We start from the raw sequence: 72,089 nt of genomic DNA, 5'->3' as shown, positions 1-72,089 counted from the left end.
AACGGATGAGGGACCAAGGTACCTGTTGTGACTTTACGGGTCTGTTTTTTAAGTCTGTTTAATAATTTTAAACTTCCGCCTGAAAAAGTGCTTTATAGAGTTACTTATATTTAATTAAATTTAAAATGTTTCAATTCTGGGTGAAGTTCTCCCAAATGTGTTCACTTCCCACATTCAGGCTGAAATCCACCCTAAGCCGTTGATCTTTGCTCATCCAATGGACGAGGGACCAAGGTACCTGTTGTGACTTTATGGGTCTGATTTTTAAGTTTGTTTAATAATTTTAAACTTCCTGAAAAAGTGCTTTAATGACTTAATTATATTTAATTAAATTTAAAACATTTCAATTCTTGGCGAAGTTCTCCCAAATGTGTTCACTTCCCACATTCGGGCCGAATTCCACCCTAAGCCATTGATCTTTGCTCATCCGACAGACGATGGACCTATGTCTAGCAATGGCTCATCCCTCCATAAACAAATTGATTCTCCAAAGGCGTCTATTCCTACACCTCTTGAAAGTTTGCAAGAACCTTCCATAGCATCATCACCAAAGAATACATCCAAAGATGAAGTTCCCCAAGGGATATCCATGATTGCCATCAAACCTATTTTAGAGGATCCTATTCAAATCTCATCTCCTTCACATCCAAGCATTGATTCCTTGCAAATTGAAGTCCTCATTCATAGAATGCTTGTTAAACATGTTCTGATAGATGGGGGAGCTGGCTTGAACATTTGCTCTTTGAGTTTTGTTCATGCTCTAGGATATTCAGAAGATGCAGTTGATCCCCTGAAAAAGATAAAAATCAAAGCCTATGGTGAAGAAGAACATTACTCTAAAGGAATTGTGGTATTACCCCTCAGCATGGGACCTTTGCAAAAAGACACAATATACCAGGTTCTAGACTTGGACCTACCATACAACATACTCTTGGGGAGACCATGGATACAAGACATGCAAGCTATTCCATCAACATGTCATCAATGCTTAAAATTTCCCTACAATGGGCAGCAAATCACAATATCAGCAGACTCAAATCCATTGCAGTGTTGTAATAATCTGAAATTAGCTCAAGAGGTCATTGTTTCACATAACAAAGAGGCAACATATTCAAGCACACAATCCAAATAACAATCATTTGCATAAATTTTGTCCAACATGGAAAAAAAAATGCAGCCAAGAGATCATGGGAATGGAGAATATTCATTATCATGGAACAAAAAACAAGAGCAACTTGAAATTGAAAGGGAAGAAGCAGATGTAGGGGTTGATGTAGTTCATACATATGCAGGACAAACATTAGGAACTAGTCCACTTGAATCAGGATCACATTCAGTTGACTTGGAATTAATCGAGGATGATCATGAGCTTCTTGCACGAGGTCATTCTGACGAGAGTATCGTTCTAGACATGGAAATACATACTGAAAGCCTTGACATCTCTATCACAACCCCTAATATCTTTGACATAATCCAACATGATGATCCTTTATCCTTAATTCATCCTGAGCCTATGGACTGGGAAAAGGAAGGACATACCACCATGGATACCTTTCTTAATGACCATGCCATATCTTTATATCTTAATGAAATCGAACCTACAACAATTCTCACCAAGAATTTTAGAAACGTATCTTCAAGTCAAATGGGTGTCGAATCTCCTAGTCGTAAAAGTGAAAATAAAGAAAACAATATCAAGTCTAATGTTGAAAACCATTTCTTGGCAACATTAGATCGGGAAAAAGTAAAAATAAAGGACGCATCTAATGGTGAAAACCTCCTCGAGGCACTGAAAGATGGGAGATTTGACACCTTACCTGAATGTTATCAAGAGAAGTTATCTATCCTAATAGAACCAACAAAGGCAGTTATCATTGGCACAATGGATTTATATCCAACAACTTCTCTATCAAAACTAGCAAGGCAGAAATATTTGGAACCTGTTAAAAAGTGGCAAATCAATTTTACTTGGTCATATGTAGACATTCCAGGGTTGGAGCCAGATCTTATAATACATCACCTGAATATCAATCCAGAAGCAGGCATCGATAATGGAACACAACATGGATCAGGAGTAGGTATTCTATTCATCACACCACAAGGTCATACAATTCTGAAAGCATACAAATTAAGCTTCTCATGCACCAACAACACTGTAGAGTATGATGCTTTGGTTATAGGTATCAAAATAGCTATGGAATGGAACATTACACAAGTTTAGGTCTTTGGAGACTCTCAGCTCGTCATCAATCAAATCAATGATGACTATCAAACAAAAGATGACAAACTCATGCCTTACAAAAAGATAGTCAATGGGGTCTTGATCTAGTAGGAAAGATAAATCCTTCTTCATCTAATAGTCACAAATTCATCCTTGTAGCTACAAAATATTTTACAAAATGGATCGAGGCAGTACCTCTCACAAATATCACAGGAAAACAAATTGCTGCATTCATCTTGAATTACATCATCTGTCGCTATGGAATACCAATGACCATTATCACTAATAATGGGTGACCATTCAAGAATCAGAATGTACAAGAGCTATGTGAGAAGTTCAAAATCCAACACAGATTCTCCACACCATATTATCCACAGGGAAATGGGCAGGCAGAAGCATCCAACAAAACTATTCTGAAAATCCTTAAAAAGATAGTGAACGATGTTGGGAAAGATTGGCATATTCAACTAACCCCTGCTCTCTAGGCCTACTGCACCAGTATCCGCACACCGATGAGTACCACACCTTTCTCTCTTGTATATGGATCAGAAGCCATATTACCAATCGAAGTAGAGATACCCTCTCTACATGTATCACTAAAAGAACTTATCCCAGATGAAGAACAACAAGTATCTAGGCTGCAAGAGTTAGAACTAATCCATGAATGAAGACAAAATGCCTTTGATCATCTAAAGGAATATCAGCAAAGAATGTGCCAAAGTTATAATCACAAGCTCAAACCATGAATATTTCAAGTTGGAGAACTAGTACTAAAGGAAAATCCATGAAATCAGTCAGATTGAGAAAAGAAAGGAAAATTTGAACCAAATTGGTTAGGTCCATTTGTGGTTACATCAGTATTTGGGCTAGGAGCATATCCACTATCAACACAATACAAAGATCAGCTCGAGAAACCCATCAATAGCATGCATCTGAAGAAGTTTTATGTCTGAAAAATCCAAAAAACCATGAAAAAGCAGAAAAATCCAAAAACAGTGAAAAAATTGAAAAATCCAAAAACAATGAAAAAGCTAAAAAATAAAAAACAGTGAAAACAAAAAAATCCAAAAAATATCAAATATGAGAAAAAGTACAATAAAAACAGATGGTGAAAACCTGGCAAATAGGGGCTATCTGTTGGCTAGCTCTGCCATCTATTGGTTCACGCATTCTTCCGCTTGCATTCTTTTCCATCAGCGTTGTTCATATCCATCATAAAGCCTTTGGACATACACAGGCATCCCAACTGATTTCTTGTCATGGTTTGGATCATTGGCTATATCATAATAAAGGTTTGTTTCTAGGCTGGGGGCAAAATCTTGAACCTGGCTGAGGGCAAAAAGTTTCGATCATTTTTGAGCTTAATCAAACAAGTAGAACAGCAGTCGGACAATGCTTGCCAAGCGAAAAAATAAGATACATCCAACACTGAACATAAGATCACATTGTCAACCATTAACTATCACATATCAATCTAAACATGACAAAACACATATCAATGGATGATATATCTTGACTCATGATTTTAACACTTTGGCAATAATGGTTCAATTATTTTATGTTGATTTTCGCTATCATGATTTCTGAGTAACTCCAGGATGTCTTTGACTAGAGGAATGAGGAAGGAACATGATATTTTTCTTGTCTACTATCTGTAAATTAATCATTAATATGTGCAAAGTTGTCTAGGGACATGATTATCAGAGCATCATGGAAGACATTTCGGACTTGCATACAGAAATGGTTAATACTGCCTGTTTTACGCAAGTAACACTCTGGTCATCTTGGTTCAATTATACCTCGATGCTTATGTTAACTTGCAATATCAAAACCCAGGAAAGTAGTTCTTAGGTCATCATGGTTCAATTATACCATGGATGTTTGCACTCACTTCCCACATTTTAAAGGCTTAATGATGAAACAAAGCAATGACTCCATGACCGGTCTGATCACCACATTGCATTTCATTTTTGTATTTGCATTTTAAAGTAGATTTGCATTTCATTTTGCATGGGATCACAATGCTCATCTTTTCCAAGACCAAAGACTAACATGGTGTTATCTCTCTTATTACGTGATTGAGTACATTGGACAATAACAAAAATAATCAATTCATTCATTCTGCATGATAAGTTAGATCATCTCATGTAACCATTGCATACCAAGGAATCATTCATATAAAACATAAAATCATTCATTCATTTAGTTAGATCATTACATGGCATTCATTAAATCTCAAATCATATAAAATAACACCATTGCGTTGCATTGCATCCATCTCATATTAATATGCATGAGAAAATCATAAAATTATCATAAACATAGAAAGCATTGCATTGCACATGTATCACATAACAATTATAAACGTCACCATACATATTTGCATTTGCATACATCATGTAAATACTGCATCATCATATATCCATCATCTAGAATTCATAAGCATATATAAATTAAAGCATACATCATGAAATTAACTACACATCATAATCACATATCAAATAAAATGCATCTATCATCTCATAGGTCATGTAGAGCGAATAGGATCAACTGCATATCATATCATCAAAACAAGATCAATGTCCAAGGTACAATGATATCACAAAATATATGAGATACATCACAAATATACATCATAGGAATGATCAATATCTCATCACAAAAAGGTGTGTACATAAATGGATCAATGTTCCATATCAGTGTGACCACTAGGACGTGGAGCATAACTCTGTTCTGATGCGGCAGGTAGAGTAACACCAGCTGGTACCCCTGTACCTGAGTCCCCACTTGGGGGAGCTCTCTGAAGGGTCCCTGTCACTCCTCGACTCTCAGTCTAGCTATGTCCTGATCTCTTGCTCAGCTGTGAAAATCCAGGAGCCCTTCGTTCCAGAGGAACAATAGTAAAGTATAAGGTCCTATAATACTCAGCCTCTCGAATTCCCTAACGCATCATCTTCAGGGCAGTCTTCCTTGAAATAGACTCTCTTGACAACTGTACCTGTGCCTCGGTCTACTGACACCTATCCCTAGCTGCGTCTCTCTCAACCAAGAGAGAAGCCATCTGAGTCTCTAGTTGGGCCATCTGAGAGTCCCTCTCTACTAGTTGACTCTCTAGCTGCTGAACCTGAGCCTGTAAGTCTGTAATCTGAGCCTGTTGGTGATGAGACGACATCCTAATGAGGATCCGTCGAGGTGCCTCTGCCTGTGGCTGCTCAACCCATGATACTGTCATATGTACCTACTCAACTGGGGGAACCTCCTGCTCTGGAACCTGATGCCCCTAATCCCCTAGATCTGATCTCCTACGTCTGACCACTTGGGCCATCCAATTTATATATACATCTTTGGCAGATCTAGAACTGCTAGCTCTTGGTGTGCCTACCACTGCCACTGCCACTGCTCAACCATCTCCCCCATCCCCCCATCATCATCTCCTCCATCATCATCTCCAGCACCATGATCTCTTGCATCTCCTCCATATCCATCATCATCTCCACTATAATCTTGGCCTCTACCTCCTCCCCCCCACCATCCCTCCATCGTCTAGGAGCTCTGCATCGTAGCCTCTCATCATCCTCATCTAAGACTAGCTCTGGCTCATCCAGACATGTCAGCCTTGGAAACCTGTGTACAATACAATGCACAACATACTCATGTGTAATCCTGCTATCCATCACACCTGGAAGATAATCCCAATCAACTGGCTCTAATGATAGATACTCTACGCAGGCATGGTCATATGAAATAGAAGGCCCCCAAGTAGCTACATCCAATCTCCGATGAGCATAATGAGCTGTACCCTGTGGCATCCCCTGTATCCTACCATACTATCTCAACACCCTCGTACAAAGGAATCGCTTGATGACATAGGGTGTCAATCCAATCAGATATCATGTCATGAATACATACGACATCTCCACTACATCCTCGGGCCAAATCTCACAATCCCTGTAAGGTCTCCATATCACAGTATCCAGATCATCCAAGGTCCATCGCCAATACTCTAATTTTCCCAGCTTTCGCTGGACAATAATACTAGGATACTCATCAGCATAAGGCCTACCTACAGGCCTATCTCGGTCAGCCAATGGTTGTGTGATAGGTAGATGCTCCTAGGCCCATATCTGAAGCACGATCACCCCTGCTGATAACGCAGCTGATCCCTGATACACAACTCGGTGCAAGTCATGATATAAGTGCACCAACATGCATGACTCCCAAGCAAATTAGGTCCCCTATGTCACCACCTTCTCAAGCAGACGACCCCATCCAACAGATAATCCCTTTGACCTGTGATCAAGACAAAGGAAGCCTCTAATAAATCCAGCAAGCACAGTCGGTAATGTGGCATATCCTAGCTCTAGCATCTCCTACCACACAATATTGTACTTGCCTATCTCATCATCCCCAAACACTCGACAAATTGCCTTTGTCCCACCCCACTCGTTGAGATCATAATATACTAGACCGCCCATCACAGGGATGCGCAAAATCTAATAGACATCCTTGGGTGTCACCATAATCTCTCCCGTCGACAAGCGAGATGTGTTATGCTCACTATGCCAACACTCTGCTAAAGTTGTTAGTAATCCCCAGTTTATCAAAGGTCGGGGCATGTCAAGAAGGGAAGATAAACCACACCTGCCAATGTGGTCTTGCTTCGCCTAGCTAAAGAGGGGTATTAGCATCCATGTCTTCAGGAAATGCTCCCGAGACTGAAGAACGGTAAAGTGCTCCTGCAATCAAATCATCTCCTCATATCAGTTTCTTGATTTATCTATCTATCAAATCAATCTATCTATCGGTCTATTTTGCTCAATTGAGATTTTTATCAAATTTCATTGGGCCCCTATCAAAGATGCTCATCTATCATGAGGTCATTATCAATCTTATCTCATCTCGCACGTGCATTGAGATAATCAGAACTGATCATCAAATTTATCAATCAGGAGCATCTAATTTTATCAATTAGATAGCTAATCAAATCTTACCCTATCAAAAATCAAATCAAATTGACAACAAAGTCAACCAATCGACAAATCAAATCATTTTCTCAAAATCACCCAAATTGAAATAATCGAAAAATCAAATCAAATCATCAAACCTCATCGCCAAAATTGAAAAATTTCAAAAATCGCCAAATTTCAAAAAAGTCATATCAAAACCTCATTGCCAAATCTAAAAAATCAAAAAAATCGCCACATCTCCAAAATTTCGAAAAATCGGCACGTCTACAAAATAAAAAAAATTCAAATAGAAAAAAAAAAAAAAAAAAATCCCCCCCACCCTCGGTGCCGGAAGCGCCTGCGGTGGTGCCCAAGGCGCTCGCGGTGGCGCCACTGGTGCCTCTCGCGGCGCCTACGGTGGCGCCTCCTCCACCATCGCCCCTCTTCCACTGCCCAAAATTAAAATTTCAAAAAAAAAAACAAATTTTTTTGATGTATTTTTTAAAAGAAAAAGTGTATGCATAACTAAAATTTTTTGGGATTCAAATGGAAATTTTAAAAAAAAATTGTAGAAAAACCCATTTCATGAATCAAAAAACCCATCTCAAAAATATAATTTTTTTCCCAACCCATCTGGCGAAAGCGCTACAATTTTTTTTTATGCAAACAGCTAATTTTTTTCAAAAATTAACAAAGCTGAGTTTTCTCGAAGTACGTACCGGTGGACCGTATGCCAGAGGACGCTTATATCACCAAACTCACTCGAACCTATGCTGGTGGTATGGGATCGCCATTTATTTCCTTCATAGCAAATTTTCTCAAACAACTGCAGTGCACAAATGAGGAGTGGTAAAAAGAATTCACCTTTTTAAATTCATATTGGGGCATTTAAGTGGGATTTTTATTCCATTGATTTTTAATCATCTAATCAACTAATCAGCATGGCAGGGCAGCATTTTCAAATTTCTTATCGGGAAATGAATCAGATTGACTCTAAAAATCTCTAAAAATTGGAAAATCATTAAAAATTTCAAAATTTCAAAAATTTCAAAAAAATAAAAAAATCAGGAAAAATTCAAAAACATTCGAAATTTATTCGATTCATCTCCTGAGGGGGCATCCTCGCATCAATATTTCTTAATCAGCGTCTAGGGCATCATATCGAGATTTATCATCTCCAAGATCGAAACCACATCATATCGAGATTTATCATCTCCAAATCAAATCAGTATCATATCGAAACCAAATCCGCAGCAAATCAAGATCGAATCTGCATCCTATCAAAATCAATATCAACAACAACATCAATCGAGTTTTCTTTGAACCAATGCGTCGTCACACATCACTTCAAAGAGGGGCAAAATGTATACACCTAAAAATGGTCTGAAGATAGTTAATTAAATACGCAGTTATTTGATTAATTCCCCTTCCTAATTAATTGAATTCACAAGCAATTTAATTAATTTCTCTATTCATCTACTAGTAAATAAATCTAAATGATTTATTTATATAGTTCATTTCATATCCCCTTCCGATTAATTAATTCTAAATTAATTAATGTCTCCCCATATTAATCAATTCTTCTAATCCCTAATTAAGATTAACAAACTCAAGTTTGTTGAGATTAATTACCATTTTCCAATTTTTTGAATTTCTAAATTCAAATGAGCACATGGCTCCTAACTTTAACCACCTAACCTAACCATCCCCTAACCTAACCCATTCCACCTAATCCTGGGTCTAACTAACCCTATCCTATCTTGCACATTCTAACCTCCTTATCCTAACCTCCCATGGTGTGGATATTCTCTCCTTGAGACACATGACACATTTGCTACATGTCTCCTCCCTTGGACACTTGCCCTCTCATGAACAAGGCTCATTGACACTTGTCACCATAGAGATGGCAAGTGTCCCTTCCTCCAACCTCTTCTCCAACTTCCTCAATCTTGGCCCTTGATATCTTCAGATCAGATATGGATTGTCGATTCCTGCCACCTCAGCATTGGCCTTGGAATTCCTATAAATATCCCCCATTTTGGAGCAATAAGGATCTCATCTCATATCAATTTAGGAATCATTACTATAGGCAATTTGCATTTCAATTATCTAGCATTTAGCTTTTGGATTTATCATAGCATGTTAATCTAGTTTCTTAAATCATGCATTTCACATCATCTCCATAGTCAATCATAATCAAATAGCTACTCAACTCTTGAGTTGCCACTTTGGAGGTCATTGCTTTTCTAAGAGCCCATCAATCCAACACCTTCAAGGTCCTCAAGAATAGAGGAAAATGGGACATTTCAAGGAAGGCTTATGGTTTGCATTTCTAATCTAGTTTTCAATTAAGATTTTCAATTACGTTTTATTGTCTCATTATATGTGTATGCCTCTTATATACCACATTTTTAGCATCACAATGATCAGTCACTATTTTTATCAATTTGATTGCAACTTTTGAGGGCATATGACTAGTTTAACCCTTGATGATCATTAGGTTCATAGTTGGGCTGAGACCTCTATCATATTTCTAAAGCATTCTACTATTTCTTGTGTGTTAGAAGGGTCGAGACTCTATGATATGTGGTTGTGAATAGGTCACCCTTTTCTTCCATTTATGGGCTACAACATTGGATCTTCTTCACAATTTCCCTTGCCTTCATGACTCTTCCCATATAAAGTCTGAAGATGATATTGTCTTTTGGACTTAAGAATGTAGTTGTTGCTCTTTTCTCATGCAGCTACTATTAACTTCTTCACTATTGTGATTGTGTTTGTCACCTTTTTGGTTGTCATGGTTGAGTCTATCATCATTATGGGCTGACCACAGGCTTGAAGATGCTCCCACATTTCACAGGATTGCTAAGCATCACACTTAGCTCCCGAGTGCAAATCCCTATGACAACAGTTTTTGGCACACCTAGTGGGACTTTGAACCAAGTTTTAGTTCAAGAAGAACTTCAATTTGTTTCTATTTTGGTGTGAACAATGATATTCCAACCTTTAAGAAGGATAATTTTTAACACCCAATGACTCTTAGGTTTTGGTTTCAGCAGTTTAGCCTATTTAGCATATGAGAAAAAATCAAACTAGGCAAAGTGCAGCCCCTGTAGAGCATTCTCAATTATCACCCCCCAAAAGGAAGGCTAGGGTAGTAAAGAAAGCACATAAACATAATTTATATGTAGTAGAATATTATAGGGTATATGGAAGAGATATAATTAGTCATGTTTTGACAATGAGAAAGCAAGAATGACTAAAATCTAAGGTATGAGTTTACAAGAGATAGTGAACAAAAGAGAGATGCCATGAATGAACACGTGAGATCGCTATCATATTAGAAAAACATCATTAGAAGGAGAAGAGAAACATCATTGTAGGTAGTAATCAAAGATAAGAAACAATGCAAATAATAATTATATAGTCCCTAACATAATCACTAAGATCAGTCATAGATTTCAAAATTAGTCTCAGGAGCCTCCTTTGATAGTAAAGACATTTAGAGAAAACACCATCATTCACATCCTTCAAAAGTATGAGAATAAGAAGAGCAACAAGTTTGAATAAGCCAGACAAAGCATTCATGAAGATGCTATGACCTTGTAGTCATGCAAGATCTAGCCAAGGAAAAGAAACATTGATACCAGTCTAGGCATAAAAGTCCAAAGATGCCATTTATAGAGAAATAGAAGCTCTAATAATAGTCCAAGGTTCTAAGACAACACAAATAAAAAGGGTATAATGATTTCAGTCATTCTCATATGCATAAGAATAGTCCTTGATATTAGACACCAAGATAGGTTTGTTCCCAGTCACAAACATCCATAAAAGCAGTCATCACATGTTAAAGATCATCCAAACAATGGACATATTACAAGGACAAAATCCAACCACCATTGAGAAAAGAAATAGTGGCCACAAAATAGAGTTCATGGAGATGAAGACCAGTTGCTGAGAAATGAGTAAATACAAGACATGGGACAATATCTCTTCATAAAAAGAGAGAAGAACATAAGTATAGACAGAGAAGAACAATGAGAAAAATATATAAAAAGTGCAGTCATTCAGTCAAAAGACAATAATTCACATCAAGGGTCTTTGATCAAGAGTATTGTGAGAATTCTAAAGTATGAGATACAAATGTATACAAAGAATGTTAGTTAAGGGAACAAATGATCAATGATTGTATATGTCCTCTTCTCAAGTCAAATAGGAGAAGCCTATGTGATATGTAGAATTTCTTCTCAAAACTATCGAATAGAGATCATTTGATATAATAGATCAATATGAACAACCACCTGGTAACAAGGAAATTCATTCAAGAAATAGTGACATGGTAGAATACATTCAAGGCATATAGATTCTCATGCACATAACAAAGAAGCTACAACCAAGGAAAAGAACAGTGAAGAAATTGGGGCTTTTTATCACAAAATGGTGTCGATGCTTAAACTTATGTGACTGAAGATAGTTTAGTATAGTGATAAAAGGTCTTACAATCAATCTCTATAAAAATTAGAGATCATGAACACTAAAAAGACATAGTGTAGTCTAAGAGGACAATAGCTCATAGACTTCACTACCAAGCAAAAATGATCTTCAAAAGACAATATGGGTTAAAAATATTTGCAAGGGTAACACCAACTAGTGATAGTCATGATTAATTTTTTGTATTACAATCTCTTATTTGAGTATGATGGCTTTTGAATAAAGCACAATCATAGTCATGATTCACAACAAGCATGGTGTAGGGATGCATCATAGTCACATACCATATAAAGCTACTATGAAAGTTTAACTTTAAAGAGATTAGAGAGAACCAAGAGGTAGATATGAAGACTGTTACAATATATTAAGAGGTTTACAAGCCCTAGGGAATCACAAAGACAAAGTCTAAACCATGAAAGTATCTGACCTAAGCACAATAAGAGAAATGACACCCATAGATAAAGTAAAAGTGATAAGCTATTGGTGTAGTCACAGGTTAGAAGGAACCTCAAAGAGATCAATTCGGATCAGGCAACAAGAGTAAACACAATGGAAACAAGAGAATATGATGGAGGCAATGTAGAATTTAATTAATTGGATCATGAAAACTTATTACAAATAATTGGTAACATCCGGACCACAAGATTCGGCTCACTAACCTGCTACATACATGCTCAATTATAGAATCGGTCGACTTCGGACCTCTAAATATCAAGATATATCTTCTATATTATTCCTCTAATAATTATGATGCTAAATTACATTGATTTATATGGTCAATAGGGATCCAGGTCGGCCCAAGAGGGATCAAATACCGAAGAACAAGATCAAACATGTAAGACACCAGGTTGGCCTCCGCCAAAGAGAATCCTCCTAAAAATCCAAAAGAAGAAGTGCGGATCAGAGGGAAGGTTGTACACACACCAAGGAACATTGGAATCAACAAATTGAAGCTTTGCAAGCTATGAAAATGATCCACAAGGTTTGCCAATAGCAAATAGGTCCAAGCGGTTTCGGTGCCATAAAATTATCTCAGAATCTGGAAATGATAACTTGTCAAAAAATGATCCAAAAGCTCCATGGTTTAGGAATAAGGAATATGATCATGTTCACAAGAAAAATCCATCTTTGCAAGATCTGGTGAGAAAATGCAAGAAAATGTAGAAAGGAATGTTGAAACTGTAAACATAAAAGAAATGTTTTTGGTTGATGCAAGATTGCCAAGAACTGCAGATGCTCCTGCATCAGCCATTGTCTTAGTTTGTTGAAGTGATGATGAAAATAGTATAATAAAAGCATTTTGATGCTGATATCATCATCATAAATCATGATTGCAACCTCATGACAGTCAATGCATCAAAAGATTCATAAAGAGATGATATAAAGACATTGTTTAAAGATCAAAATACCACAATGCATCACAGTCATACCCATGATTGAGTAATGAAGACCAAGGTGGCCTTTAGTCTATTTATCTATTCAATTATAGTCAAGGTTAGAAGGAAATATAACATGAGAAAGATACCAAATGACCTTGGATATGAGGAAAAAATGATACTCAATGAAAGACATGGTCTAAATAACGAGAGGACACAAAATAGAAGATAGCCCCATATGAGCTTTGAAAGAGCAGTAGATTAGTATAATGAATCACTACTTTTTTAGAATCACCATCAATTAGTATAAAGAACTTGAAATAATTTTCTATGAAGCATTAAGAACAATTCACACACAGTCCCAAGAAAGAAGAACTAAAGCAGATTTATAGCAGTCAATGAGAAGACAATAACCACTGTCAAAAGATAGTAAAATTAAAATGCAGTCATAAGTGATGAGAATGAAATAATGGATGGTTCAAAATGAAGATATCACATGATCATATTAATAATGCATCTTTGAAAATCCTTGGAAAATTTAGTTTTGACATTGAAAGTATGGAGGCTGGAAACAACTTAGAGCACATATACGAGAATATTTATTAGAATAAGCCATCAACCTAATCATGAGGATAGTATGAAAGAGGGAAAAAGGTCATAAACAGATAAATTTGAATATTAGGATATTCTATCAAAAGACACAGTGATAAGAACTCAAATCATATTCCTATGAATAGAAGAGATTCCTAAAAGATATAAAAGATCATCTTTGTGTGAAAAGACACCTCTGTGTGTGATAAGATAGTGAGTTCAAGAAAACACATTCAAGCCTTCATGACATCCATATAAAAGGTGTTCATCACCAAGATAAGCAAAGTTATTCAAGACTGCCAAAATAGTGTACAAGCTAAATGAGGAGAAAATTAGATACAATTTGCAGTCAAAACAATATTACATGGTTGATATCTTCAAGGACAAACATTGATATCATTCACTGTAAGGAGAAAATTAGAGTAGTCTTGAGAGGAAGAATATAGTCCAAGAGCAATCCTCTACCCTTGGAAATGAAATAGTGAACAATGTCTATCATATAAATGCACATGCCATAAGAGGACATAGGTACATTCTCAGTAAGCAAGGTTACAATCATAGATTCTAAATCCACAAGAAGGAACATTAAAATCAAGATTTGAATTTCAAATTCAAACTAATCTTTAATGCAATCTTCAAATTCAAAAGGGGATCATCCAAAGACTACTCCCATGATTTTAGGAGGATTTATAGGCCTAATTTATAGTTCAACCCTAATTTGAAGGCCTCCAAGGGTTAGTCATTAACCATGGGAAGTTTTGAGGTAGTTAGAAGCAAGTAAACCTCAATTCCAACCCTCTTTTTATGGAATTTTCAAGTTATCTTGCCCAACGGCTCAAATTTGAAATTCATAGGTAGTTAACACCTAATTTTGAGGAGTGGGAGTAGTAAATAATCAAGTCAAAGGGAACCAAGCATTTAGAAATTCTAATTTTGGAGCTACATTTGAATAAAGTCCTTCTATTCTCTCTAGTTCTGGGTTTTTAACTTTGTTGTTGCAGCAAGTAAACTCTTGTAACTCATTTTCTTATGAGCAATTTATTGAGTTTGTAAGATTTTTCAAGCTTGTAATGAAAGCAATTATTGATATTCAATAAAAAGGTGAGTTCCTCTTCAAGAATTTTATTTGTCTCAGTGTTGTTTGTGAGCATTTTGATAAAGATCTTGTTACTTTTTGTATAAAATCCTTTATTTTTATCTTATCCCTTTCTATGTTTAGTTAAAGAAGAGCATGTATGGTGCATGTCTTTAATTATGTTTTCATGTTTTGTTGAATGTAAGTTATGAGAATAACCTTGTTTTCTTTCAAACAAACAACAAACATTAAACCTTTCATATGAAACATTATTGTAGGCATGTGTAGTTGGATTGTGAGCTGATTTAGCTTCATTATATGAGTATTTTGTAAGTTTAGTAGCAGGACAAGTCATTATCCATTGGTGCATCATCTTAGTTAGTAGTTTTCATTTTAAAATCACCCTTCTATCTTTTTCAAGTAAAAAATCTTTATTTTTTAGGATATCAAAAGGGGATCCAGCCCATAATTTGGAGGTTCATCTTCATCATGAGCAACCCATAGGCTCGAAGATGTTCCCATGTTTCATGGGATTGCTGAGAATCACACTTATCTCTCAAGTACAAATCCCCATGATAACAATTTCATTGAAGGGAACCTTACCTTCAATATTCTAACGAAAAACTATTTTTGCCTTCATCATATCAACTATATGATGAGTCTTTTCTGCAAAATTAGGAATAAATCTCCTTAAGAAATTGACCTTTGCAAAAAAAGAGTGCACGACTATCTTACTTGAAGGAAGTGAAAGCCTTTGTATTTATTTGACCCACTCAGGATTAATTTTGATACCTTCTTTGGACACAATAGTTCCAAGTAGCTTACCTTCAGCTACCCCAAAAATTGACTTTTTGGGGTTAAGAGAAATTCCAAGTTTGCCGACACCTCTCAAGAACATGTTGTAAATGATAAAAATGATTCTGACAATCCTTAGAGAAAATAGTCAGATCATCTAAATACACAACAATGAACTATCGAGAATACCTTGAAAAGACAGATCTACAACCCTTTGAAATGTGGCACCGACATTGATCAAACCAAAACACCTTTTGTTATGATTATTATCTTTTTCATTATGGTTATTATCATTTTCTTGTAAATTGTAAATCATTTAAAACATTTGTTCAAGACCTATATGATAGAGCTCGCATAGCTCTTACAATTGATCTTGTACTTTTTCTTAGTGAAGAGGTAGTGCCTTGACACTTTGTTCACCCTCTCATGTTTCTCTTCACCCTATGACACTAGTAGTCAACTTCAATGTGGGCTCTTTTTCACGAGTGGTGATTCTATTTCAATAACAAACATCTTGGGGCAGTGACATATTTCTTCCTTGTTTCCTTGTTTGGGGGGAAAGGACAATATATAATCCATTCTTTCTTTCTCTTTGAATATTACCTCTTCTTTAGAGTTGCATTTTGCATAACATGATGTCTTTTCTTGCATTGAATATTCCTTCATGCAAGTAAATGTGTGTTCCTTGTTTAGGACCTTTGTTTTCTTGGAATAAAGCATTTTCTTATGTATAATCTTGCCTCAGAGGTTGTGTAGTTCTTCTCAATGTCCTTATGCTTGGGGGGCATTGATCTTTCCTATCCTTTTTAAGGATCCACTTTTCCTTTGTTGAGTGGTGTTTTCCTATGATACGATGTCATTCCTTATGTGAATTTTTTTGTTTCCTCAAGGATTCTCTCTTATACAAGAGGTGTATATCCTTGACTACAACCTCTTTTACACTTGGCAATGTATATCTGTTTTAAACAAACCCTTCACTTTGGGTCAAAATTGTGTATCCTTTATCAAGAATCCCTTTTACATAGCAATAAGGGGAAGTTATTCATTCTTGTTCTCCTACCTTCTTTTGGCTAATGATGTTATTTTTGTTCAAGAAACTCCTCTTGGAGGTAGATGTATTTCAAGCAAAGATATCTTCCCCTCTAAGGATTCCCCTTACACTTATTGCAAGATATCTCTTTTCCAACTATCTTGTCCTTGCTTGTAAGAGTATTGCCTCTTTAGCTTGGATTTACAAACATTTTTTCCTACAAGGATATCTTTTTGGTGTTAAAGGTGTGTATTCTTGTTTCTAGCTTCCTTAAGACATCAACATAAGGCTACATTGATATCTTAAGGGGGGGCAAAAACATCACCCTCTTTGTACTATATTGTACTATATTTTTGCATGTCTAAAATGGGGTATTCATTCTCAAAACTAGACAAAACAAAGTCTTACACGAGATGCTTCATGCTCAAAACTTGATGCAACATTTATATGTCTTATACAGGATTGCACATTTTGGAAACTAGACAAAACAAAGTCTTAGATGAGATGTTCATGAAACCAGACATATATTTGTCTTACACAAGGTGTTCATTCCCGAAACCAGACAAAACAAAGTCTTACATGAGATGCTTATGCCCGAAACCAGACACACATTTGCATTTTGATTTCATGTATTACACAGGTTGTTGCATGCTTGAATCAGAAAAAACAAAGTCTTATACAAGGTGCTTAATTTTAGAAACTAGAGAGTTGCACATGTAGGATGAGTGGAACTGTAGATGTCTAAAAATGGTCAATGCTTGCAGAATCATACTTTAACATTTGCGCATTGCCTTATTTTAGGGTTTTTGCATCGCATTAACATTTCTCCTATGATTCGCACTTGGTCTTTATCATTTGCGAGCATTGAGTCCTTCTTTTGCATTCCTCATTTTTCTCACTTTCGAATTAGGTCTTGTCGATAACAAATCTTCAGTCATGATTTTGGTCGATCTTATCTTGTCGCATCAATGTGCATATTCATTTGTCATCAATTTTGGACATCGTCAATCCTAATTAGGGTTTTGTCCTCTTTTCAATCTTATCATCTTGCGATCGATTTGTCATCAATCGTGGTCATTTTCAATCTTATCATCATGCGATTGATTTGTCATCGATCGTGGTCATTTTCAATCTTGTCATCTTGCAATCTATTTTGTCATCGATTGTTGTTCTCTTTTCAATCTCATCAATTTTGTGATCAGTTTGTCATCGATCATCGTCTTCTCAATCATGTCAATTTGGATCAATTAGTCATTGTTCCTTGTCAATTGGCGCAGTTCTCAATCAAATCACTTATTAGCATTGGTCCTTTGTCAGTCAGAATCATGATCAAATCGAATCGATATCAATTATCCTTGATCAAGACCTAATTGTCATCCTTGCATTGCTAATTCATCTTCTAGGGTTTCATGATTTAATCATTTAACCTTGTTTGTCATTTCTCCCTCTAGGTTAAATAGTTTATTTATCCTAGGTCTTCTTGTCACAATTAAATGTTTATTTAATTGGCTAACTAATTCTTCCCTCTTTGTGAATTAATTAATAAATGAAAAAAATGTTAATTAATTCACTTAATTCCTAATTTCCTCATTTTCTAATTTTCTAATTTCTAATTCATCTAATTTCAATTCTCTCCAATTTTTCTCCCAATTTCATGGGAATGACATTTCAAGTTGTCATAATTTGTCATAATTTTTGTCATAATTATCAATCAATCAATCTTGCATAGAAAGTGCAAATTTGTCATATTTGTCATTTTTGATTTGAAATTTCCTTTCAAATCTCCTCATGCTAATCTTGTCTTTTCTCCAATTTGTCTATAAATTGGATGAATTTCTTCAATCAAGGTCCTTGATCCTTGAGCCCTAATCAATCACGCTTCTAGTATTCTTGCGCTACTATCTTGTCTACTTGCTTTCACATCATGCTTATGCACTAGTAGGTGAGATCCACAAACAAAAGCTATTTGAAGGAGAAAGAAGGACAATGGAACCACATGAAGGAGACATTCAAGTTTGCAATGGTTTGCGTTTGAATTGATGTCTTGTTTTCATGTCTTTATTGAGTGTTTTTAGGATTGGACATTGCAATTGAGTTTTTGTGATTGAACTAGACTAATAATTTACATTGCTTTGATGATTTCCACATTTCCTACCTACATTAATTGGTGAACTTGACGTGAACTAACCCCCTAATCATGCTTTTGAGTGCTTTTGAGTTGATTTGTAGGTGAAAAACCCAAGAAACAGGGTAATGCAGGGCTTTCTGAGAACTTCTGTGCCTGTGTATGAGCAATCTGCGCCTGTGTCAAGCAATCTGCGCCTATGTTAAGGACTTCTGTGCCTGTGTCAAAGGGAACTACACCTGTGTTACATCATTCTGTGCCTGTGTTACATTATTCTGTGCCTGTGTAGGACATTTTGCGCCTGTGTAAGGCCAGAAACATAAGTAAAAAGCAGTGTTTCTTACTTGCAAAATTGTTTTGTTTTGCATTTTGTTTCTGCTTTTTGTTTTTTTGGCACTAATTCTCTATGCAGCACCTTGGCATTACGCATGACAAAGACAACAAATGAAACTACTAACACATTTTATGCAGGTTCACTAGTCAAAGATCAAACATATCAAACTTCTAACTTGGTGGTTTTGCAGGTTGCCTTGTACTCCAACTAAACTCTTGTGTTTGAATTTCATAATTAGGCACCTAGTTTTGATTGCTAAGTAGGATAGAATGAACGTGCGTTTGCTTTGATTGTTGAGTTTGACATTGGAGTAGGAGAGTATGCTCTCATCCTTCTTAGGGTGATCAGAAATCCAGATCTTCGTTACCATTCTCTTGGTTCAGATTGTTTGTCACCTTTAGAGGGCCTGCCTTCTCGACCATTTGCTTTCTTTTGCAAGCAAGCGACAATCATGAGAAGGGAATGACCCAAAGTGAGTATGGCTAGAATACCTTGGCATTCTAACTCACTATAAACAAATACCTGATGGGCGAAAGCTTTGAAGGAAGGGTTACGTGGGAATTGTAGTTACTTGGGAAGTGATGACCCTTGGGCTCTTTCTCATATCAACATCTAAGTAGGGCCTCAAGGTCTAAATGATGCTTGCATGACTACATTTGTTTGGTATCTTGGTGGGCTTAATGTCTCAATCATGCTTGCGTGACACCAAGGAGTAACGCTTAATAGAAATCCTTACTAAACACCTTGTATTTAGAGGCCAAAAAAATCCTTCTAGTTGCTTGAGAAGGATGAGTTCGGATACTTGGAAGAGATACTAAGTTCACCATGGGGAGATTTCCATGGGGACTGATGCTTGGCTACCTTGAGAAGTGAGTGCCATGGAGGGGAGCCCGTGGGGTCAAGCATCTATGTATTCTCCTTGAATCTCATAACGAGTCTACCTCTCAAGTACCTACTGTCCTTACCTACCATAATAAATGTGTGAATGAGCATGATTGTCTTGAGTCTAAGTTAAAATATCTTGTCTTCTTTGCTTGTCAAAAGTTGAGTTGTGTCTCATTTCAAAAACAAGACAAATTGATTCAAAACAAGGTTAAACACAAGAGTATTTCATTCAACAAAGTTCAAAACACCTTCAAACATGATTGTCAAACATTTTTCAAAATGTTGTCTCAACATTCATGTCACTTAGATTTAGGTTCATCCTAGGTTTGCATTTTGCAAATTCATTGTCAACTACCAAGGTTAAGTTTCACTTAGGTCATACTCCTTTGCATATCAATAAAGGTCATCCATTTGCATCTTTGTCCTCATAACATTAGGTCACATTTGCATACCCTAGGTCTCTTCATTAAGCTTAGGTCATTATCATATCATATTAGGGTCATTTGCATAGTAATTGTCCCTTTGCATATAGTGTCAAAACTAGGTTTTTGTCATACTTGAGTAATGCAAATCTTTGATAAACCCTAAGTTATTGTTAGGAAGTCTTGACCTTATCAAAATTTTGTCTTTTTGTCATCACTGTCATTTTGGTCAAACCTAGCTTAGTATCCAATCATATAGGGGAGACATTGTCATTTTGTCCTTTATCACTTGGTCCTTTTGTCCTTTGAGGTCTAGACATCATTTCAATTTCCTAAGGGTCTCATTTCTTAGAATTGCATTCATGAGTTTGTCAAAATCTTGAAAAAACAACCAAAAACATAGGTTGCATTCTTGCCATAGATTGCATTTTCATCTATTTTGCATATCATATATTATCCTTGAAAAATTCCAAAAATATTGCATTTGCATAGTGACATGTCTATTGAAACAAGGTTCCAAGCACCAATGATGCAACAAAGTTTGACGTATCAACCAACAATGCAATCAAATTTTAATCCAAGGCAATCACAATTATATCCAACCCAACAACAAGGCAATATCGATCAAACTTTTTATGATGAAACAAGTCTCCAAATACAAAAACTAGAGGAAAAACTAGCTCAATAAAATGAGATTTTGGAACAAAGAGTGCAAAAAATTGAGAAGAATAGATCACAAATGTCCAAAATGTTTCAAAAATTTCCAGGTCGAAATCCAAAAATTGAGCCAATTGATGTAAGATCTCTTCTTGAACGATCAGACATACCAACTCTCCTCTCCCAAATAGAGATGATGAAGCAATTTCAAGAAAAGAGACAACATCAATTTCAACATTATGTGCCTCCACAACAAGAACAAGAAGGTGTTTACAATCAATCAGATTTTCAACCAATACAACCAATGGTTCAACCAATTGTTCAACATATACAACCAATACAACCAATGGTCCAATTTCAACAATATGTCAACCCAACTATACAAAGTCAACAAATAGTTCAACCAATGGTGGAATATAAACAAGTTCAATCAACATATCAATGTCAACAACCACAACCAAACATTCAAAAACAAAGGTTGCAGCACACACCAAGCCAAGTTTCAAACATGTCAGAACAATTGAACCAAGTCCAATATCAAAACATGACATCAGATCAGAACCAAATCCTTGCCAAACAAGTTCAAATTCCAGATACAACTATGTCAAAACCTCGAAAGAAAGGTGGCTTTATTGCAATGATCTTAAGGAACCTACCAAGTGAGTTCTTTGAGGAAGATCAAGATAATACAATTATGTCTAGAAATGCCTCATCCCCCCACAAACTAATTGACTCTCCAGTGGCATCTATCCCTACACCTTTAGAAGTTTCACAAGAACCTTCCATATTGTCCTCATCAAACAATACACCCAAGGATGCAATTATCCAAGGGCTATCCATAATTGATTGCCAAGATAATCCAGTTCATGATGCACATCCTTGTCATGTTTTAGAAATACAAGACCCAATGCCACCATGCACTTTATTACCATTACCTATTTTAGAGGACCCCATTCAAAGTCCCTCTTCCTCATGTTCAAACATTGATTCATTGCCGAAATCCATCACAAATGTTCAAAGTGCATTTCCTTCATGCCAAAACATTGATTCCTTGTCAGAATCCTCTGTGCATATCCAAAGTCCAACCCCATGTCAAGAGGATAGTTTAGAGCATGAAGAAACGTGTCTTGAAATAGATCAAGATCAAGATCCTGAAACCTTATCATCCCATCCAATTGTTGACTAGGATCCCATTTCCCCAAACACTCGCAATGATTCCATTATTCTTGTCCATCCTATCCAAAGACCTATTGACACTCCATTCCCTGAGCAAGATCAAGATATCCCAGTCCATCCAATCCCAAATGATCCCCTTCCATTCCAAGAACACAATATCCTTTCAAATCCCATTGACATTCCACTTCCTAAGAAAGATCAAGATATCCCTTCCATCCTTTTTGATGATCCCATTGAAAGTCCAGAGAAAAAAAACTTTAAAGAGGATTCCAATGATCTTCCTCCTTGTCAAGATCAAATTATTCCTTTAAATCCTCCACAACATCCTCTTGTTCTTCCATCTCCACATCCTAATCCAACATATCCACTCCAAGATCACATTTCTTTTGATGATCCCATTATTTCTCCCATTCCATCTCTTGAAGAACCTGTCATTGAACCATGTCCACAACACAATCCTAGTCCCCCTCATGATCCTAATCCCCCTCATGATTCTAACATGTCAGTGCAAGATGTTCATGAACCCTCGACATGCATAATGGGTTCTTCCACTTTGGTGCAATCCGATCCACTTCAAGATCTCATTATTTCTCTCATATCATATCCACCTCATAATGGACTTGCGCCTTCTTCCCAAAGAAAAGAGTATCCTACAAGTCAAGATATTCATAAAGGTAAAGGAGTAGACCTTCATGAGAAAGAACCCCTCCATATCAAATAAGATCTTAAGGGTCATGTCTACACAACTCACTCTCAAGACGTTGGTATCCCTCCATCAAAATCAAAACATATCCCTTCCCCATCATACCTTCCATCCATCTTGGGTCCTTATATCCCTTCATCCTCTATGCAAGGTCAGCAAAGGCACACATCCTTGAGTAAATTTCATCAATCCAAAATAACTCCATTTCATTCATATCCATCTATGCATTCCTTTCCTCCTCCAAGCAATTTGGATGCCAAGCATAAAAGTCATAAGTCTAGAAATCCACATGTATTCAAGGATCAACATGTCCAATATAATCGACATGTCAAAACAAAGAACAATATGATCTATAAAGAAAAAGAAATATCCAAAAGGCCACAAAGGCCCACTGAGCAAAATAAATCAAAGTCAAAATCTATATGCGTTCCTAAATCCCTTGTGCAAGCAATGCACTCCAAGGAACCACAAAAGCATGAAAAATCAAAAACCATGTGGATCCCTAAGAAGCTCCTTGAAGCACAAAAGCCTAAAGAAACATCCAACTTGGCATCCAAAGTTGCTATTCCTCCATCCAACTCTCTCAAATTTGTTCCTCCATCACCTTCTTCTTCCATTTTGGGCCCTTATGTCCCAAAATCCCAATCTATTCCTCCATCCAAATCTCAGAATCTGAGATCCATTTTTCCCCCATCAGTTCATCACCCCTCAAGGTGTGTTCCAATGTTGATCTTTCCTTCATTTCTGTCCACTGAAGCCCAGTTCTTCCAATACCCTATCCATTATCCAATGCATATTTTCCATCCTTCGATCCCTTTGATCCAATCCTCTACATAAATCCTTGCCTTAGTTTCATCTTATTTTCCATGTCCTTATCCTACCAATGTCTTTGAGCATACTTTTAAAGGTCATGGTCCATTTTTTTCAAGGCTACTATCCAAAAAAAAAGATGCTTGAGTCCTTCTTCCATCCCCTATCATGTGTCCATCTTCTATTGAAAAGCTCAAAAATACAAAAAAAGTGAAAAAAAAAAGACAAAAAAAAATAAAATAAAGCAAAAATAATTCATCCACTGGTGAAAACCTAGAAAACAGGCACCTTGGGCAAGTACTGTGATGAAAACTTGGCAAACAAGCATCATGCGTAATCTATGAACTTCTTGCACACCACACTTGGGGGTAGGTTTACTCCTTCATGTCCTACTACCCTTCATATCCTATTGTCCCTCATGTCCAATTTCCTCTTTCCACCTTTGATCTTGACAAGGCTGAGGATCTTCATGAGCATCATGCATCTTGTTTGCAGCTTTTAGTCCATCATAGCTTTTGGTATTTATCCATTTGCTTATTATAACCTTTCATCCATATTGCCTAGCTTATCGCAACTTTTTGCCACTATCCCTTAGCCTACCTCGACCTTCAGTCCATGTCCCTTATCCATTCTTGGTCTTGCTTATCCTATCCATATCTTATCACTATCCATACGGTCTTTCTATCCCTTGATCTTGATCTGACATAAGGACACAAAATTTAAACATGGTTTCCAAAGCCTCTTGACATGTCCCTCATGCCATGTCACTGATTTACATTGTCATATCCAGTCTCTTGTCCCATCACGCAATAGCCCTTGAAAATTGCATCTGCATTGTCTCCATAATAAAAGGCCTTTGTCTTCCCTCTATCCACCAACATTTTAGAAAGCCTTTTTATTCACCTGTCATATTCCTTGCCTTGCTAGACACTGGGGGCAAAATCATAAAAAATTAAAAAATGTCTTGAAATAATCCAAAAAAATCAAATAATGTCCTAAAATAATCCAAAAAATTCAAATAAAGTCCTGAAATAATCCAAAAAAATTCAAATAAAGTCCTAAAATAATCCAAAAAAATTCAAATAATGTCCTGAAAAAACTCCCTAAAAAGTCATAAAAAGTCCTGAAAAAATGAATTTTTTTTTTTCAAAACATTAAAATCCAAAAACAAGCATTTTGCAATAAATGGTCCCCTTTGTGCATAGACAGATTGCTGAGCATACCTCCAATGACATGCAATCACACATTGTGCTTTAATGAATCATGCGTTAACAGATGAACCTTTTTCAATCAAACCAAACATTCAAACTGATCACAATTGTCATATCAATCAATCAACATCAAAATCATTGGTCCTTGGCACACTATCATGGGTCTTATACAGGGTGTGGTATACTCAAAACCAAACTGTGTCCTGTCTTAGATGAGGTACTGCATTCCCTGAAACTAGATAGCATGATCGTCCTATCAGTACTTTCAACTTTTGACAATGAAGATCAAGATGTTTGTTTGACTTGTTGGAATTAGCGAGTCTTATCATTTACTGCTTTATCTTCGATCATGTTCCTATGTTGCTCGATGATGTCACTAAGTGATTTAGAGTGACCGGGATGGTTCATGGTCCCTTTCTTTTTTGTTGTGATTGCTGTTTGTGTGCGATGTGTCTATCTTTTGCAAAAAGGGTTGCATTTCAGCTCTAGCCTTCAATGCCATGATGCTACGCATCCATTTTGCTACATTAAATAAAGGTTCTCACCTACAAAGTGCATTAGTGAAAGCAAGTTTTTCTTCACCTCTAACTGTCCTCTATCTCATTTTTTCTTACTAACATTTCTTCTGTCAGTTCAGATAGTCAGTCTGGTCTAGTGCTCTGATCTCCAAACACATATGCTGCATCCAGCATCCATTGGTTAGTACATTTGCATTACATCAAGCATCACATCAAGCATTTTATCCATTTCATAATATAAATGCATCAAAAACACATCAAAATGTATCCATACATGTTCCACAATAAATAGTGCATATGCGATCCATACATGGGAAATAACATAAGTCATAACATATATCGATGCATATCATATCATATATCACAATAGTATTAGAGTACAAAATTGGACTGTTTGTCCCAAGTATGGCCCGCAGGCTAACTATATAATATCAAACTACATAATGTCAACTGTCTGTCATAAGGAGCATGTGCCTCTGTCACTGGGTGCTCCCTCTATCCTCCGCATCCCTACCATGTCTCAAGGATGATGTCCCTCTTGCCCCTGGTCCTGGCTGTGGTGGTCTCATAGGTCCACTCACCCCCATGCTGCTCAATGACCTTCGAGAGCATGCCTTGCTCTCTGTCCTCGATTGTGCCCGATATGAAGCTGCTCTTTGCTATGGTGAAACTGCACTCTCATATAGTGTCCTCCAATGGCATATCTCCTCTCCGGTCTCTACCAACATTTGTGCCATCTCCCGTGCACTGGCATCCCTAATTGACCCAATATACTCAGTGACTCTCTTTTCTTCTCGCTGTGCTTGAGCTATTGCTGTATCTCAAGCCGCTATAAGTCTAGCTATCTCCGCTCTAAACTGATCCTACTCTATCCTCAAGATAGCATTCTATCTCTCTAATGTCACAATATGATCATGCTGACTCGCTATGGTAGCTCTGCACATCTCCATCTCCTCTATCCTAGCTGTCTCCGACTCTATGGGTATATCCTGCAATGACTCCTGATCGCCCGAGTCTAGCTCATAATCATCATCCCCCTCATCATCATCTCCATCCTTGTCATCCCCCTCATCCTCATCACCGCCCTCATCCTCCTCGTCCTCATCTCCCTCCTCTCCAGCAAGTGGGAAGTCCTCCTGTCTCCTGGGTATTGGAATATCAGGATTTGTCAATGGCACTGACCGTTGTTGTGCAAACCATCGCTCATACTCCTTTGTCATCCTAGCGTCCACCACATCTGATCTCCAATCCCACTATCTCTACTATAGCTATGTGAAGTTAGCATATGCTATGTGTGGCTGAATCATCCTCCCCCACTGACTCGTCTCTCTGTGAGATCAGACAAAGTGTGTAGTCCCTCTAGGTACATCCTGTCTCTCTCCAAACTGTCGTCTGACTCTCTCTAGCAGGTACATCTCAATCACTCTCTGATGATTCACTGGTCACCCAATTAGGTATCTCTCTTGTCTGCAATATGGTAGCTCATCACTATCATTTGACCATCCAGGGCAATCAAGATATGGCCTCCATGTGAACTCTCTCAATCTGTCTAGCTCATGTCGCCAATACTATATGTATCCAAAAGGACCCTATTTCAGTGCTCCTCCATAGCAGTACACATATGGTCGGTGTGGTAATACCTATCTCTCTGCAATCGGTCGACATATGGCTATGTGCTCAAATGCCCATACCTGTAGCAATGTGACTCCATAGCTCAAAGTCTGCACTCCCTGATATGCTATTTGATGCAACTAAAAATATAGCATAGCCAGTAAACATGGTCCCCATGCGTACAGTGTACCCTCTATCGCCATCCGCTCTAGCACTCTTCCCCATCCAATAGGGAATCCATGTCCTCATCTGTCCCCTGCTAATAGGTATGCTATCACCACTGCTATCACCACGTATCGTTGATCATACTCTGATGCCATGGTCTCCTAGCTAATCTCCCTCTCTACGATATCTAGAGCATCTGCATCACACTCAAATAATCTGCACAAAGCATCTCTCCCTATCACTAGGTCATACTCTATCATCTCCCCATGAATCGGAATGCAAAGGATATGCCATACATCCTCTAGTGTCACAATCGCCTCTCCAGTTGCCAGATGGAATGAGGAGGTCTCCGAATGCCATCGTTCTGCCAATGCGGTCAGTAGTCCTATGTTTGCCCTAATCTTGGGCATGAATGTGATATAGTATATCCCAAGTCCTGCTAATGTATCTCTGTCTATGCTCCTGAGTCTATGTCGTAACATGAAGTAGTCAGGTCAGTTCTCCTGGGTGATCAATGGATATTGTCGACTCTGCATCACAATTGGGGCACATTTTGTCAGTTTTAGGGTTTGCTCCTACGGGCTGCATTTCCTTGTTTCATGTCCAAATCAGGGTGTTTCTACTCTATTTTGACCTATCCTATCCTTATCCCCCCTATTCGGATCATTCGCATGCTGTTTTTGACCAAAATTGAGTTCCCAGGGCACAACGACACCTATGTGATGTATCCTGTGCCTGTGTACCCTACACAAGTGCAGGATACCCTGCACAAGCGTAGGATGTGCTCACACAGGCGTAGAAGTCAATTTCTGCATTCCCTGTGGGCCCCGCAATGTCCCGCAAGCATGTCAAATTCATAAAATTGACAATATGGGTTTTTGAGATACATACCGTTGCTCCTGCATCATCTGGTCATTTGTAGGTGCGTACACGTTCTCCAAGGTGATCTGCCATGGGAATGTTCACCATCTCTCTGCAAGTGTCCTTTTCTAGAGCAACAAATTCTCCTCTTTGGCTAGTGCAAATGAGCAATTTTCCTTCTCCTTGTCTCATTTATAGATCTTTGTCAGTGCATAGATGGATGTGCACTCTCTCTATCTCATGCTGGTCATAGTCTTTTGCACCATCAGTTGCTTGTCCTTTGTGCATCCGATCTCCGATTGTTAGTATGTTTGATCCTATAATCTTCTATCATTCTTATCGATCAATTGGCCTCTTTTCTAGATGTTTCCGGCCAATTCCTCGAGGGGGCATGCATATGTCATCATTATTGACTGGTGCATTTTCATTATTGTTCTTTGAAACAACGCTTAGAATCGCATTGTCTCAAAGAGGGGCAAAATGTAGACATCTAGAAATGGTCAATGCTTGTGGAATCATACTTTAACATTTGCGCATTGCCTTATTTTAGGGTTTTTGCGTCGCATTAACATTTCAACTATGATTCGCACTTGGTCTTTATCATTTGCGAGCATCGAGTCCTTCTTTTGCATTCCTCATTTTTCTCCCTTTCGAATTAGATCTTGTCGATAACAAATCTCCAGTCATGATTTTGGTCGATCTTATCTTGTCGCATCAATGTGCATATTCATTTGCCATCAATTTTGGACATCGTCAATCCTAATTAGGGTTTTGTCCTCTTTTCAATCTTATCATCTTGTGATTGATTTGTCATCAATCGTGGTCATTTTCAATCTTATCATCATGCGATCATGGTCATTTTCAATCTTGTCGTCTTGCAATCTATTTTGTCATCGATCGTTGTTCTCTTTTCAATCTCATCAATTTTGTGATCAGTTTGTCATCGATCGTCGTCTTCTCAATCATGTCAATTTGGATCAATCAGTCATTGTTCCTTGTCAATTGGTGCATTTCTCAATCAAATCACTTATCAACATTGGTCCTTTTTCAGTCAGAATCATGATCAAATCGAATCGATATCAATTATCCTTGATCAAGACCTAATTGTCATCCTTGCATTGCTAATTCATCTTCTAGGGTTTCATGATTTAATCATTTAACCTTGTTTGTCATTTCTCCCTCTAGGTTAAATAGTTTATTTATCCTAGGTCTTCTTGTCACAATTAAATGTTTATTTAATTGGCTAACTAATTCTTCCCTCTTTGTGAATTAATTAATAAATGAAAAAATTGTTAATTAATTCACTTAATTCCTTGTTTCCTCATTTTCTAATTTTCCTAATTTCCTCATTTTCTAATTTTCTAATTTCTAATTCATCTAATTTCAATTCTCGCCAATTTTTCTCCCAATTTCATGGGAATGACATTTCAAGTTGTCATAATTTGTCATATTTTTTGTCATAATTATCAGTCAATCAATCTTGCATAGAAAGTGCAAATTTGTCATAATTTGTCATATTTGTCATTTTTGATTTGAAATTTCCTTTCAAATCCCCTCATGCTAATCTTGTCTTTTCTCCAATTTGTCTATAAATTGGATGAATTTCTTCAATCAAGGTCCCTTATCCCTGAGCCCTAATCCCTGGTCGAATCAATCACGCTTCTAGTATTCTTGCGCTACTATCTTGTCTACTTGCTTTCACATCATGCTTATGCACTAGTAGGTGAGATCCACAAACAAAATCTATTTGAAGGAGAAAGAAGGACAATGGAGCCACATGAAGGAGACATTCAAGTTTGTAATGGTTTGCATTTGAATTGATGGCTTGTTTTCATGTCTTTATTGAGTGTTTTTAGGATTGGACATTGCAATTGAGTTTTTGTGATTGAAATAGACTAATAATTTACATTGCTTTGATGATTTCCACATTTCCTACCTACAAGAAATATCAAAATATAGATACACTATTCCTACTCTCCTCGCCAACATGGATCACCTAGAAAAACAAAGCTAGTCTGTGGTATCTGTTTCCTATTTTTTCTCTTCAAGACAAAAATAGTCCCCCATATAGGGTCCTTGGTATTACTAGTCAACATTTTAAAGGGGTTTTAAAATACAAGAGGGCAAAAAGTTTAAATCAAATACCTTTGGTCTATGTATATAAATTATTAAGAACTAAATTTCCTCCTCATTTTGGAAAAAAAAAAGCTCTCCAAAATTATGTATCTCATGTTGAATTAAGTCAAAAGAGAATCATATTTTAACATTTGGAGGGATGTTGGAGTTGAAAGCCACAAGTCTTCACATGTCATAGCCTCAAGAGTTTCATAAAGAGCAGTCCTTAGCCACAATAATATGAAGAAGAAAAGTAAATAACAATGAGTAGACATTTTGCTTGCAAAAGAAAAGTCTAAGCACTTGAAGGCTCAACATGATGCGAAGCCATAATGAAAGAACATGATAGTGACCTTAATAGAAAAATGACAACTCCCAGAAGTCATCATAGTAGAGAAAAATATTTGTGAATGTTCCAAAAGCATAAGAACAGTTCTCATATGACAGTCTCAAACCTATCATTGGTAAAGGGTAGTATGTTTTCAAAGTTTAAGAGTAATCACAAATGATATAATAACAACATCTTCGAAGAAGACTATGGACAAAACAGTCTCAATAATATGAGAAAGTTCACAAAGAGAAAATTATTACAAAGAGAAATGGTTGTTGTAATAGTTTCCAATGAGCCAAAAGAGAAGATCAACCTTCATTGCCAAAGGACCTAATGTTTGGCACTGTTTGGAGAACAAAGATATAGAGATTTGAGTTTCAATATTGCAATCTTAATTGTAATAGTATGTTGTAAAGGAAAATCATACATCATTACCATAGGACTATCACTAATTAGTGCCATAGATCTAGAATGATACAAGTCATGCTCTATTCTTGGTTGTAAAATTTACCAATGATTGCCAAATTATATCAATACAGTCTAAAGACTTGATTTGTAGCATAGTTAGGAGTAATCAGACAAGTGAGACAATCCTTTCTTGTAGGGAAGAGGTTGTATTTTTCAACAAAGAGGTAGTGATATAAATAGTTAAAAAAGAGGAGCAAAATCATTTGTTATATAGCACCATGAAGAAGATCATTGTCAAAAATATTAATAGAGTAAAAAATGTGATAAGAGAGTATATTGACAAAGATCTAGTCATAGTCCTTTTGACAGTCAAAGAGGGTATGAGGATAATACAATCATTTCAAACCTTACCCACATAGGTTTAAAGTTCATAGGAGTTTTTCAAAGAAATAGTCACAAGGTGCATCAAATGACTATCATGAAAGATTGCAACATCATAGGAAATAGAACAGTAACAACATGATATGAAATAAAAATGTATTTCATCAATGCTATCAAGGCCATGAATCCAAAACAAGAAAAATAACCCATGCTACTAGTAGAAAGGGAATTTCCATCAGAACTTCGTTACATATGTGTTCTTTGTTGTTATTGATGTCAAATAGTGTGGTCTGGATAAGTTCTAGTATAGACATCAACAGAGTTAAGCTATAGTGCTGGAGTATTTGCAGTTATGTTTTTGGACCAGAGGTTACTATGATTGGTATCTTGGAAATTTATCCGATTGATATCGACTTGTTTTTTATGGTGAGGATAGTTGGAAGATTTATCTTTGCATGGTCTGGTGTTATTTATATTGGTCTAGACTCTTTCATTTGTGAAATAACATTATTGGTACATGCATTAGGTTATGTTATCAAAGTTAGATGTAATATATATTTCTTGGTCTGATGATTGCATGTGAAGTATTCTTTTGGTATGGTGTTGTTTTTTTAGGTCCATCTTATATTCTGTGTGCTTTATATTTTGGTCTGATGGTGTACCTTGAGTCACAAATATGCATACATGTTACAATCTTTATTTTGGGCTGACTTGGTGAGGATGTTTTGTTTCAGATTCGTATATATGTGATTATTTATTGAAAATAAATAGAGGTGTGAAATATTTGTGTGTGGAATTTAGCAGTGAGTATATGCAACTTGATGTAAGGATGTCAATGTATTTGTAGTTTCTTTATCAGAAAGGTTTCTAGTGTAGAGGTGACAGTTGATAGTAGAGCAGAGATCAGAAGAGTTGAAGATCCAAATATTTGATTAAGGTCAGAGATTGTGATATATCAAAGACTATGATCAACATTTTGAGATGCTCTTGTTTATGAAGTTCATTTTTTATAAGTTGTAATTCTATATCTTGCCCTATTATAGTTAACTTTAGGTTTTCAAGTCCTCTTTTTGAATCTTGCCCCAATACCATTTAGCCTTGGTTTGCAAGTCCGGAGCAGTGAGCTCTCTCTTTTGTAAAGCATTTCTATATAGTGGATTGATTTCGTGAGTTGGTGCTGATTGTGGTTTTTCCCTCTTTGGGTTTTCCACGTATAAATTATGTTGTTCATGTGTGATTGATATGAGTGATCTTGTGATTGTTGGCTTGATGATGATTGTAATGAATGACTTCATATATTGTCATTGATGGAACATGTACACACATATGTTCACATTGTCTACTGGTACTACTTCTAAAAGTTACTTGTATTGCAACCAGTATTAGAAGTTTAGTTTATGATGGTGTCAAACTGGTACATGTAGACAACTGGTATATGCAGGAATGACTTGACACTAACTTGAAGATCCAATAGAGGTCATCAAAGAAGAAAATGGAGGACAATCAGTTTACATGCTGAAATCGTTAACTCCAACTGGTATTGGTGTTCCACCCGGTATTCATTGATTGTGTGATGAGTTATCATTGGTCGTGATGAGTTACCCTAACCGACTCGCTTTGGAGATTCACCTTCATTATGAGCAACCTAGAGGATCAAAGGTGTAACTTCCATGTTTCATAGGATTGTTGAGCTCCCACCTTAACATTAGGGTGCGATCCTTTGAGACAATAATTTTTGGCACACTCAGTGGGACTGAGAACTAATTTTCATTCCATTCTACATATTTTTCTACTATTGTTGGGTATATGTATCAGTAGTTTCAGCCTTCAAGAGGTAACCGATGCACATACCTGGCAAATTTTAGCTTTGGTAAAGAAGAATTAGTGCATAGAAGCTTATGCGAATAATACAAACAAGGTCTAGTTTAGCATCTTTTAAATATTTGTAGTTGTCCCTACCAAGGAGGAAGGGGAGAACAACTCAGAGATAAAATAGCACTATTGTTTATTCTAGAAGAACCAAGTCTACCCCTCATATGGTAGGATTACATACTATTATTCTATTTTTTGCTACTTCAAGAGTCGAAGCTACAATGATTCCTAGGGCTAGAAATCAACCTTTTATTCCTTTTAACCAAGGAAGCCCTTTGAATCTAAGATAGCATGATGATATCCTAGTGGCTTCCTTAAAGAGTATTCCTTTCTTCACTAGTGAAGATCAAACAACTCCTATAGAGAAAATACAAAATGTGGCTAATAATTGTGATGTTCTCCATGTTTTAGAAGAGAATGTTGCACTCAGATTACTTGCAACATCATTCAAAGGGAAAGCCTTGCAATGGTTTAGGGGTTTACTAGTTAATTCAATAGCCACATGGGACTAGTTGGGTGATCAACTATGCAATTTTTTTGAAGACAAATTAGACCATTTATCTTTGGTGGAGCAACTATATACAATCAAGAGAGCTCACTTCCATTTTTAGAAAACATAGGGAAGAATTTGTTGGTAATTAACACTCATATGATGATTTCAGATGACTTATAGTAGTTGCATATTTGTCTAGGGTTTTCATTGATGGAAACTCTTCTTGGTGATTTGATCCGACAGTTGTGATTCATCTTATCTGGAAGATGGAGGTAATTTGTAGTTAGTTAACCGGTAAAACATGGTATTTTAGTAATGTTAAGATCCATAACGATTTCCAATGATTGCGATGTTTTTGATGATTGTTTTTGTGATCTTCATGATTGGGAAGACCCTTAGGAAGTGTGTGATTATAATCTTTTGGTCTGGTGGTATGTTTTATTCGAGATTGAAGCTGACTTGGAGCTACACATTATACTTCTTGAAGTTGACTTGAAGGAGATTGCTTTTGTGTTAAGATTGGATATATAAGATCAATTTGGCAATTGATTTTTGGTATGTTAGTGGTGTGGTGATAAATTTTGGTGTGATTGAGCGTAATTTCACATACACATTCAATTTGATAGATGACTGAGACAGAGATAGGCTATTTGTAGAGTGAAGACAGTCAGAGATTCAGTGCTTACCGAAACTCATTATTGCATTATGAGATGCTACTTGCGAGTTCATTTCTTTGTAATTCCTCATTGTAATCAAATTATAAGTCAATGAGACTTCCCTAAAGGTTGTAACCTTTCGGGCAATTGTAATTGAGAAGTGAGCTCTAGGAAGTGAGCCTGAATGCAAGTACATTCCCCATCTATGTAATATTTATAAACTCTTGGCCATAGTATATGAATATTGTTGGTTCCAGCCCCACTGTGGTTTTTCCCTTTCTGAGTTTCCACGTAAAAATTCCGGTGTTGTGGATTTGTGTATTCTTTCTTGCATGTTATCTTCTTTTCTGCTATGCATTGCTAATTGGTGGATAAAGAATAAGTTTTTGGATTTAAATTCTAGTAGATCACTATTTCACCCCCCTCAGTGATCCCTGATTCTAATAGAATTCCAAAAATGGCAAGGCCTACAACTGATCATTCTTTTCTCTATTATTTAAGAGCTTTGAATAGTAATATTTTTATTATGATACAATCTATGGGAGGTACTACACTCCCAGTTGTTTATGCTATTTCAATTAGGGCTGAAAATAGCCTCATACAAGCCAAAAAAAATAGCCCCAAGGCCACCCATGCCAATATCGCTTGAAGTTTAGCTTCCAACACTGCTACAAATACCTCCTATAGCTGTTGTACCTCCTTTAGTAGCAAATAATAATCTACCAATTGGTCAAGAAAACACACTTTTAGCTTTATCTATTGAGATACAAGAGATTAAAGGCCTTTTGCAAAAAAATGGCAATGAAATAGTGAATCTAAAGAGGCAAAAAAATCAAAATTGTAGGCCTTATCAACCTAAATTTCAACCTTCTTGCCAAAAACACCAATCAAGTAGGCCTTCATATCAGCACATTAATCAAGGCCAATGGCAAGCCCTCAATGCAGGGTCATATCAAGCTTATAACCCAAACTATACTAGCTCTTTAAAGGAGCTTGTTCCCATTCAAAATAACCTAGTTCAAGAGTATGAATGGTGTTTCCCATGCAATTAACCCCATAACCAAAGTACCTGCACTAACGGGGTGATTAATCAAGAATTAATGGTTCAAATTAGTTCAAATGTGCAACCTAATACACTTCCTGAAGCTCCTACACAACATCAAGAAGAGCCACAAATAGAGACATCTCTCCTAAATTGGCACGGGGATGAATTTTTTGGGGTAAATCAAGTTGGTTCCTCTATTGCAACCAATACCAAGAGTAAGAAGCTATCCTAGCCCTCTAGGATGAAGAACAAATAGTTGTTCCAACTTCTTCTTCAAGTTGGGTAAATGATATGAATTATTTCTTACAAACTGGTGAGTGTCCTCATGGTATGGATAGAGCTAAAAGAAGATACTATAGGCTGCAATATATCCCTTATATTATTTTGAATGACATTCTTTTTACAAAAGATTGCAATAGTGTATTATTGCGGTGCATAGAAGTTGATTGAATTGATAGAGTTTTACATGAGTTTCATTAAGGGTCAATTGGAGGTCACTTTTCACCAAGAGCAACTGCTCTTAAAATTATGAAAGGTGAGTATTATTGGCCTAGCATGTTTAAGGATCCACACTTATGGGTAAGAAGATGCAAAGAATGTTCCATGTTTGTTGGTAAAGAAAAGTAAGCAATGTAGTGCCTCTCCTTGATTCATCTTTTCCCTTTGTTCATCGATACACTATATTGCTAGAGAATAGACTACTTTGTGATGCTTTTGATGGATGTTTATGGATCTACTTATGATTTGGATGCTTCATTATTGGTGATAGACATATCGTATTTGCATTTGATATTATGATTTCATGTGGATAATGATATTCATAGATTATTATAATGACAGACTCTTATTTGATGACCTTTATGTGCTCATTCTTTATGTGAGCTTTATATTTGTTTGTGGTGATTTGATGTCATCTTATGATGTATTAACCCTATTTCATTATTATATTGGATGCAATGATGATTATATTAGTGCTTTCTTGATTGTGAGTGTCTTCTATTATATTCGTAATAGAGTCGATGTAATATCACTCATTGTGAGCATGGGTTAATACATTATTATATTGGATGCAATGATGATTATGATAGTGCTTTCTTGATTGTGAGTGTCTTATATTATATTCATGATAGAGTCGATGTAATATCACTCATTGCGAGCATGATATGATGTTGCAATTCTCTTCACTTGTCTGCCTATTTCATGATATATGTTATAGTATATGTTGTTGCATATGTATTGGCGGTGACAAGTTTGTAGGTACCAGATATTGAATCCACCTGGCTTCACATGTATGAGCCTATCTTATCCAAATGGCAAGTTGATCAAAGATGACATGAAAACTCATTCTACACTCTAGGTTTAAGTTGATTACCCTTGTTAGTTTAGTGTCTTCGTGTGATTTATTGTTTAGCATCACTGGTCTCTTGAGTTATCCTATGTTTTTTATTAAGGAAAAAACACGTTTTGAGGGGTACACCAGGTTTTGAAGGAACCCAAAACCCTCAGATTTAGCTAGGATCTAGAACCTACAATGAAACTTCAGCTAGTAAAGATAGGCAAATAAAATCAACAAACCATATCAACAAATCTAGCATGTGCCATCCAAAAGCTAGCACAACCACGAGCAGGAGAAATCCATCCAGGCTAAAAGAAAATCATTACAAAACCTGTTGGAAACATAGCCTAAGCCTTTAAGTGAAGTTGATGAACTCCCTCATCCAAACATCGAGGATTTTCTAGGTTCCCCTCCCCATATACATAAAAATCAAGCAACAAAAGGCTAACCTGGCCCTTAACCAAAAACTATCTCAATCTAAGCTGGGCCCTTCAAAACTGTCAACATCCAACCAAACATAAACAAGGGGGTTTTGAAAGGCTCCCCTAACCTTCGATTTGGGTTTTAAAATGGCTCCCAAAACCACCAAACTGAATAGAGAAAACCATAAAAAATCCTTCAAAAACCCCACCTCAATAGGAGAAAGAGAAATAAAGGCAGACAACCTACCATCCTTGGTTCTCCCACAAAGACAAAACCGGGCATCGACAACCCAATGCTAGTCCAACCCATCAGCATCAAAACAAGCCAATTGACCAAAAAAACCTTTTACCACCCAATCACCATGCAACCACTCCACCTCCATAGGAGGGCATAACACCTCAAGAGGAGAACCATGGGAACGAGCAGTAAGAGAATAAACCTCAGAAGGATACCAACAGGGGAAGCATCGAGGGTGCACATCGAAGAAATAGGTCTGCCGCAAGTGTAAAGATCCATCTCCAAGGGAACAACCCCCACCTCAATAGGGGTAAAAATGTTCATCAAAAGGAGAAGCCACACCAACCACAACCCAAGATCCAAGTAGCCTTTGTCAGGCAAAAACGCCTTAAAAAAGGAACATCTAACTCTAACCTCAGAGAAAATCTCCACCTCTATAGGAGATAACACCAACATTATAGGCATAGAGAGCAAAAAAGGATGCCAAGAAGCCATTGAAACCCTAGGAATATCCACCCAAGTCCATTCCACCTCCATAGGAAAGGAGAACAACTCATAAAGAGAAGTAGGGGTAAATATCCAGGAGAAGACAATGACATAGAGGCAGAACATAGGACCCATGATAGGATCAGACTGTAGAAAACAATCCCCAACCCAATAGGCACCAACAAGAGACAAGGCCGCTAGCGCAGGGTCTCCAAAGGCAGAACACGCATCACTGTAGCCCCTGCGGGCACCTGAGACTATGGAAGGGAAGGGAAGAAGGGGCCCCGTGTGCCAAAGAACCTTCAATAGACACCACCCACTGCAAATAACCCGCCATTTCTAAGCATCACCATCTTCATCATCGCTTTCCCCACCTTCATCTGCGTCCTCTGTCATGTCGCGACCCCCCGAAACCCTAGCATAACTTCCTTTCGCTCTCCCGCCCATCACAACAATGATTTAGTAAAATATGTTAGACGGTTCTTAAAACTTGCAAAGTATTAAATCAGAAAAACAATTTACTTTGAGTTATCCTATGTTGGATTGGTTTGTAGTGTTTATTGATTGATTTAATTATTAATTAATTAATTGATTTATATAGTTTAATAATGTTAAATTAATTTAATAGATTTACATAGTTTATAATAATAAATTAAATAAATAGTTTACATTAATATTTAATATTAATAAGAGATTAATATTGAGATTTATATTTAAAAAGAGATTTTATATTATTGATTTATGAGTATTGGATATTTATTATTTATTAATTTGGGTATTTGTTTATACACCCTTGGTTATTTGATTAATGGGATTTTATATTTAATTGTGCCATGGTTTAAGTTACCCTTGGTTGTTTATATTATTATTCCTCTTTTTACCCTTTTGGGTTAATTAATATATTTTCTCTATCTACCCTATTTTCCTATTGGCTGTGATTTTAGGGTAAGTTGATTAAATAATATTTTATTATTCTTACCTTGGTATTTGGAAAGGGTTGGTAAGAAATATATTTTATTTTATTTATTTTGATTGGTCGACATTATTTCATGGTTATGGCTTATTTTTCTATATATTGAGTGTTCTGAGATTTAATGGGGGTTGGCCATTCAGAAGGATTTTGATTGCTAGAGATTATGGATTTTGGACTGTGGAGATTTGCTTGACTTGGATCTTGCTTTGTGGTTCTTCATTAGATTTCTCAGATCATCTCTTCAACTTCCAGGTTGGAGCTTTACCTTCTTTGTATTTTATTTATGATAAATCTTGTCTGTGCTTGCTGTGTAAGTTTTCTATCATTGCTTCCTGAGTGCTATGCATATCTTTAGCCTTCTAGATAGTATTTCTTATGGGAGAGTCCACTTTATTTTGTATTGATTTGAGTTTTATTTATCCCGTGAGGGAGATCTATTAATGTCTCTATGAGTTATTCATTTATACAACTCTGTTGAGAGGCTTGGTCGGGGAGTTTGAATAACCCTTGATTTGTTTTTGTTTGAATATATTATTTATCCCATAAGCTTCTATTCATCTTGGAGAATCTTTTGATTATGATTTCGACCATGATTTTTTACTTTGTGAATTATTTACCCTTGTCGTATCTTCTATTCTTCGTGTCTAAGTATTCACATAAATGTGCTAATACAACAAATGCGCCATTTAATCTATCTGAAGCATTGTTCTATTTTACGAATGCACTAATTTGTATGTTGAAAGCACTATTTTATTGTGTGAATGTGCTAATGTCTATAAAAGCACTAAAACGTGGTGTAAAGGCACTGCAAAAGTTTACGAAGGTGCTATAAGGTTGTGTATATGTGCTAAATCATCTGAAAAATGTGCTAGTCTGCTAAGCAAAGGCATTAATCTGGTTCTGTGTTTTCCTGAGTGTTATTTGAGGTTTTTGTTTTTAGATTTTTGGGTTCTAGAGGCTATGCTAGTTTGTTTTGGGTGTCCTAAGGTATACCGGGGTTGTATTGTTGATTTAAATTGATCTTTTGTAATTTTGTTTAAAATTGACTTACACCTTTTGGCAAATTAAACAAGATGTGCTATGCCTTGCTATTATTTTTTTTGGGCTCATTTGGTTGATATTATATGCATGATGGGTGTTCCATGTTGTGTATAAAGCCAATGACATATATTATTCATGTCTCATGAGTTTATATGGATTGATTAACCTTGGTTATTTAGTTAGATTATATTGAGAGCCCATGTTTATGTTTGTGCATTGTTGTTTCTCTAAGGTCTAGGTGCATACTAGGGGGAGTGGGCTTCCAACTAGGTGACTAGGGTCATGAGGATTAGATTGCTAGGCTATCTAGGGTCTAGACTACTAGAATATCTCATTGGAAGTTTACCTTATAATCAAGTGATAACATAAGTAATTAATCAATATGGAATGGGTAGCAGTAGATCATTATAATAAGATAAGAAAAGGATTGTGGCCTCAACTCATGTCCCTAGGGTGGTATATTGATCAAGGAATGGTTGAGTAGACCTTGGTGATCTAGGTAAGCCAAAATCCCTTGGTATCCTCAAAGGTTGAGATGGCTCCACATGGGTATCATGGATGCCAGGATAGGTTCCCAGGTTCCCATGGTGGCTGCATGCGATGACACACTTTCCCTACATGTAGATCCTAGCACCTTGAGTCTTCGATTGTGAGTTTCCTCTAGAGGTCTTATGTTTATTTTAAGCTTTGAGTCAGCCTTGTGTTGTGGTTTTGGTTGTATCCTTTTGTTGTTAGGTGTCAGTCTAGATCTAGAGTGTGAGTAGGATCTTGTGTGATCTCCTAGCACAAGGGGTAGTTCCTTATGGTTCCACATGGTTAGGTGGTTTGATGCTTTCTTCCATTGGGATGTTCTTCATTGGATTCTCTTATGCGTGGTGGTGGATTCTTATCTTCTCGGCTTATGGATGGATACTTGTAGCTGATTGATGTATATGATCCATATGGCATATGTATTTTGTAGATTAGGAAACATTAATGTATCATGAGACATTCACTTTGTATTTGGAGGCTATGTACCTTCCATAGGAGAATCTTGTAATCACATATGTTAGGATATGATACATAATTGGTTATGATGTATTCATTGTATGGTTGTTATTGTAAGAATGTTCATTATGTAGAAAGAGAATGACATCTATATTGGAATAAGATTTAAATGGTTAGCTATGTGTATCCTTATTGCCTAGGCTTTGCATATGGTTTTGTATAAGTTTACCTTGATGGAATGTATGATAATTTTTAAAGAAAAATAATTCGATATGCAAAAGGAAATATGACTTGATAGATGGTTTTAAGAGGGGATTAGGAACATTTGATTTGGTGTTTTAAAATGAATCCAAGAGTAATGGGGTTATGTTTGGAATACATTGAAAGTAAATGATTTCCATGTTAGGAAGAAAGTATTTGAGTAGATACTTAAATGTAAAGGATGTTAATGGTTTCCTGATATGGATGTGTTTGTGTTATTGATAGTAAGTAATGGCATTGATATACCCTAGGAAATAAATGTTAGTGAGATGTATTGTTATTCTGCTTGCATGTTATGTTGTTGTGATTATGGTTATGTTTAAGTTGCATTCATGATATGTTATGATGTTTGCATATGAGTAATGGTAGATTAACATCATGCATTAGTAGATTTTTTTTTTTTTTTCTCCATTTGCATGCTAGATAGTTGTATTTCCCTAGGGTATTTTGGTAGGCATTACAAGCGATGCTTCCTTTGTAGCTTATTCAAGTTGAGGAGCCCTACATGAAGTGGAGTTTAGAATTCATTGGAGTCATAAATCCTCCTTCTAATGCTGGCAACAAGTGGGTACTTACAAACACTGATTACTTCACAAAATAGATTGAGGCTAAATCTTTTAAAGAGGCCAATGAGATTGCTATTCTGAATTTCTATGAAGAGCTAATCACAAGGTTTAGCATTCCTGAGTCTATTGTGTCAAATAATGCTCTTGATTTTATTGGTGCTAGGTTAACATATTAGGCTATTAAAAATGGTGTTTACTTGAATACTTCCTCTAACTATTACCCTCAAGGTAATGGACAAGTTGAGTCCACAAATAATAATCTTCTCAAGATTATCAAAAGGACAATGGAAGATCATCAAAGAACTTGGCACATTGATTTAAAATCAGCCTTTGGGTTGATAGGATAGCTACCAAGAGGTCTACTGGACAATTACCTTACATATTGGTTTATGGTAAAGAAGCAAGATTGCCTATTTCTCTTGAGATTGTTGGATATTGTTGCTTCTAGGATATGTTGTTGTCATTGATATCAACATATTCTTGTATTTTGGTGTTCCGGTGATTGCAGAGAGTTAAGTTGGTGTTTGATCTATTGAGCTTTGGTATGATTGAATCTTTGATTGCGCATTTGGGAGAATGTTTGTAATGTTCTTGTGTATCTTCAATTTAGATGGTTCATGATTTGGTGCTCCACAAGTTATCTTTCTTGTCCCAGTTGCTGCTATTGAATGTTCTTGAGTGTTAGTGTGTTGCTCGATGAAGATTTGATTAAGTGGTGTTGGTGCAACTATTGTAGATGGTTTTAACGTGCTTGTTGGTGTTTCCAAATCTTGTCCTATTTGTTTTGGTGGTCCGCATTGATCATTGTGTGCGTTATTGAAGATCTTATGGGTCCAATGGCGTTCTTCGTGTTATGGGACATTTTTGGTGGTGTATCATGTTGTGGTTGATCTTGGTGGGATTTTTGGTGGCATTCCATGTTTGAGGATTTGATTTGGGTCCATGCTATGTCATCTATGATATTGTATTAGTCTAGTGGTTGATTTATGTATCATGTGATGTAATTTTGTAATTAGGTCTTGAGGGTTTAGTTGACCTTGTAGTCAAGGTTGATGATTTGTATAAATAGGTGTTATATTCATGTAATTTGAGGATGGGTGGTTGTGTTTGCATTTTCAAAGAGTGGTGTATGTGTGAATAAGTGAATTCATCTTTCAGTGTGAAGTGTTGAGCAAAAAATATTGCAGGACAGACAATTGTGCTTAACCAGAATTGTCATTAGGCATTTGGAGATGCTATTCTTTTAGTTCATCTAAACTGGATTGTAGTCTAAATATTATTATAAAATAGTGAACCTTCCTTGAGGGTTGTAGCCTTTTGGGTCATTATCCTTGAGCAGTGAGCTCTAGACAATGTGCCTGAATGCATGTGCATTCCCCATTGTAATATTTACAAATACTACTACAAAGTATCAACTTATTGTGGGTAGGGTTTTCCATGTCAAAATCTTGGTGTTATGTGTGTTTCTATTATTGTGTTTATTTTGTTCTTATTTATTCTAATCAGATATGAGATTGTGCTTAAATTCTTTTATCTAGTGAAAATTGATTCACCCCCCCTCAGTTTTCCTTCATTGTTGTTGCCAACAATTGGTATCAGAACTAGATCCTTTGGAACAAGCTTGACCACTTGAGGAGATCTAGGATGACAAGTTATGTTTTCAAGAAAGAAAGCCCAAGATTTGATGGAAACAATTACACTACATGGAAGGATTGGATGGAGTGTCATTTGAAGTGCCTTGGAGATGATTATTGGAAGATTACAAAGAATACCTACAATGTTCCTTAGAATGGTCTAGTTACTGTAGCTAAGATCAAGGATGTTGAACATAACATAAGAGATAAGGAGGCATTGCCGAGTGCCTTGAATGATTTAGAGATGACTAATGTGATGGGTCTGCAGACTACACATGAGATCTGGGAAAAGTTAGAGATCATGTATGAAGGAGATAAACATGTTAAAGTTGCTAAATTGCAGCGTTTGAAAGAAAAGTATGAGATGTTGAAGATGGGAGAAGATCAGAACACATCATCCTTTATGGCTAAGGTGAATGAACTTGTCATGAACATCAGATGTGTCAGTGGAACTTTTGAGGAAGATGAGATTTTTTCTAAAGTGTTGAGATTCTTGCCTCCTTACAAATCTAAAGTTACTGCTATTGATGAGATCTGGATTGTGACTACTATGACAAGAGACATGTTGGTTGGTAAACTTGCTTCTTTTGAGTTGAGTGAATTTGGAGAATCACATGGTAAATCTGAGACTACATTTAAAGCTACTATATCCGAGAAGTAAAAGTATGATATGAGAGAGAGTTCATCTAGGGTTTTTAGATATGAAAGAGAAATGAGAGAGATGGAAGAACATGAAAGAGAGTTGGATGAGCTTGAAGCACTTATTGCTTGGAGTTTTCCTAAGGGAGTCAGTAAGTATGATGGAAAGTCACCTTTAAAAAGTTTCTCTTGTAATAAGATAGGACATTTTCTTTGTAGGTATCCTAAAAGAATGTCAAGGTTGTTGGCAATATAGCATTATAACAGACAATGGAAGATTGTTGGCACTTCATAAGGATATTGAGAAGGTTGTTGATGATTATGGATATAACTGATTAAAGATGTTTACTGTCTTGATATTATTATTTTGTCATTGATGTCAAGAAATTGATTTTCTAATTCAGTATGATGTTGCCATATCATGAGAAGTATGAATTGAAGAATATATAGATGTCGGTAAAAGACACAGGAAAGTATATGATGAATAAGGGGATGAATAAGGTATTCAATGGGCAACTAGTACCGAGTCAGAAAATGATGAGATCATGATGTTTTAGATTTTTTTAACATCATAAATATGTTGTAAATTGTAAAGGTTATTACTATACTATGTTATCAAGCAAAGAACCTAGTCAGTAAACCCTAAGGAACCTAGTCGGTAAACCCTAAGGTTATCGCTATCAGTTAATGAAGGCGGAATGTCTACCGAGTGAAGTTTAGTATTCATCGAGTTATAACCGAGTTGTAACCGAGCTATAACAAAATGCATTAAATGTTTGTATGCGTTATTTAATGAAGGAAGCTGATGAGTTGGAATGGATTAAATGATTGGTGAGCCGTGAATGAAGTTTGTTAACAAATCTAAGGCAAAGGAAAGTCGGCATAAAGATCTACAGCTTAGACTGAACCACAATACCTGACACAAGTTCCAAGACTAATATGCAAGTTCCAAGGTGGGGTAAAACATTTTCAGATCGAAAGATGCATTGAACTGGACAAGATAGAAGATCTGATGGCTATGATTGATCATGGGAAATGTGATCAAGGAGATTAAGTGTTTACCTAATTGTTTATAAATAGGAAACTGTTGATAAACAATGTATGTGGGCAAGTGTATGCATAGGGATGCTACATAGTGATTACCGAGCATAAAAGCTTGAAGACTTGTTAGAATAACAGAGTATAGAAGCCCAACAGATAGACAAGATTAGTTCTATGTCTAGATTGTATTGAACAAATAGGAATCTGCTTTAGCATTTTAGATGTGAAGTTGCAGATAGATTTTATTACTATTATTTTGTGAAAGTGATAAAAAATCTCTTAACCGAGTGGACTTAACAGTCTTATATGTAAAACCCTCTAGCAAGGTGACATTTTGATTGAGTGTTTGAAATCCTTTAACAAGGTCACCTCTAACAAGGTGAAGATCCTAATAGATTTGAGGGAAATCCCTTAACTGGGTCACATCAAGCAATGTGTTTGTAATCTTTAACAAGATTTTCTTTTAACTGAGCATACTCTAGAAGAGTATATTTCTTAGTGGGTCCGAAATCCCATAGTGGTTTTTCCCTATTTGGGTTTCCACGTTAAATCTGGTGTTATGAGGTTTATGTTGTTCATATGCTTTTGAGTTTGCAAGTTTAACAGTTTTGATTATATTACTGAAGTATATGTTACCGAGGTTGAATATGATGTTTTTATTGATTATTAAGTTTGTATGATTCACCCCCCCCCCTCTCATCTTGTTGGCTATTGGATCTGTACTTATATTAAGTATCAGAACTATCAATTTGTATCAGAGCTTCGGACTCTGGAAGGAAAGTTTAAAGGCACTTGAGTTAAAGATCCAAAGATGTATAAGAGGGATGCATCGAAGCTGAACAAGTCAAGTTTCTCTACATGACAGAAAAGGATGAAGCTACATCTATCAGGAGTTGGAGAATATGTTATATACTATCTGGAGAATGATTTTTTTACACCGAGCACCTATCCAATTGACTATGGAAGAGATAAAGGCAAAGCAAGAACATATTCAAGCAATGATTGAAATAACATCTACATTAACCGATTCAGAGTTTAATGATCTAGAAGGCTGCAATGATGCAAAGGCAATTTGGGATAAGCTCATATTAGTATATGGAGGAGATGAAAATGTTCAAAGAGAAAAAGTAGATAGTGTAAGAGGACAACTTGAATCTATGAGGATGAATGAAGGTGAGAACATAACTCAGTACAATACAAGACTAAAGGAGATTGTCAATAAAATCAAAGGAGCAGGTGGAACTATTGAAGAAAAGGATATAACAAGTAAGTTGTTAAGAACCCTTCTACCAGCTTATGCAATCCGAGTCTCTGCAATCAATGAATTGAGGTCTGAACCTAATATTCTAGTTTCTTTAGATGCTACTATTGGTAAGGTACATGCATTTGAGTTAAATAACTTTGATAACAGCGGATCTTCGGTAAATAAAGTTGAATCTGCATTTAGTTCTTTTCATCTTGATGAATCTAATGATTACAATGAAAGAAAGTATAAGTACTCTAAAGGAGATCACAGTGGAGCAAGTGAAATATTTCGCAAGAACATGGAGGCAGTACACAAACTGTATGAGGAAATCAGAAAGCAAGAAGAGTTTGAAGCACTATTAGCCAAAAGGTTACCGAGAGGCAAAGGTAAGTATAAAGGAAAGCTACCTTTGAAATGCTTCAATTGTGATAAGATGATACATATGGCTTCTAACTGTCCTGACAAAGATTCTATTGAAAAGAGAGATTACCAAGATGATAGACTAAAAGACAATCATTACAGAGGACACCGAGACTTCAGAAGAAGAGATAGAAAGACATGCTTAATAGCTGATGAGGAATCTAATGATGATAAATCAGATGAGACTGATACAAAGGAAGTAGTTTATGTGGCTATCAAGGATGGATTAGATGAAGAAAGGTATGAAGAAAAAGCCCTAATATCTCACATAAACACTAATGATTCTTGGATTATAGATAGTGGATGCTCACATCATATGATAGGAGATAAACACAAGTTTGTTATATTAGAAGATTATGATGGAGGCTATGTTAGATTTGGTAATGATGCACCATGTCCGGTAAGAGGTAAAGGATCTATAACACTTCTTGATAATGCAAGATGCAATGATGTTTATTGGGTTGAAGGTTTGAAATACAATTTGTTGAGTGTAGCACAGCTAAACAACACAGGTTACCGAATAGAATTTCAGAAAGGAATTGTCAAAGTTCATGACAAAAATGGAAAGTTAGCTGCTACCGAGACACAAACAAAAGGTAATACATTTCATCTTGACTCAACTTGGAATAAGTGTTTGCATGCAAAGTTAGATGATACTTGGTTATGGCATAAAAGGTTTTGTCATGTAAATTTTGATAATCTGATCAAAATAAGTAAGAAACACCGAGTAAGAGGTCTACCGAGTCTTGAAAAACCTGAGAATGCTATGTGCCGAGGATGCTAGATGGGTAAGATGACAAGATCAAGATTTACAAGTAAGTCTTACACTTCTAAGGGAATTTTAGATCTAGTGCACACTGATCTTTGTGGTCCCATGAAAGTTCAAAGTTATTATGGTGATAAATATTTCATATTATTTGTGGATGACTATTCAAGGATGATGTCAGTAATGTTTTTAAAAGAAAAATCAAAAGCTTTTCAAATGTTTAAATGGTACAAGGCAAGAGTTAAAAATGAAACAGGAAGACAACTGAAATGTCCTAGATCAGATAGAGGAGGAGAGTTCACATATGAGGAATTCAACTTATTTTGCAATGATCATGGTATTAAAAGATAAGTCTCTGCACCGAGAACTCCACAACAGAATGGAATAGCTGAGAGAAGAAACAGATTTATTTTGGATTGTGCTAGAATACTGATGATTGAAAAGAAGGTGCCACAAACATTTTGGAGAGAAGCAATAAGCACAACTATTTACACCTTGAACTGAGTTCAATTGAAGAAAGGTACTTTGAAGACACCATATGAAATCTGGTATGATAAGAAACCTAATGTAAGTTATTTTAAAATCTTTGGAAGTAGATGCTATGTTCATAAAGATGATAGAAATGGCAAGTTTGATCAGAAAAGTGAAGAAGGAACGTTTCTAGGTTATTCTTCTAGAAGCAAAGCATTTAAATGTCTGATCAAATCATCTAACAAAATAATAAAGAGTGCAAATGTGAAAATTGATGAATTTGCAGAAAGAAATGATGAAGGAAATTCCAAGGAACCAAAAGACTATGATGAATTTGTCTATGTGCAACTGAGAAGTCCTACCGAGAAGACTATTGAAGAAAATGAAGAGAATATCCAGTTACTGAGTGATGAAGAAGATCATACAGAGCCTATCGAGCCTGTATTAGCCAAGTATGTTAGAAGACATCATGCACCAAGTCAGATTATAGGAGATAAGGATGATCCAGTGATGACAAGGAACAAACTGAGATAGAACACATGTTTGATATCTGAATTTGAACAAAGAATAGTGAAAGAGGCATTTAACAGTGAAGATTGGATAAATGCTATGACAGAAGAGATTGATCAAATCAAGAAGAATGACACATGGACACTAATCCCAAGACCAAAGGACAAGAATGTAATTGGTACAAAGTAGATTTTCAGAAACAAGCTAAATGAAAAAGGAGAGGTCATTCGAAACAAAGCAAGACTAGTTTGGAAAGGTTATGCTCAAGAAGAAGGAATTCATTATGGTGAAACTTTTGCACCTGTTACTAGACTCGAAGGAGTAAGAACATTGTTGGCCTATGCTGCTTTCAAGAACTTCAAGATATATCAAATGGATGTCAAATATGCATTTCTGAATGGAATATTAGAAGAAGAAGTTTTTATTGAACAACCTGAAGGATTTGTTGAAGACAATAATAAAGATCAAGTATGTAAATTGAACAAAGCTTTATATGCTTTGAAACAAGCACCTAGATCATGGTATGAAAGATTGCACTCTTATTTGATTAAGATTAGTTTTATAAGGACAAGTGAGAACAACAACATGCACATGAAGAATGATGAAAATCGAATACTGATCTCAACCATATTTGTTGATGATATTATATTTTGTGGAAATGACTCTTTATGCAAAAACTTTGGAAATGAAATGAGCAAAGAATTTGAGATCTCATTAATCGGTGAGATAAAGTATTTTATAGGTTTACAGATACTGCAAATGAAAAATGAGATTTTCATTACTCAATCCAAGTACATAAAGGAAATATTGAAGAAATTTGGAATGGAGGATTCAAAACCAGTAAGTACTCCTATGACTACCAACTAGATCCTGGTATGCTAGATTGGATAGGTATTCGATGAAGTTGGGATTCTGTGAAGGTATTGCTGATAGTAATTTATACAGTTGATAATGATAACATTTTGATTGTTGAAGTCTTTGTTGATGACATTATTTTTAAAGGAGATGATGATTTGAGTATGAAATTTGCTGATGATATGCAAAAATAGTTCGAGATGTCTATAATAGGTGAGATGAAATTCTTCTTAGGACTGCAAATTACACAAATTGACAAAGACATTTTCATTTCTCAATCTAAGTATGTAAAGGAATTGTTGAAGAATTTTAGGTTAGCTGATTCTAAACTTGTTGGAACTCCTATGGTAATTGGATGCAAGTTGTCTAAGCATGATGAATCTCAAAAAGTTAATCAGACCTTGTATATATCTATGGTTGGTGGATTGTTGTATTTGACTAAAAATAGACTAGATATTATGCATTCTGTTTGTCTTTGTGCAAGATTTCAAGGTGGTCCTAAAGAGAGTCATGTTACAGCTATGAAGAGTATTTTTAGATACTTTAAGGGGACATTTGATTATGGTTTATGGTATCCAAAGAATGATGACTTCATGTTAAGTGCTTATACTGATGCTGATTGGGTAGGTGATATTGATGACCAGAAGAGAACTACTGATGGGAATTTCTTTTTGGGACAGAAGTTGGTTTCATGGTCCAGTAAGAAGCAAGATGCTATTTCTCTATCTACTGTAGAATCTGAATACATTGGTGCTTCTAGCAACTGTACTCAGGTAATTTGGATGAAGTAGACATTGAAGGACATTAGAGTTGTGTATGATGAGCCTATAGTTATATATTGTGACAATTCAAGTGGTATCAATATTTCCAAGAATCTAGTACTGCACTCTAAAACAAAGCATATATCAATCAAGTATCATTTCTTGAGGGAGAAAGTCAGTGATGAAGAAGTCAAATTGGTGTATGTATCTACAAAGGGTCAAATTGTAGATATCTTTACCAAGCCTTTACCTGCATATATTTGTATATTTGAGAGATAAATTAGGGGTCTATGCCCCTCCTAATGAGAATTAGATGCATTGAGATGCATCAATCCGGTGGACTTCATAGCCTTATCGTCTTCTCTAGATTGATGAGTTGATGCTGCTACTCAGCTAGAGTAGTCAGTATGATGTTCAGATTTGTGAGTTTGTTCTAAAGGGGAGATATTATTTGGTAAGGGGGAGAGCTTATTTGGGGAGAGAATAATGACTAGTATTCTGTCTTTGGCATTGTTGTCAAAGGGGGAGAAAAGCATGTGAAAAATTGCCTTATCTTATTTTACAAAAAGAAAGCTCCATCAGTAGTTCTCTTCTGCTCATCAACATCACCTGCCCAATAAGCATCAATATAAGCACATAACATGAAGTCATCCTTCTTCTTCTAATAATATTTCTTGTCCTCAATCTCAAAAGAATAGGCCCACACCCATTTATGATCAATATAAATTGGCCACTAAAATCTTTTGGAGATTGAAATATGATAAGACCATTTCTTTTCCTTTCATTAGACTTAATAAGTATAAGAAAGATGATTCACATTTTCTTTTTCATAATTTTTATTCTCATTCTCTTGTAAAGTGTAAAGAATTTAATGAATTTATTCAAGAACAATACAATCACGCTCGTATATGTCTTTCAATGGATCTTTCTCTCTTTCTAGGTGAAAAGGTAGTGCCTTAACACTACTCTCACCTCATGTTTCTTCTCACCCTATGAGAAGTAGGGAAATCAATTGGGGGCTCTTTGTCATTAGAGGTGGTGCTTCTTCAACATGAAATATCTTGGGGCAGCAACATGATTTCCCCTCTTTCTCTCATCTTCCTAAGGTTTCACTATTTTCTTTGTGATTACATTATTCATAAATTGATGTTCTTTCTTGCATAGAATTATCCTTCATGCGAGCACATATTTGTTCCTTGGATGGGACCTATTTCTTTCTTGAAATATCTTTTTTTATGAATAATCTCCTTAGAGAACTTTTGTGAACCTTCTTCTTCCTCTTACTTTCTCTTTGAAAATTACCTCTTCTTTTGTGTGGTGTTATTCATCACTTGATGTCCTTTCTTGGATAAAATTATCCTTCATGTGAGCACATGTTTGTCCCTTGGTTAGGATCTATTCATTGTTTAAAATGACACATCTCTTATGAATAACCTCTTTTTAGAAGATGCATAGTTCTTCTTCTTGTCCTCTTGCTTGGGGGGTGGCAAGGATTGCTCTTTTCCCCCTCTCTCTAAACTATCACTATTCCATTTAGGGATTTAATTTGTCATGTGTTTGTATCCTTTCTTACAATGGCATGTCTCTTATGATTAATCCCTCCTTAGGAGAATATGCGATCTTTCTTTCTTTTTCTCTCTCTTTGAAGATTGCAACTTCTTTTTGAGATACATTTTACATACACTAATGTCTTTTCTTGCATTGGATATTTCATGTGAGTAAATTATGCTTAATATATCCTTATCAAATTGTGTAATTCTTCTCATTGTCCTTATACTTGGGGGGCAATTATTTCCTTCTCTCTCTCTCCTCTCTAAAGGATCTACTTTTCCTTTGTGGAGTGGTGTTTGTTCATGATTTGGTGTCCTTCCTTGTGTGAAGTTATTGTTTGCTCAAGGATTATCTCTTATAAAAGAGGTGCAATTCCTTGTCTATAACCTCTTCTTCACTTGGAAATGTAAATATAACATAAGCTTACCCCTCACATTGGGTCAAAAGTGTGTCATTCTTCATCAAGAATCCCTTGCACCTAAAATTGGGAGGAAGATATGAATTCTTGTTCTCTTTCCTTTATTTTGGTAGAATATGTTATATTTGATCAAAGATAGCTCCTCTTGGAGGTAGTGTGTTTTTATCAAAGATCTCTTCTCCTCCAAGGATATCCTTTACACTTGTTGCAAGATATCTCTATTTCAACTAACTTATCCTTGCTTGAAGAGTATTCCCTCTCTAGCTTGGATTTATGACATTGTTTCCTAAAGGATATCTCCTTGGTGTTGAAGGTAAGGTATCCTTGTCTCTAGATTCCTTAAGACATCAACATGGAACTATGTTGACATCTTAAGGGGAACCCATATCGCTCTCTTTGTACTATATTGTACTATACTCTTGCATATCATTTTTGCATGTTTTAAATGGGGTGTTCATTCTCAGAACTTGAGTAAAAAATATTAGAGCGAGATGCTTCACACTCAAAACTAGATGCAACATTTGATATATGTCTTAGATGGGGTTACATATCACCGAAAACAATAGGATGGCCTCGAAACTAGGCATGTATCTTTGCCACTTAGAATTTACACATTTGCACACACAATCACCCCTTGGCATTTTAATTTACATTACATGTCTCAAATAGGTTGAAGCACACTAAAAATAAATAAAAAGACTCTTACATGGGGTGCCATACACTTGAAACCAGATGTCACTTGCACACATGCACGATGATGGGTGGAAATAGCTAAAAACAAGTAGACTATTCTTATTCTCCTCCCCACTTGGATCACCTAAATAAAAACATCTAGGGGTGAGTAGTCCATGTCCTTTTATCACCATGGATCAGCTAGATAAGAACATCTAGGGGTGATCAATCCAACCCTCTCTCATCATTCTTCTCATGGATCACTTGGATAAACACATCTAGCATGTATTCATGCTCTTTCTTCTTCCTCTCATGAACTCATAGTTTTGCTTTTGATAGTTCATGGATTATGCTTTCTTTTCTCTTTTATGTGATCGCTTGTGTTCATGAGATGGAATTTTTTAACAATGATATTAGTAGTTGATACATTTTGATATCAAGGTCTCTTTGGCTAGTTGAATTGAGGTCTTGTTTTTGGTCTTGTATGTCTTTGTATAATTTCCTTTGTTTGTCTTTTGTCTTTATTTGTATTTTTGGGTTTTTGTCTTGTTTTGTGTGCCCTTGCATATGTTTGTGTGAGTTAAGATCCAAAGATTAGGGGCTTAGTTCCTCAAAATTAGTGATATCTTATACTCCTTGTGATTTTGCTCCGCATTCCTCATCTCTCTTTCTTCTACTTTACCTTGATTATTTGCGTAATCTCATACTCCCACTAAAGTGGGGGCTAAATGTAGCATCCTAAAATTGCACGCCTTGCAATTTTGACTGCATTTGGGGCCCTCACCTTAGCAGTCTCATCCCCATGCTTGATAGGGACCTACTTGTGCCTCCTCCATGCAACCAAGCTTCATTTTACCATCCTCCACCTTACATAATCCCTTAACCTTGGCCTAATTTTGGGTGGGACTAGGGCACCATGTCTTGGTCCTCATCAGGACCAGGGTGCCATGCCCTTGTCCTCCCCAATTGGGGCCCATTTTGGCCCCTAGGCCCTATCTCAAAATTGACCAGGAATTGCCTCTTCATGTCGGCCTATATCAGAAAATTAATAAGTGATGACATACAAGTATATAAGGAGATTTTACCCTCTCATTTGGCATCCATAAATCATACACAAGGAGCACAAGTTGATAAGGAACAAAGATTACATCAAGCATTCTTCAAGACTACATATTCCTCATCTATCCATTAGAGAAAAATTACATCATTCATTTGCAAGCATGTATGTTTGTTATAGTTTTCTCATGTTCATGCCATTTCATACAACATATCTGATTGCATTCAAGAGGAAAAGCATAATCATCAATCATTGTAGATCTAAGGTATACCTTTCCATTATTTACTTTAGTATTTGCAATATTTCATTCAAGGTTGATTCGTCAACTGGGGTTTGACTTAGGCAAACCCCTATTCCCAACACATTTCCCTCTCCTTCCATGTGTAGGAAAAATGTATGCAGCTGTACTTCTGGAAGTAAGTTTTAGACATAGAGACAAGAAAACCCTTTTCGGTGATCAGAAATCTCAGAGGACCAAGAGGGGGCACCCTGGTCCTTGCACACGGTCCCTACTATTTCTGGCAGTTTTCGTAGAGTAGCTCCAAATCATCTCATACTTCCCAAATCCAGGTGCATAAAAAAATCCCAAACTTATAGCTCATTGTTTTTGCATATTTTGTCTCCAATTCCAACATTCTACCTATTTTGATAATTCAACTTATAAAAGAGGAAAACCCAAATTAAACCCATTCTAATCAATATTCAATACTTATCTCATTTATGATTGGATCTACTGGATTCATCTCCTCTTTTGAAAGTAAAGTCCTCTAAGTGAAAATTGACTTAGTGATTTCTCTCTCCCACATGATGAATTTTCCCATCACCCTAGTTCAACTCAATCAAGCTCAGATTCTGATATCAGATGCACACCAAAATTTCCCCTTCAACTTTGTACTTTGTATCTATTGGCATTTCGATAGAAGGAAATTGTTGATATTCATTAAGGATATTGAGAAGGTTGTTGGAGATTATTTGATATAAATGAAAAATGATGATAACTATCTTTATAACATTATTTTGTCACTGATGTCAAGAAATTGATTTTCTGATTCAGTATGATGTTGCCATATCTTAAGAAGTATGTTTTGATGAGTATTAAGTGGTCGGTAAGTGACACAGAAAGAATGTGATGAATAAAGGGAGAAATAAGTTATTCAATGGGCAACTACTACCGAGTTAGACATTGATGAGATCATGATGTTTAGATTCTTTTTATATCCTACAAATGTTGTTGATTGTAAGGTTAATACTATACTATGTCACCAAGCAAAGAACCTAGTCAGTAAACCCTAAGGTTATCGATATCGGTTAATGAAGGCGGAATGTCTACCGAGTGAAGTTTAGTATTTACCAAGTTGCAACCGAGTTATGATAGATCACATTGGATGAATACAAGCATTATTTAATGAAGGACAATGATGAGCTAGAGTTGATTAAATGATTAGTATGTTGTACATGAAGTTTGTTAAGGATCTATGACAATGGAAAATTGGGAGGAAGATCACAACTCAGATTGAACCGCAATAACCTTGTGCAAGTTCCAAGAAAGGAATGCAAGTCCCTAGGCAAGGTAAAACATTTTCAGATCGAAGGATACATTGAACCTGGTCAAGTTTGAAGATCTGATGGCTAAGATTTATCATGGGAAATGTGATCAAGGAGATTAAGCAGTTAGAATTGTTGATAAACAATGCATGCGGGCAAGTGTAAGCACAAGGATGCTACATAGTGAGTACCGAGCACAGAAGGTTGAAGACTTGTTTTCAATAACAGAGTAAGGAGCCTGATAGAGGGACAAGATAAGTCCTATGATAAGATTGTTTTGAGAAAATAAGAATTTGCTTTAGCATTTTAGATGTGAAGTTGCAGATATATATTATTACTGTTGTTTATTTTGTAAGTAACAGGAAATCTCTTAACCGAGTGGACCTAATAGTCGTATTTGTAAATCCTCTAGCAAGGTAACATTCTAGTTGAGTGTTTGAAATCCTTTAACAAGGTCACTTCTAACAAAGTGAAGATTCTAACAGATCTGAGGGAAATCCCTTAATCGGGTCACATCTAGCAATGTGTTTGTAATATTTAACAGGATTTGCCTTTAACTGAGCATACTCTAGAAGAGTATATTTCTTAGTGGGTATGAAATCCCACAGTGGTTTTTCCCTATTTGGGTTTCCATGTTAAATCTGGTGTTATATGTGTTATGATGATTATGTGTTTATGAGTTAGCATGTTTAGTAGTTTTTGATTATATTGCTGAAGTTTAAGTTACCGAGGTTGAATCTATTGAAAATATTGAAGATTAAGTTTGTATGATTCACCCCCCCTCTCATCTTGTTAGCTATTGGCATCAAAACTTTAAAATTGGTATCAGAGCTTTGGACTCCGGAAGAAAAGTTTAAAGGTACTTGAGGCAAAGATCCGAAGATGTATAAAAGGGATGCACCAAAGTTGAACAAGTCAAGTTTCTCCACATGGCAGAAAAGGATGAAGCTGCATTAATCAGGAATTGGAGAATATGCAACCTATTATTTGGAGAATGTTTACATACCACCAAGCACCAACCCAATGACCTTGGAAGAGATAAAGGAAAAGCAAGAACATATTCAAGCTATGATTGAAATAAAATTAGCACTGAACGACTCAGAGTTTAATGATCTAGAAGGCTGTAATGATGCAAAAGCAATGTGGACCAAGCTTATATCTGTGTATGGCGGTGATGAACATGTCCAAAGAGAAAAAGTAGATAGTCTAAGAGGACAACTTGAATCCATGAGAATGAATGAAGGTGAGAACATAACCCAATACAATACAATACAAGGTTAAAGGAGACTATCAATCAAATCAAAGGAGCAGGAGGAACTATTGAAGAAAAGGATGTAACAAGTAAGTTGCTTAGAACACTTCTACCAGCTTATGCTATTCAAGTTTTTGCAATCAATGAATTGAGGTCTGTACCTAACATGTTAGTTTCTTTGGATGCTACTATTGGTAAGCTACATGCATTTGAGTTAAGTAATTTTGATAACAGTGGGTCTTCGGTAAATAAAGTAGAATCTGCATTCATTTCTTTTCATATTGGTGAATTTGATGATTACAATGATAGAATGAGTAAGTACTCTGAAGGGAATCACAGTGGAGAAAGTGAAAGATTGTGGAAGAACACGGAAGAAGTACACAAACTGTATGAGGAAATCAAGAAGCAAGAAGAGTTTGAAGCATTATTAGCCAGAAGGTTACTGAGAGGCAAAGGCAAGTATAAAGGAAAGCTACTTTTAAAATGTTTCAATTGTGATAAAATAGGTCATATGGCTTCTAACTGTCCTGACAAAGAATCTAGTGAAAAGAGAGAATACCGAGATAACAGGCAAAAAGAAAACCAATACAGAGGACACTGAGACTTCAGAAGGAGAGACATAAAGACATGCCTAGTAGCTGATGAAGAATCCAACGATGATCAATCTAATGAAACTGATACAGAGGAAGTTGTTTATGTGGATATTAAAGATGGATCAGATAAAGAAAGGTATGAAGAACAAGCCCTAATATCTCACATAAATAATAATGATTCATGGATCATAGATAGTGGATGCTCACATCAGATGATAGGTGATAAACACAAGTTTGTTAAATTAGAAGATTATGATGGAGGCTATGTAAGATTTGGTAATGATGCACCATGTCCAGTGAAAGGTAAAGGATCTATAACACTTCTTGACAATGCTCAATGTGATGATGTATACTGGGTTGAAGGTTTGAAATACAAATTGTTGAGTGTAGCATAGCTAAACAATATAGGATACCGAATAGAATTTCAGAAAGGAATTGTCAACGTTCATGACAAGCATGGAAAGTTAGCTACTATCGGGACACAAACAAAAGGTAATACATTTCATCTTGACTCAACTCGGAACAAGTGTCTTTATGCTAAGATAGATGATACCTAGTTATGGCATAAAAGGTTTTATCATGTAAATTTTGATAATCTGATCAAAATAAGTAAGAAGCATCGAGTAAGAGGTCTACTGAGTCTGGAAAAACCTGAGAATGCTATGTGTCGAGGATGCCAGATGGGTAAGATGACAAGATCAAGCTTTACAAGTAAGTCCTACACTTCTAAAGGAATTTTAGATCTAGTACACATTGATTTTTGTGGTCCCATGAAAGTTCAAAGTTATTATGGTGATAAATATTTCATATAATTTGTGGATGATTACTGAAGGATGATGTCAGTTATGTTTTTAAAAGAAAAATCAGAAGCTTTTCAAATGTTTAAATGGTAAAAGGCAAGAGTTGAAAATGAAATAGGAAGATAGCTGAGATGTCTTAGATCTGATAGAGGAGGAGAGTTCACTTCTGAAGACTTTAACTTATTTTGCAATGATCATGGTATAAAAGGCAAGTGTCTGCACCAAGAACACCACAACAAAATGGGATAGCTGAGAGAAGAAATAGATCAATTGTAGATTGTGCTAGAACCCTAATGATAGAAAAGAGGGTACCTCAAACATTTTGGAGAGAAGCAATCAACACTGCTATTTACACCCTGAACTGAGTACAACTGAAGAAAGGAACTATGAAGACACCATATGAAATCTGGTATGACAAGAAACCTAATGTAAGTTATTTTAAAATCTTTGGAAGTAGATATTATGTTCACAAAGATGACATAAATGGAAAGTTTGATCAGAAAAGTGAGGAAGGAACATTTCTTGGTTATTCTTATAGAAGTAAAGCATTTAAATGTCTGATCAAATCATCTCATAAAATAGTGGAAAGTGCAAATGTGAAAATTGATGAATTTGCAGAAAGAAATGATGAAGGAAATTCCCAAGAACCAGAAAATTATGAAGAATTTGTTTATGTTCAACCGAGAAGTCCTACCGAGAAAGTTGTTGAAGAAAATGAAGATAATGTCCAGTTACTGAGTGATGAATAAGATCATACAGAGCCTACCGAGCCTATATTAGCCAAATATGTTAGAAGACATCATGCATCAAATCAAATTATTGGAGATAAGGATGATCCAGTGATGACAAAGAACAAATTGAGACAGAACACATGTTTGATATCTGAATTTGAACCAAGAATAGTAAAAGAGGCATTTAATAGTGAAGATTGGGTAAATGCTATGACAGAAGAGATTGATCAAATCAAGAAGAATGACACATGGACACTGATCCCAAGACCGAAGGACAAAAATGTAATCGGTACAAACTAGATTTTCATAAACAAGCTAAATGAAAAAGGTGAGGTCATTCAAAACAAAGCAAGACTAGTTTGCAAAGGTTATGCTTAGGAAGAAGGAATAGATTATGGTGAGACTTTTGCACCTGTGGCTAGACTTGAGGGAGTAAGAACATTGTTGGCATATGTTGCTTTCAAAAATTTCAAGGTATATCAAATGGATGTTAAATCTGCATTTTTGAATGGTATACTAGAAGAAGAAGTCTATATTGAACAACCTAAAGGATTTGTTGAAGACAAGAGTAAAGATCAGGTATGTAAACTAAACAAAGCATTTTATATGGTCTGAAATAAGCACCTAGAGCATGGTATGAAAGACTGCACTCTTATTTGATCAAGATTGGCTTTATAAGGACAAGTGAAAACAACAATATGTACATGAAGAATGATGAGGACAATGGAATACTGATCTCAGCCATATTTGTTGATGACATTATATTTTGTGGAAATGACTCTCTCTGCAAAAACTTTGGTAATGAAATGTGCAAAGAATTTGAGATGCCACTAATCGATGAGATGAAGTATTTTATAGGTTTACAGATACTACAAATGAAAGATGAGATTTTCATTACTGAATCCAAGTACATAAAGGAAATCTTGAAGAAATTTGGAATGGAGGATTCTAAACCTGTAAGTACTCCTATGACTATCAACTATAAACTATCAAAGAATGATGAATCTGCATCTGTTGATGAGACACTTTACCAATCTATGATTGGAAAGTTACAATATGTTGTGCACAGTAGACCGGATATAGCACATGCAGTAGGTATTGTTGCAAGATTTTCTGCAGATCCCATACAAACCCATATGATAGCAATCAAGAGAATTTTCAGATACCTGAGAGGCACTGAAGATTATGGCTTAGTATATGAAAAGAGAAATGATTTTGATTTAAAATTTTATACTGATGCTAATTGGGTAGGGAAAATTGATGACAGGAAAAACACAAGTGGCAGAGCTTTCTTCTTGGGAGAAAGACTAGTAAGTTGGCTTAGCAAGAAACAAGGATGAATTTCACAGTCAACAGCTAAAGCTGAATATGTTCCTGCAACATTGAATTGCACAAATATAACATGGATCAAACAACTATTGGAAGGTATAAATGAAAAGGTTATCGAGCCAGTAACTATATTCTGTGATAATACTAGTGCCATTAACATTTTAAAGAATCTGGTAATGCACTCTAAGACAAAGCATATATCTATAAAGTATCATTATCTCAGAGAAGAAGTTCAAGAAAAGAAAATTGTGCTGGAATATATCAGTTCAAAGGAGCAAATAGCAAACATCTTCAGAAAGCCATTGCCAAGGGACACTTTTGAGTATCTCTGAAGCAAGCTAGGGGTCCTACCCCTATCTTCTACTCACTGACAAAGTTCAGTGAAAGCATTAATTCAATGAATCTATAGAATATTATGTGCGGATTGATGCTGATTTACACACTTTAGAAGGTTTTCTAAAGGTGTGCAGGAAATAGTGAATAGAGACAAGTTGCTCTGACCAAGACTGAAATGATACATGTGTAACACAGCAAAAGAAAGAACTTCACAGCAGAAGAGTTCATGATTTAGTTCTTTTACTTTTTGGCATTGTTGTCAAAGGGGGAGAAGACTAAATGGTAAGGTCCTAAATGATGAAAATAATAGAAGACTAATGACAGGGGGAGAAGATTACTGCAAAAGGGAGAAGACTAAATGCAAGACAACAACTCAGAAGACTCAAGGATAACAGGCGAAGTCTAACAACAATCTGAATCCGAATCAATTTGAATATCTTGTTGGTATTACCATATAATTGTTGGTTTTGCCATCAATACCAAAGGGGAAGATTGTTGGCATTTCAATAGAAGGAGATTATTGATATTCATTAAGGATATTGAGAAGGTTGTTGGAGATTATTTGATATAATGAAAAATGATGATAACTATCTTTATAACATTATTTTGTCATTGATGTCAAGAAATTGATTTTCTAATTCAGTATGATGTTGCCATATCTTAAGAAGTATGTTTTGATGAGTATTAAGTGGTTGGTAAGTGACACAGAAAGAATGTGATGAATAAAGGGAGAAATAAGTTATTCAATGGGCAACTACTACCGAGTTAGACAATGATGAGATCATGATGTTTAGATTGTTTTTATATCCTACAAATGTTGTTGATTGTAAGGTTAATACTATACTATGTCATCGAGCAAAGAACCTAGTTAGTAAACCCTAAGGAACCTAGTCAGTAAACGCTAAGGTTATCGATATCGATTAGTGAAGGCGGAATGTCTACCGAGTGAAGTTCAGTATTTACCGAGTTGCAACCGAGTTATGATAGATCACATTGGATGAATACAAGCATTATTTAATAAAGGACAATGATGAGATGGAGTTGATTAAATGATTGGTATGTCGTGCATGTAGTTTGTTAAGGATCTATGACAATGGAAAATTGAGAGGAAGATCTATAGCTCAGATTGAACCACAATAACCTTGTACAAGTTCCAAGAAAGGAATGCAAGTCCCTAGGCAAGGTAAAATGTTTTCAGATCAAAGGATACATTGAACTTGGTCAAGTTTGAAGATCTGATGGCTAAGATTGATCATGGGAAATGTGATCAAGGAGATTAAGCAGTTAGAATTGTTTATAAATAAGGAATTGTTGATAAACAATGCATGTGGGCAAGTGTAAGCACAAGGATGCTACATAGTGATTACCAAACACAAAAGCTTGAAGACCTGTTTTGAATAACAGAGTGAGGAGCCTAGCAGAGGGACAAGATAAGTCCTATGACAAGATTGTTTTGAGCAAATAAGAATCTGCTTTAGCATTTTAGATGTGAAGTTGCAGATATATATTATTACTGTTGTTTATTTTGTAAGTAACAGGAAATCTCTTAACCGAGTGGACCTAACAGTCTTATTTGTAAATCCTCTAGCAAGGTAACATTCTAGTTGAGTGTTCGAAATCCTTTAACAAGGTCACTTCTAACAAAGTGAATATTCTAACAGATCTGAGGGAAATCCCTTAATCGGGTCACATCTAGCAATGTGTTTGTAATTGTAGCATCGTAAATTGTACGCACTTGCTAGGGTGGTACAATTTCACACCTAGTTTAGTACCCACCTTGGCGCATTTTGCATTTTGCATCACATTTCCCCTTTAGCACTTAATTAATCAAATTAATTAGGTCTAAGGTTCTATTTTATCACCTCCCACATCATAAAGTTGGGCCCTTTTCATTAAAGTGTGCCCTTTTCATTTTATTCCTCCTATACATCATTTAATCAAAAACCCTAATTAGGTCCTATTTTGAACTTGGGGGCTTGATTTCGGGGGTCAAAACATCTTGAAATCACCTGTAACTTCGAGATTCTCTCTAAAATCATCATATCCGACAGCCCTAAAAATTTGGTGAAAAGTTGTCGGGACCATGGCGCCTGGAGTACAACATGGTCCCGGACATTTTTCCCAAAATTTTAGGAGCGCGATCCAATCATAAAATAAAGCTTAACCCCAAGAAATTGGTGGGATATTCAATCTCTAGGTCGGCCAAAAGTCGAAATTAAGACCTAGGGTTTCATATATAAGAGCTCTCTTTCTTCATTTGAAAGGATCCGATTTTGGTTTTCGGGAACCTCATATGCAGCGAAAGAGCAGATCTTTGAAGACTTCAACAACATTCAACATCCTTCTATCAAGCATTTATCAATTTCATTCATCCATTTAGGGCTTGGAAGACATTGAAGAACAATAGGAGATTACCGACTGAAGATTGGCTTGTACTCCTCCCTTGAGGGTTGGGTATGATTTCATGTTGTTTTCATGTCTTTGCATAAGCTTCAACATATCCTTTATTCATGCTTTAGATCACTTTGCATCTTGATTTAGAGCATTTACATTATCATTTATGAGCAATTAGGGTTTACTTTCTAGGTTGCTCTAGTTTGCTTACTTGCATCTTAGGACCTTGCACACACACTAGGTCTGCACACACAATACATTTTACAATACAACTTGGCTATTCGTGGAGGTGGAAATCACCTAAGCGGGGGTTTGACTAAGGCAAAACCCTATATAGCTGCCCAAACATCTTTTCAGATATAAGTGCAGGTTTCGGGACTCGGACGACGCCGCAGGTTGCAGATCCGGGAATAGCAGGTCGAGACAGCACTCCGCACCAAATTTTAGAGCAAAAGACCAGGACAGGGGCGTGGGGCGCCCTGGTCCTGCCAGGACAGGGGCACTGGGTGCCCTGGTCCCTGGGACAGGGGCGCTGGGTGCCCTGGTCCTCCTGACAGACAACATTTTCAGCATTTTTGACAGCTTTTCCAAAGTGCAAAAACAACAGTTTTCGAAGCAGTTTCAGGGGCAGAATCAGGACAGTGGCGCCCGCGCCCCTGTCCCGAACATTTTCAGTCAGATTTTAACTCTGGGTACGCATTTACATTCTTGTCTTGTCCTTGTGTTTATAGCTTTCCATTGTTTAAGTTCAATTCTGCAATCTTGTTATTAGTTCATACTTGCACTTTGGGGTTAGGGATTGAACTTGCATCATTTTATCTTTCAATTACAACAAAGGAATAGAAACCCTAATAGGTAGCCCGTGGCTCTCTCTTTCACAAAAAGAAGTAGCCAATTGTGTGATACCTCTAGGCTCTTTCGTATTCCACAAGTGTGTGGTTGAAAGTGAGATTAGGGCATGTTTGCTTAGTGTCACTTTTTCTCCCACACATTTTGGTGAACCCGACGTGAATCTATCATTGCTTCCTCTTGCATTGCATTTGTTAGATCTAGATCTAGATTTAGTGTGTTTTCATTTCATTTTCATTAAAAAGAAAAAAAAAAAAGGTGTTTTTCTTTGCATTGTGTGTTTAAATTTTATGCAATTTCAAAATGTCAGATTTTTATTTGCAAGATGTTCATATTTGTGATGATTATGAGTTAGATGAAGCTTTAGATGAATTTTTGAAACCTAAATATACCAAACCTTCATTTTACCAAAAACTCATAAACATTGTTACTATGCCATTTCGTTGTGATGAGAAAGATAAGTCGAATGATTCCTCTCAAGGGTACATTCCTATCAGCTCTTCCACTAAATCTAGTAACATGGTTGTTTTCGATGATCCCCTCTATGAAGAGATATCTCCTTTTGAATCAAAAGATAAACCTTTTAATAGATATGATCATTCTTTGTTGAATGATGCCCTTGATCCTTTTGTGCAAGAAGATGACATTATCCCTACATTTCCTAGTGATGGCCTTTCCTTTTCCAACAAATTCCCACTAGAGATGATGAATTAATGGTAAATGCTTACCCTTCTCCTAAAGTTGGTCTTACCCATAAGCATCCCTTAGAGAAAGAAGATGAAATAATAAGAAATTTCCTTAATTCTCTCTCCCCTAAAGATCATATTGAACATATTTTGAGGAAAGAGGATGAGTTTAACACATCTATTTATGCTCTCCCTCCTAAGGATGAGGAATTAATAAACAATGTTATCTCCTCTCCCGAAATTGACAATACTTCAAACATTCCTTTCAACCACTTCACTATTTGGGATGAACCATTAGAAGAAGGTGTTGATTATTCTCTACCCTGTGAGAGAACCCTAGCCAAAGGGGATGAAATCAAGATTGGAAACTCCCTTGATAGTTTCTCCCCTTCCTTGAATCTCAATCATTCTCCCTCTAAAAATAAAGCATCTCCCTCTCCTCAACTTGGTTCTACTCATAAGGAAACCCTAGTTCAAAGCAAGATGGTTAACATCTCTTTCAAAGATCTCCCTCTCAAAAGTGAGACTTTAGAGAGTAATGTTGATCCTTCTCCTAGAGAGTTTATTCCCCATGTAGATCCTGTGATGATAAAGGATGATATGACCTTTCCTAGTATTACTCTTCCTACTAGAACATCAATGCCTACCCCTTGTCTCTCTCCTAAAATTGATTTAATTCATGATGAGATTTTAGTGCAAGAGAAGACTATCAATAATTCTTCCAACACTTTTGTTCATTCCTCTAAACCATCCTCAATCAATTTGATACATGTGAATGAAACACCTAACAAACCTCTCTTCACTGTCCAAGGTGCTTGTCCTTCTCAAAATTCTCAACCTTTAAATAAGCCTATCTTAGCTGTTCAAGGTGGTTATGCTAATGATTCTTTTTGCACGCCTAAGAAACCTATTATTACTGTGCAAGGAGGTTATTCTACTAAGAGCCCTTATGAGTATGCTAAGCAAATGACTAGAGATAGTTATCATGCGGTTGCCCATACTTATAATACTAGAAATAATAGGCAGCCTAATCTTCCTCCTGTTACTCCAGTGTCTCTTCCTCCTTCCCAACCTATTCTTCCTCAAGCTCCTCATATTTCACAAGTTCTTGGTAAGGAATATGATCTCATAGAACAACTTAAAGCTACCCCTGCTAAGATATCCCTTTGGGATTTGATTCAAACTTCTTCCACTCATCATGGAATGTTACAAGATGCCTTGAAAGATTTGAATGTTCCTCCACCTAATACATCTAGTAATATAGTGTCTTTGGTTAACTCTGTGATGAATCCTAAAGCTCAAATTGTGTTTACTCAAGATGAGTTTCCTACTAGTGAAATTCAACATCAATATGATCCCTTGATGATTGTGGTTATCATAAATGACACTGCTATAAGACGAACACTGGTAGATAATGGCTCTGGCCTTAATGTGTGTAGCATTAATCTATTGCATAAGATGAATGTGGATACATCCCTTATTGAGCCTGACTCTTGTCCCATTCGAGGCTTTGATAATGTGGCTAAGTCTTCATTAGGTATTATCACCTTACCCATCATAGTGGGACCTGTTACTTTGCCTACTCCTATCCATGTTATGTCGGGAAATCTAACATACAACTTGTTATTAGGGAGACCTTGGATTCACGGTATGCAAGTTGTCCCCTCTACATTGCATAGACAAGTTAAATTCATTTATAACAATAAGACATATACCTTGATAGGTGATACTAATTTTCAAGCTTGTTTGCAAACATCTACTTCCAAAGGGAGTTCTTCTAAATCTTCCTCTTCTAGTGATGACTCTTTACCTATGGACAAATCATCATCCTCTGATAATCAAAATTCTTTGGATGAAGATTCTTCTCAACTTGAATCTACACATGAAGAGGCTTGTGATCTTGAGAAGGTTCTCACAGAAGATGATTGGGGATCTCTTGATTTCACTCCCACCTTCGTAGGTGAGTATAGGGTTCCTCCTAGAGAGCTTAAAGTTAAAAAGAAGGAAGAAACTAGAGATCAATCAGTCTTACCTGAACCTATGAGTAATAATTTTGTGGCCGCTTCTCAAACTTCTTCTCCTCACACTTCTAATTCTGAAGAGTTTGATTCTTTGTCTTATGAAAAACCGCCTTCTCTTTCTGAAATGGCTGATCGTTATGGTCGTGGTTTTCGCATTTTTGCTAAGCATGGGTATCATGGAAATGGTTGTGGCGCTCATGAACAAGGGATGAAGGTTCCTCTAGAGACTAATTTTCACAATTATGCCTTTGGACTTGGCTATAATCCCTGCAAACGTACCAAAGCATCTAAAAGACCATCTCTCAATGTGAATGCTATATTTAGTAGTGATGATGATCTCACTTCAACTAAATCATCTTCTACTTCTATCAACTCTCATTCCCCTCATAAGGAAATCTTGGCAATGAACAAATCTCTTTATGAATCCCCTCAAATTTCTAAATCCACTTATGAATCTTTATCTCCTATTCATCATAAAGTCCTTTCCTCTAGGGATAAGGCTCTAATAAATTACACTCATCCCTCTTCTAAGATTTCATGTGACTTTTCTTCTTCAATCTTTATCATTTTATACATGTTCTTGATCTCACTTATAGTTGAGCATTTAACATGTCATATTCAAATACATCATTTAGTCTATCATGTCTTTAAATAACATTAATGGCTATTATGTTGCTCATCATTATGTGACATTGGTAGCTCATTTACTGGGGGCTCATTGTCATTCATGATGGTACAATTTCAAGTGCAATCATATTTTTTGAAGCAACATAATAGCCTAATTTTCTTGTTCCTATGGGGACAAGAATGATTTCATACATCTCTTCTTTTGCTTATGTCCAAATCTCTCCCTAGAAGATTGTGTAAGTCCTTCTCATTGTCCTTATCCTTGGGAGGCAATGACCTTTCCTTATTTTTATCTAAGGATCCACTTTTTCCTATTTTGTGGATGGTGTGGACTTTATTACTTGATGTTATGCCTTGTACGCATTTGTTGTTGTTTGTTCAAGGGTTCTCTCTTACAAGAGGTGTAAGTCCTTGAATACAACCTCTTTTGCACTTGGTAAAATACATCCATAATGAATTCACTCTCCTAATTGGGTTAAAAAGAGCGTCATCCTTCATTAAGAATCACTTTCACCTCGCAAAAGAAGGAAGTATTGCATTCTTATTCTCTTCTTTGTCTTATTCTAGAAGATGTTATATTTGTCTAAGACAATTTCTCTCAGGGATAGGTGTCTTTTGTACAAATATCTCTTCTCCTCTAAGGATCTCCTTTACACATACTACAAGATATCCCTTTTCAACTATCTTATCCTTGCTTAAGGAGTGCAGAACTCTCTTGCTTGGATCTATGACATTGTTGCATTTTTGGGGTATCTTCTTGTGTGATGAAGGTAGGTATCCTTGTTCTACTTTTCTTATGACATAAAACTTACACTTTTTGAGCAATGGGTCATTCTCGGAACTAGAGCACAGACTCTTAGAGTGAGATGTCACACTTTTGTACTATACATATACAGGTTGTAGCATACTCAGGCATAGACTCCTATGAGGTGCTTCTAACCTCCCTTACACACACATGCACGAGGTTGAGTGGAACTAGCGGCATAAGGCTAGACTTTCTCACTCTCCTCCCTTACATGGATCACCTAGACAGACTCTAGGGGCTAGTTTTCCATGTCCTTTGTCCCATGGATCACCTAGACAAGATCTAGGGGCGAGAAGTCCATGTTTTCTCTCTCACTATTCTTCTCATGGATCACCAATGTGTGTATTCATGCTTTTTTTCCTTTCTTTTCTTCTCTTTGCATTTTGTTTCCATTTACATCCTTCATCTTGTGTTAGAGAACTCTCAAATCCTCACACTCTTTGTTGTGTTGGAATTGAGATTTAGTCCTCTTTCTTACCAAATGATTCTCCATTAGTTTTTGATCTCATATCAAATCTTCTTGTGAGCATGTGTCATCAATATTCTTTAACAATTCGAAGTGGTAAACATGCTACCCTGTTTCAACTCACTAAAATTAGCAAGCCGAAACAGGGGGGGGCATATAGCTACCCTCAAATTTTCATCACCTTCCTTAGTAAGCATTAGGTGATTTTGTGATCTAACGTGTGTTTTGTAGGGTGCGGTTCCTAACTGTGTACTGCAGATACCGCTGGGGGCTTCGTTCGACAGACTTATGGATATATCCTTTTTCAAATAATGTTTACTTTTCTGTACTTTAGCTTGCATATGCACGTAGTGTTCATATGACCGCTAAAGTGGGGGCTAAATGTAGCGTCGTAAATTGTACACACTTGCTAGGGTGGTACAATTTCACACCTAGTTTAGCACCCACCTTGGCGCATTTTGCATGTTGCATCACATTTCCCCTTTAGCACTTAATTAATCAAATTAATTAGGTCTAAGGTTCTATTTTATCACCTCCCACATCATAAAGTTGGGCCCTTTTCATTAAAGTGTGCCCTTTTCATTTTATTCCTCCTATACATCATTTAATCAAAAACCCTAATTAGGTCCTATTTTGAACTTGGGGGCTTGATTTCGGGGGTCAAAACATCTCGAAATCACCTGTAACTTTGAGATTCTCTCTAAAATCATCATATCCGACGGCCCTGAAAATTTGGTGAAAAGTTGTCGGGACCATGGCGCCTGGAGTGCAACATGGTCCCGGACATTTTCCCCAAAATTTTAGGAGCACGATCCAATCATAAAATAAAGCTTAACCCCAAGAAATTGGTGGGATATTCAATCTCTAGGTCGGCCAAAAGTCGAAATTAAGACCTAGGGTTTCATTTATAAGAGCTCTCTTTCTTCATTTGAAAGGATCCAATTTTGGTTTTCGGGAACCTCATATGCAGCAAAAGAGCAGATCTTTGAAGACTTCAACAACATTCAACATCCTTCTATCAAGCATTTATCAATTTCATTCATCCATTTAGGGCTTGGAAGACATTGAAGAACAATAGGAGATTACCGACTGAAGATTGGCTTGTACTCCTCCCTTGAGGGTTGGGTATGATTTCATGTTGTTTTCATGTCTTTGCATAAGCTTCAACATATCCTTTATTCATGCTTTAGATCACTTTGCATCTTGATTTAGAGCATTTACATTATCATTTATGAGCAATTAGGGTTTACTTTCTAGGTTGCTCTAGTTTGCTTACTTGCATCTTAGGACCTTGCACACACACTAGGTCTGCACACACAATACATTTTACAATACAACTTGGCTATTCGTGGAGGTGGAAATCACCGAAGTGGGGGTTTGACTAAGGCAAAACCCTATATAGCCGCCCAAACATCTTTTCAGATATAAGTGCAGGTTTTGGGACTCGGACGACGCCGCAGGTTGCAGATCCGGGAATAGCAGGTCGAGACAGCACTCCACACCAAATTTTAGAGCAAAAGACCAGGACAGGGGCGTGGGGTGCCCTGGTCCTACCAGGACAGGGGCGCTGGGCGCCCTGGTCCTCCTGACAGACAACATTTTCAGCATTTTTGACAACTTTTCCAAAGTGCAAAAACAGCAGTTTTCGGAGCAGTTTCAGGGGCAGAATCAGGACAGTGGCGCCCACGCCCCTGTCCCGAACATTTTCAGTCAGATTTTAACTCCGGGTACGCATTTACATTCTTGTCTTGTCCTTGTGTTTACAGCTTTCCATTGTTTAAGTTCAATTCTGCAATCTTGTTATTAGTTCATACTTGCACTTTGGGGTTAGGGATTGAACTTGCATCATTTTATCTTTCAATTACAACAAAGGAATAGAAACCCTAATAGGTAGCCCGTGGCTTTCTCTTTCACAAAAAGAAGTAGCCAATTGTGTGATACCTCTAGGCTCTTTCGTATTCCACAAGTGTGTGGTTGAAAGTGAGATTAGGGCATGTTTGCTTAGTGTCACTTTTTCTCCCACACAGTAATCTTTAACAGGATTTTCTTTTAACTAAGCATACTCTAGAAGAGTATATTTCTTAGTGGGTTCAAAATCCCACAATGGTTTTTCCCTATTTGGGTTTCCACGTTAAATCTGGTGTTATATGTGTTATGATGATTATGTGTTTATGAGTTAGCATGTTTAGCAATTTTTGATTATATTGCTGAAGTTTAAGTTACCGAGGTTGAATCTGTTGAAAATATTGAAGATTAAGTTTGTATGATTCACCCCCCCCTCTCATCTTGTTAGCTATTGGCATCAGAACTTTACAATATCTCTATTTCAATTATGTATCTTTCTGTTATTACAGTTTAAATAGTCATTTTCCTTCATCTTTCTATATCATCTTGTGATTATTGCACATTTAGCTCACTTCCCTTTCATAGTAGCAAAGGAATAGAAACCCTATGAGTTCCTTGACTCTCTTCTATAAGAGTTAGTCAAAGTGAAGCACTTCCTTAGGCTATTTTGTATTATAATGTATGGAGGAAAGTGGGGTTAGGTCCTAAACTACCTGATACCATTTTCACCACAACTAGTCTTAATAACATCTCATATTTCAAATGACAAAAAATTCAAATTATATTCCATCTAGTCCTTTCAAGAAAAATACTTTGTGCCATTAAACTTTGGTTCTTTGAAACTAATCTCCTGTTCCATTTTTAGACATTCCTCAAGCGGTTAACTTTAAATTAAAGGAATCTTTCTTTGATACCAATTGTTGAACACACCACAGGGCTAAGAGGGGGGAGGATGAATTTTTCTGGACTTAAACCAATTTATCTTTAATCCCTTAATATTAAAACCATAGTTATCTTATTTTGCAATAATGAAACATTAAACCACAAAATATAATACACAAGAGAACATTGGATTTACATGGAAAACCCTAAGCAGAGAAAAAACTATGGTGAGAATCACACTCATAATATGAATAATTGATTACAATATTTTAGGCTCAAGTCCAAGGTAGCTCACTTCTCTTGATTTGGACCTACAAGACTAAGGTGCGCAACCTTAGGGAAAGATACAATGGAATTGCATTATTGAGACACATAATCCTAGGGTGAGATATAAAAATGACTTGTAGAGTAAAGTTCATTGGTGCAGGGAAAGCTACAGGTCTGCACAAGCTACCAAAATAACACATTATCTTCCAATAGGTACAAGGAAATGATTAATTGAAATGAAGAAGATCTCTTGATCATGAAACTTCTCTTGAACCACTATATCAAGTGAACAATATCATGCCAAGCATAGCTCATGAATTCACTATCTTAAACATGTCACACTAAAAGATATGATAATCCAAGCTCATCACAAACTAAAATTTTCACTTCTATTTCTCCACATATGCTTGTACATCATTCACAATCAATCCACTCAATTCACACATCCACATATCTTTATGTTAGGTATCTTTTTATTGAAACCCTCAAATATGCTAGCCACAAACATTATATACATAAATTACACAAGATCAGCCACCAAGAGAAACTACAACAAATGCAGTCCACCCCAAGAGATAAAGGGGAGCCAAATACATCACAACAAGTCTTCCAAAGTTGATTCCAATTAAATGAACACACTAACACATCCTCTAAAGTCAACATCAAATGTAATGTGTATAAAAATAATTAGGCACATTAACTAGTTATCCCCAAAACATCATCCAATGGAATTACTCAATGCAAATCTTCACATGCCATGATAACTCCCATAAAAAATGCCTTGACTCAACCTATAATGCATATTTAGACCAAAAGAGTATGATCCAAATAAGATAATCTAACTGAGTTAGTCAGAGACCAACATAATTGACTACGTCGAACAACAAAATAACACAATTTCACTTGTCGAGCACACCAACACATGAAATTTGAACTGGAGCACTACCATGTCCTCCAAGACATAAGACATTAACCAACACTACAAATAAATTTAGGAATCCTTTAG

The sequence above is a fragment of the Cryptomeria japonica genome, chromosome 11, assembly GCF_030272615.1.
Source record: "Cryptomeria japonica chromosome 11, Sugi_1.0, whole genome shotgun sequence".
Classification (NCBI taxonomy): domain Eukaryota; kingdom Viridiplantae; phylum Streptophyta; class Pinopsida; order Cupressales; family Cupressaceae; genus Cryptomeria; species Cryptomeria japonica.
This window is presented reverse-complemented; position numbering follows the sequence as displayed.